Source organism: Dryobates pubescens, unplaced genomic scaffold (genome assembly GCF_014839835.1).
Source record: "Dryobates pubescens isolate bDryPub1 unplaced genomic scaffold, bDryPub1.pri scaffold_76_arrow_ctg1, whole genome shotgun sequence".
Taxonomy (NCBI): Eukaryota; Metazoa; Chordata; class Aves; order Piciformes; family Picidae; genus Dryobates; species Dryobates pubescens.
The window spans coordinates 1,473-72,383 of NW_026530795.1; the positions used below are offsets into that span (position 1 = coordinate 1,473).

General features: G+C 50.4%; 2 protein-coding genes across 2 annotated transcripts; both read right to left on the bottom strand.

The window, feature by feature from the left end:
* Window positions 1-20,622: 20,622 nt before the first annotated feature.
* Window positions 20,623-21,525, bottom strand: LOC128899826 (olfactory receptor 14A16-like; the record flags this gene model as incomplete). The annotated part of the gene is made up of 1 exon (XM_054179534.1): window positions 20,623-21,525. A coding segment is annotated over exon 1 (903 nt), but the record flags the coding sequence as incomplete, so codon positions are not given.
* Window positions 21,526-44,530: 23,005 nt separating this feature from the next.
* On the bottom strand, window positions 44,531-46,440 carry LOC128899823 (olfactory receptor 14A16-like; the record flags this gene model as incomplete). The annotated part of the gene is made up of 2 exons (XM_054179530.1): window positions 44,531-44,596; window positions 45,649-46,440. Coding segments are annotated over 2 exons (858 nt in total), but the record flags the coding sequence as incomplete, so codon positions are not given.
* Between the last annotated feature and the right edge of the window lie 24,471 nt (window positions 46,441-70,911).

Genomic DNA, 70,911 nt, shown 5'->3' on the forward strand with positions numbered 1-70,911 from the left:
TGATGGTTTAAGAGGCTCAGGCCCTGCTCTAAAGGCACTGCTGAGCTTTCCTCCTCACCAGCCAGGCCAGAGACAGTGGGAGCAAAGATTCAGGAGAGCAGAGCCTGGGTCAGGAACCCCTGGCCTGAACACAGACATGAAAAGCCCCCCTGGAAATGATCTGGGCATGAGCTGGAGCTGAGAGCAGCCCTGAGCCACACAGCAGCCTCTCCACAGCAGAAGGACCCTGTCCTGCCCTCCCCTACCCTGCCTTGCCCTGCCCAGGGTGACTCCTTCCAACCACAGCTTCTCCCCAAAGCAGCATGAAGAGCTCCCCAAGCTGCTTGAGAGCTGAGCCAGACAGGCAGCAGAGTCCCTGCCCCAGCACCCAGCCCCAGCTTTAGGAGATGCCTCCAGGAACTGCAGCTGCACTGCCCTGCAGCCACAGACTCACCCTGTCAGGAACTGCAGTGACTTCTCCTCCAGTGAGCTCTCAGCGTCCTCCCAGTCCTGGCCATCTTGAAGCTCTTTTTGCCTTCCTCATCTCCCTGAGATCCCCTGGCAGTGCCCTCAGCCCTGCTGTGCTGTGCAGAGGAGCTGCTCCCGGACAGAGCTCCATCATGCCAAGGAGCCTGGCCCAGCTCAGCAGCAGCAGACCAGCCCAAGGCATTTAAAGGAGCCCTGTGGTGGCTTTGCTGCCAATTCCATGAACCTCAGAGACTGAGAAGCTGATGAAACCTCTCCAGAAGTCAAAGTCAGAGTCAAACTCTGAAGTTTCTTCTACTCTTAATGGGTCCCAGTGAAGCATACTGGGAAAGGGTCCCCAGGGTCTGCTTAGAGGAGAAGGAGAGAGTGGATGCAAGGGAAGCATCACTGGAGGCACTGAAGCATCTCCAGGCTGTGGGGAGAGCAGAGAACTGAGGCAGTGCTGACAGGTCAGGACAAGCAGCTCAAGGTGGCTCTGCTGCTGAGGAAACCTGGAGGGGTTTCATTGATCCAAAGGGCCAAGCCCTGACCCCCAGCCCCTGGCAAGGCAGATCCTGTCCCTCACCTGTGGCTCTGCTGGGAGCAGTGATGAGTGAGGATGAGCAGTGAGCAGGGTAGGACCTTGTCAGGTTTTTCTGTGGTTTGCTTACAAAGAGAAAACTCCTGATGAAAAGTATTGAACTATACCTTTAAAAATATCTTTTATCAGGTGCTTTTTGCAATAAAAACCTCTCCAATTAGCTGCAGAAACCTTGGCAAGAATTAGAGGTTCAGCAGTATTTATTGAGACCCATGGAGTATTCTGAGGCTGATTGCATCATCCTCAGGTACTGCCAGGAGACTCTGCCAAGGTACTGCCAAGAAGCCTCTCAAGAAGTCCAAGGCAGAAGCAAACTCCAAAGTACCTTGAAGCACTGATTGGCCTCTCTGAGGCTTGTTACTGACAAAGGCTCCCCAGGGACTCCTTAGAGCAGCTTGTTAGAGGCCAGGATTGCAGGGAGACAAAGGCAAAGTTCAGGGCAGAAAAACTTGCTTTTGGTCTAGGAAGCAGAAAGGCCAAGCCCTGACCACTGACCCTGGACTAGAAGAACCTCAAAGAGTGTGGCCGTTTGATGCTGTGCCTTTAAGAAAGGGGCACACTGGCTAAATGTTTATAAAATATTTTGGTATTCTAAACGAATTTCATTGGTAGGATTGTGGGAGGTGAGATTGTTAGACACAGGGTAGCTGGGACTTTCTCTCAGTCTTCCTTCCTTCGCTGTCCCTCTCGGCTGGATCTGCTTCTGGGATTCTGGCCAACTAAGATAAGAACTAACTCCTGTGCCAGGCCTTTCTTCCTTTCCTGCCCTGTTAACCGTCCAAATCTCTTTTCTACCTCTTTTGGGGGGGAAGGGAGGTAGGGGGGTGAAGTGGGCATAGGGGGAAGCCCCCTCTGTGGGGGGTCTGGTTTCTGGTTGAGTTCATTTGCTGTATATTCCTGTATATATTGTAAAATCCCTGTATTTGTTGTGTTACATAGAATCTGTTTCCTTGTAAAACATAATCTCATTTCTCCGACTGGGTTTAGCCGTGGTCTCTTTCTCAGTGGGGGAGGGAAAGCAGAGCCTTTCCTTTCAAACCACCACACACTTTTTTTTTTATTGGCGCCCAACGTGGGGCCGGGTAATTAAGTAATTAAGTTGATTTATTGCTTGTCTCAGCCGGAGAAACAAAATGAAGGTGCTCTGGGTTTTAGAACGTTCATTCTTCTAGGTCTGTGGCATGTTGGTCTAGTGGTACTGCATCAGATTGATGTTAGACCAGATAGGTAAATATTTAATGCGTAAAATCTATTTGTGGTTTATGCATAGGATCCAGCTGTTGTATAAACACTGTTTGGTTTTTTTTCGGCTCACTAATTACGGCAACAGAACGTCTTCCACTTTGCCAATCGAGATAAGGGAGTTTCACGCTTCAGGAGGTCAAAGAGTAACTTTAAGTGCTGGCTGGGATCTTAAGGTGATTTATTTGACGGGTGTAATCCTGCTGTTGCTGATAATTAATGTCTATCTGCTGTGGGCTCTACATAGAGAGAAAAAGGTTTCTCGACCATGTTTTATGATTAAACAAAAATCCAGGAAGCATAGGCGTCTCTCTAAATCTGCCCCAGAGCCCTCGAGTGACGAGGAAGGGGGAGAATCTGCGTCAGTTAGGAAAATAGCAAAACCTATTGGAAAGGCTGCCCTGAATGCTCTGCTCCCTGACTTTGGCAAGCAGCCAGGGGCAGCTCCCATTCCCAAGATGGTGACCGGTAATGAGGCAAGGTCATTTCCGTCCGCCATGACAGGACCGGAAGGGGCCCCCACGGCGGCTGGTTTAGATCAGGACCTGTCAGCTTCTATTAAAGTGGCTGTAAATTCAAACACAGCTCCAGTTAAACAAGTGGCAGTCTTAAAGACCAGAGGTGGAAAGGCCAAAGCTGATCCAGGAGCTAATGGAGGAAAAGAGCAGGAGACTGATCCTGGTGAGGGAACCTCGGCTAGGAAGGGCCTGCTGGAGATGAAGAGAAGGTTCACCTTAGAGATATAGCTGCGTTACTGAGATCACCGCAAGATAGAGATGCAGCTAAGACAGCAGCTGGCAGTGGTGCTTCTCAGCTTAAAGAGATCCTTAGGAGAGTGACAGCAGGATTATGGGGACAAAACATTCAGGAAGATGTGATAGATGAAGAAGAGGATGACCTGCAGAGCTGCTCGTCACCAAGGGAGGAGATTCGCAATGTCCGCAAAGATTACCTCAGAGCAGATAAGGAACCCATCCTATCTTGGCTTGCTAGGTGTTATGACACAGGTGCTCCAGCTCTAATAGTTGGAGACAAGTCAGCAGCTCAGCTAGGAACTCTCTCAAAGAATAATGGAATAGATAGACATCTAGCCAAGATTCTTGGTAAGGTTAATCTGTGGATACGCCTTTTAATGGCGGTTTCCCTGAGATACCCTTCCCGAGATGATCTTCCATGGAATCCTAAGCCCTGGACTACCATAGATGAGGGAATTAAGCGTCTGAGAGAGTTTGCCATTAGAGAGATACTCTATGGTGACCATGATACTCTGAATCCTGACGATATTCCTGTGGCAGCTGGTCTTGCTAAAAAGCTCATCAAACTTGCTCCTTCCAATTATGCAAACATTTTGGCAAGTAGAATTGTGGCAAGGAATTATGGTGAAGATCCTCCTACGGTTGGCCAATTCACTGATCAAGTAAGACAATTGGATGATAGCATGACACGTGTTTCTTTGGTTTCAGCCATTAAAGCTCTGTCTAGTGAGATGAAGGATTGCATGAGAGAGATGAAGGATGAAATCAAAGATTCCATATGCCAATTTGTTGTAGTTTGAGCTGGGTGCCCCCCTGGTGCATTCACTTCCTGTGTCCAGAAGTCCAGCCCAGAGGGATGGACACAGGAAATTGTGTATTTCCTACCATAATTCTTTGCACCACTATAAGATCCAGTGCGGAGTCTGGCACTTCCTCTTTCCTTCCCTCTCCGAGACTTGGTAACTGGGGAGAGATCTCCCGGCCATGGGCCTGACTGGGCCCAAGGCCACAGGGGGATGGGCAGTCTCAGGCCTGGCCAGCTGAGACTAGCCTAGCAGAGGGAGGGGGAAGAAGGAGCCCTGGGGGTTTTGCATGCACCCTCAGGTGGGGATGGGATCTTTCTTTGTCACTGCGCTTTGGGTTTCTGTAACATTCACTGCTTTCTATTTAAACTTTCATCACGTTTGCGATCCGTTTGTCTGAGTCGTTATTTCTGCCTGTGGTGGGGAGGGGATCTGCCCCAACCCATTACATTTTTGGCACGCCAACGTGGGGCCAACTGCAGCTCGGATTGCAAAAGATGGAGAGTTTAAATTTAGTTCTGGGTGTCGGTTTGGGTTTGGAAAGTTGGGGCTCAGGTTTTGTGTTACCGGGGCGACTGTGTGAACTCCTGTGGACTGCAGAAGGATACCTGGTGCGTGGCTGATGGCATGGAAGCCCCTCCTGTTGCTTGGGAACAGCGAGGGGTGGTTCTTTCTGTGACTTTCTGCCCAGGGTAGCTTAAGAATGCTCGAGTAGCCTAAGAAGGCGAGACCTGCCTTCTCCTCGTTCTCTGCGGAGCGGCAGGGAGCGGAGGGGGGGCAGCGGCAAGCAGAGCGTGGTCGGCCCGCGGCCGCTGCGGGGAGCGGACACCCGCGGCGAGCGGGCAAGCGACTGCTGGAGGTGACTCGGACTCTGCATCGCGGCGACAGAGACGGCGGGGGCCGGGCCGGGCCGCGTTCAAGCGGCGGCGGCGGCACCGCCCGAGCCGGGCTGCGTTCAGGCGGCGGCGGCAGCTGTAAATCTTTCCCTGGTGTTTTCGGACGTGCTCCGAAAATGGCGCCGAGCACCTGGCTCCGCCTCCCTGCTTCTTCAGCGGGCTGTGGCGCAGCTCCTCCCTCTGCCGGGGGTGGAGGTTGTGCAGCCGGATGCTGTCCTGCCTCGGTACGCGAGCGCCCAGCCGGGGGGTGCGGAGTGCCTCTGACATGCATCCATGTAGCTTTGGTCCGCGTGAAAGCGGTTGGCTGCGGCACCCTGGATGGATTGAAAAAGGCAGTCGTGGAGCCGGATTGTTCCGACTGGCCTGCCCCAGGGGTGGAGAATTTGCCACTGAATAGGAGAGTAAAGGCTTGGCTGAGAAGTTGTGAGGTATTTCCAGGTGACCAGGATGTCCCAAGGAGTCCACACAAGGAATTCACACTGCAGGAGAAGGACTGCGTCGCTGGGAGGTTCCATCACATGAGGAAGAACAACTGGAATGGACTGATGCTTGAGCCTGAATGAGAGACTGTTTGAGTGGACGCCCAGATGAAGATATGGACTCTGCCGGACATGTCATCAGAAGTTTTCTGATCTGATGATGTGTTTGGGTGCAAAGACTATGGTATGAAATACAGGGGTGGCATGTTGTAGTTTGAGCTGGGTGCCCCCCTGGTGCATTCACTTCCTGTGTCCAGAAGTCCAGCCCAGAGGGATGGACACAGGAAATTGTGTATTTCCTACCATAATTCTTTGCACCACTATAAGATCCAGTGCGGAGTCTGGCACTTCCTCTTTCCTTCCCTCTCCGAGACTTGGTAACTGGGGGAGAGATCTCCCGGCCAAGGGCCTGACTGGGCCCAAGGCCACAGGGGGATGGGCAGTCTCAGGCCTGGCCAGCTGAGACTAGCCTAGCAGAGGGAGGGGGAAGAAGGAGCCCTGGGGGTTTTGCATGCACCCTCAGGTGGGGATGGGATCTTTCTTTGTCACTGCGCTTTGGGTTTTCTGTAACATTCACTGCTTTCTATTTAAACTTTCATCACGTTTGCAATCCGTTTGTCTGAGTCGTTATTTCTGCCTGTGGTGGGGAGGGGATCTGCCCCAACCCATTACACAATTGGCACAAAGAGATAATTCCAGTTCTTCCTCCAGGTGGGTGCAGGTTTCAGCTATGAGGAATAGACATCCTCCAAGGAGGTCATTCCAAAACAGGCCAAACCAAAACAGACCACCAAGGCAATCACGTAGGACCATTTGGATAACTCTGCGTGATCAGTTTGTTGAGAACATGAACAGGTGGGATGGTCAACCAACTTCTAATCTTTTCAGGAGACTGAGGGAACTGCAAAGTGGCAGAACCCAGGGTAGCAATACCAGAAGGGTAGCTGTTACTTCCACAGTTCCCCAGGACAACGATGACAGCTCCAACAGTGACTCCAGTTCTAACACTGCACAGTGTGCTCGTTGCACCTGTGGAAATGTTCCCCATAATTAGGGGTGCCCTGCCTCCCGCCAGGGGGAGGAGAGGGATAATGGAGATAACAGAATCTATTGGGATGTGTACATCCAGTGGCCTGGCACTTCACACTTTCGGAAGTACAGGGCCTTGGTTGACACAGGAGCTCAGTGCACCATATTGCCATCAAATTATCAGGGATCAGAGTCCATAACTATTCTGGGAGTCACTGGTGGATCTCAAGAGTTAAGTAAGGTAGAGGTTAATATAAGTTTAACTGGTAAGCAGTGGAAGAAGCATACAGTTGTGACCGGACCTGATGCACCTTGTATTTTGGGAAATGATTTTCTGAGAGAAGGGCGTTTCAAGGACCCTAAAGTTTACTAATGGGCTTTTGGAGTAGCTTCTGTAGAAATTGATGGAAAAAGCTGAAGCTGTCTGCTAGACCTGAACTCTCTGATGAATCTGCAGTTGTGGGACAACACAAGATTCAGGACATTAAATTGCCGGTTGCTTCTCAGACTGTGCATCACAGACAATACAGAACCAACCGTGACTCTTTGTTGCCCATTCAGAATCTGATTCGTCAGCTGGAGAGTCAGAAATTCATCAGCAAAACTCATTCACCTTTCAACAGTCCAGTGTGGCCTGTGCGAAAGCCGAATGGAGACTGGCGTCTGACAGTGGACTACCGAGCCCTGAATGAAGTGACTCCGCCTATGAGTGCAGCAGTACCAGACATGATGGAACTCCAGTATGAGCTGGAATCCAAAGAGGCCAAATGGTATGCTACCATAGACATTGCTAATGCCTTCTTCTCTATTCCCATAGCAGAGGAATGCAGGCCTCAGTTTGCTTTCACCTGGAGAGGAATCCAGTACACTTTCAACAGACTGCCAATGGGCTGGATCCACAGCTCCAGCATCTGTCCTGCAGTAATCCATGATGCTCTGGAGGAGGGTGGTGCTCCAGAACACATCCAGTTCATCGATGATATCATCGTCTGGGGTAAAACTGCTGAGGAAGTCTTCGAGAAAGGCAACAAAATCATGGACATTCTTCTGAATGCAGGTTTTGCCATCAAGAGAGACAAGGTGAAAGGTCCTACCACAGAGATCCAGTTTCTGGGAGTGCAGTGGCAGGATGGACGCAGACACATTCCAGTGGATGTGGTAAATAGAGTCTCTACCATGGCAAATCCCACCAACAAGCAAGAAACTCTACGTTTCTTGGGGATAGTGGGATTTTGGAGACTACACATTCCTGGATACAGTCAGATTGTGAAACCTCTGTATGATGTGACTCGAAAGAGGAACAGTTTCCACTGGGGACCTGAACAGCAAGCAGCCTTTGACCAGATAAAGCAAGAGGTAGTTCAAGCAGTGGGTCTGGGACCTGTGCGAGATGGTCCAGACATTAAGAACATTTTGCACACGGCTGCAGGTGACAATGGTCCAACCTGGTGCTTGTGGCAAAAAGCTCCAGGTGAGACACGTGGACGACCTCTTGGTTTCTGGAGTCGAGGTTACAGAGGTTCAGAGGCTAATTACACTCCAACAGAGAAAGAGATTCTAGCTGCCTATGAAGGAGTGAAAGCAGCTTCTGAAGTGATTGGAACTGAATCACAACTTCGCTTAGCTCCCAGATTGCCAGTTTTGAATTGGATGTTCAAAGGCAAGGGTTCCACACCACATCATGCTACAGATTCCACCTGGTCCAAGTGGATGGCTCTGATAACACAGAGAGCTCGAATGGGAAATCTTGAAAGACCTGGTCTGGTGGAGGTGATCTCAAGTTGGCCTGAAGGTACCAACTGTTCTAAACCTCCAGAGGAGAGAGTAACTCGTGCTGAGGAAGCTCCTCCTTACAATGACCTTTCTGATGATGAGAAGAAGTATGCTTTGTTCACAGACGGTTCCTGTCATCTCGTCGGGAACAAGCGAAGGTGGAAGTCTGCAGTGTGGAGTCCAACACGCCGAGTTGCAGAGGCAAAGGATGGAGAAGGAGAATCCAGTCAGTTTGCAGAAGTAAAAGTTGTCCAGCTAGCTCTTGACGTAGCTGAATGTGAGAGATGGCCAAAGCTTTATCTCTACACCGACTCATGGATGGTAGCCAATGCTCTATGGGGTTGGCTAAAGAACTGGAAGAAGAATGGCTGGCAGAGGAAAGGAAAACCCATCTGGGCAGCCAACCTGTGGCAAGACATTGCTGATCGAATCGAGCGAATTCCAGTGAAAGTGAGACACATTGATGCTCACATTCCTAAGAGCAAAGCTACTGAGGAACAGCAGCACAACCATCAGGCAGATTTAGCTGCAAGAGTTTCTCGAGTAGACAAGGACTCTGAACTTGATCTCGACTGGAAACACCGAGGTGAGATATTCTTAGCTCGGTGGGCTCACGATTCATCAGGACATCAAGGCAGAGATGCAACATACCAATGGGCTCGTGACAGATCCATAGACATTTCCATGGATGCCATCACACAAGTCATCCATGACTGTGACATTTGTGCTGCTATTAAGCAGGCAAAGCGAATTAAGCCCTTGTGGTATGGTGACAGATGGTCCAAGTACAGGTATGGTGAAGCTTGGCAGATTGACTACATCACTCTACCACGTTCTCGTTCTGGTAAGCAATACGTGCTTACTATGGTAGAGGCAAACACCGGATGGCTGGAAACTTATGCAGTTCCACATGCAACTGCATGCAACACCATTCTCGGTCTGGAGAGACAGATCCTGTGGAGACATGGAACTCCAGAGAGGATTGAGTCAGACAACAGAACTCATTTCAAGAACAACCTTGTAAAGAGCTGGGCAAAAGAGCACGGTATTCAGTGGATTTTCCACATTCCTTACTATGCACCAGCTGCAGGGAAGATTGAACGCTACAACAGTTTGTTGAAGACCACTCTCAAAGCCATGGGAGGTGGATCTTTGAAGAACTGGGAGAAACATTTAGCACAAGCAACCTGGCTGGTGAATAGTAGAGGTTCAGTGAACCGAGCTGGACTGGCACATTCAGATCTGCTACGGAGAGTAGAAGGTGATAGAGTTCCCGTTGTTAGAGAAAAGAGTCTGTTAGGTAAAACTGTTTGGGTATTTTCGCCCTCAGGAGAGGCTAAACCTGTCCAAGGGGTGGTTTCAGCAGAAGGTCCGGGTCACACTTATTGGGTAATGCAGGAGAATGGTCAAATTCCGTGTATTCCACAAAGAAATTTAACTTTAGCTGAAAGAGTTTAATTTCAGACTGTTGTGCAGCTACAACGCGCCCAAAGGAAGAATCCCTGAGGAATCTACAGTGCACGAACCCTGAGAACCCTGAGAGCCCTGAGTCAACTGAGAGTCCCTGTGTTCCTGTTTACCTTTTCTTCACTTCGTCTGCAGAGAGACAAGCTGGTTTCCATTTTCTTATTTCCTGACTTTTTTGGACTTCTGAATCATCTACATCTGAGTATAGCCGGTACGGACTATGAACTTTACTCACGAACTGTAAATATTGTTTCCGATTGGATGGACAGTGCGAACGACCAATGAAATTGTTTAGAAGGGGTGGACTGTGGCAGTTTGAGGCTATGCCTTTAAGAAAGGGGCACACTGGCTAAATGTTTGTAAAATATTTTGGTATTCTAAACGAATTTCATTGGTAGGATTGTGGGAGGAGAGATTGGACCCAGGGGAGTTGGGAACTTTCTCTCAGTCTTCCTTTCTTCGCTGTCCCTTTCGGCTGGATCTGCTTCTGGGCTTCTTGCCAAAAGATAAGAACTAACTCCCTGTGCATAGGCCTCCGCTTGCTGTACTAACTCCCTTTTCGTCTCTTCTTCTACCTCTTTTGGGGGAGAAGGGAGGTAGGGGGGTGAAGGGGGCACAGGGAGAAGCCCCCTTTGTGGGGGGTCTGGTTTCTGGTTGAGTTCATTTGCTGTATATTCCTGTATATATTGTAAAATACCTGTATTTGTTGTGTTACATAGAATCTGTTTCCTTGTACAATATACTCTCATTTCTCCGACTGGGTTTATCCGTGGTCTCTTTCTCAGTGGGGGAGGGAAAGCAGAGCCTTTCCTTTCAAACCGCCACATGGGGTCTGCATTGAAAATACCACACCTCACAATACAGTCTGGGGCCCTCCCATCCTTTCTACTCAGTCCACTGCTCTAACACAGTGGAGCTGAACCCCTCCTGCACCTCATCTCTTACAGCTCATCCCCTCCCAAACCCACCCCTGACCCTGACTCTGCCCCCATTGCTCATCTTGGCCCCAGCCTTTGCCCTTGGCACTGGTCCTTTGACCTTAACCCCAGGCCTCAGTGTAGCCCAAACACAACCCCTGCCCCTCAGAGCTGGCCCTCACCTGAGCCTTGCCCAGCACTCTCAGCAGGACATCTGAAGGAAGGAGACTCATTAACTCCTCACTAACTGTTAGAAACTTTCCCACTCATTAGAGTAGCTTTCAGCCATAAATAAAGGAACCATTGAGCTTGGTAGAGCCGGAAAAGGCCACCCAGAGAGGTCACATTTGGCCTGACGGTGCTGGGGTTGGTGTATTTCTGTGTCCCCTGGTGCCCACTGGTCACCGGCATGGGGGTGAATATGCCAGGTGAGGGAGGGGCTGTGGCTGAAGCCCTTGCTGCAGCCTGTGCAGGTGAAGACCTGTCACTGGTGTGGGTGCAGTGGTGCTGGCTGAGGGTGGACATCTGGGTGAAGCGCTTGCCTCAGGCAGCTCAGAGGTGCAGCTGCTTCTGAGTGACAGGGATGTAAGGAGACTGTGTGTGACTTCTTGCAATGGAGGGATCAGACCCCTAGCTCCTGTGTTGAGTCCCCTGGTTGTAATGTTGATGGGGATGACACCCCCTTACCTAACCACCCCACTCTGGCCATGCAACTGACCCTTGACCACCTAGAGCTCAGGGGGTTGACCCCCTAAATTCCCAGGGAATTCCCTAAAGTCCCAATGACCCTCAAAACCCCACAAGAGGTGACATGCGGTGGGGAGGAGGGTCTGGAGGGAATTGAGAGGTGCTCAGGGTTCATCAGGAGACTGGGGTCTTGCTGCTGTCCCAAAGTTGGGTTCCTTACTCTCTGGGCAGTTCCAGGGGGCAGATCTGAAAACTCTGCTCTTGCCTAGCCCGATCAGAGAGAAGCAAAGGGCTCAGAGGAGAGGACTGAACTGCAAGGGATAGCTCAGTGTTGACCAGGGTTCTACAGCAGAGCAGTGCAGGGCTCCTGAAGATAGGAGGTCTTCTGTGGAGACTCAGCTCCTTGCCCAGCAGACAACCAAGAGCACATATCTACAAGGCAGGAGCACAAGTGAGAGGCCTGCAGGCAGCCTCTCCCAGGCCTTGGCTGCTGATTCCTCCTACTGCCTGCAGGTTCCTCCCATTTGCTGCTCAGGGCTCTGCTGCCTGCAACTCTATCGGTAACTCTATTGCTCTAGCCCTTGGTGTCCTCCCTCACCCTGCTCACAGAGCCCACCCCACCCACTGAGTGCTCAGCTCTGCCCTGCAGGCACCTCCTGCCCACAGGGCTCTGCCCAAGGGTGACTCTGTGCTGTCCACTCCTCAAGAGAAGATGAGAAAAGCCCTGAGGAGACAAAGAAGGGGATGTGCACATCCCATTGACACACATGAAGGCTAAAGAGCCTCATTGGAAGGGGTGGTGTTTCCTTCTCTCCCTGATCAAGTCTCTGAGATTATATTTTGGAGGAATTCTGACCCAGCTCCAGAACCAGTGCCTGGGTGAACACTGACTCCAGCTGAAGATACAGATGAGGAGCATCCTGTTAAGGGTGCTGTGTTTTGGTTTTGTTACCCAGCCAGTGCTGAGAGCAGACTCTGTCCTCACTGCATGGATCAGTTGGGCAGACACCAGTGGCAACTCCGTGTACGATGTACACCACTTGCCCACTAATCTCTTCCTCCTTGCAGTAAGGACACTCACCATGGCCCAAGCAAAAGCTCCTGGAGACCAGGTGCTGCTGAGATCCACTGGACGTGCTGAAACCCCACAGAACAAGGCAGGCTAAGCTCTCTCTTGTTTTCCATGGAAATGAAAGGTGCAGCAAACCTGCCTGGGGCTGGGGCAGCTCTCCTCAGGTGGCTCAACTGCAATCCATGGCAGAAGAGCAAATGCAGACTGGATGCAGGGAGTCAATGGATTTACTCAGCAGGAACCACATGGAATGAGAATATTCTACTCCCATTTTACCAACCCAGAGCACAAAGATTGTAACACAACAGCCCAACCAAATTCAGGTTGTTGGTGTAACTTCACCATGACCAAACCCATAACTGGGTTTTGTGTTTGGGGTTCCATGGACAGTCCTAAAAACAATCCCCATGCACCCCACAGGACACTGTGCACAGAGACCATGTACATGGATCCTGATATAGGCTGGGCAGGGACTGACTTGAGAGCAGCCATGAAGAAAAGGCCTTGGGGTTGCTGGTGAATGGGAAGCAAAACAGGAGCCAGCAGTGAGCACTTGCAGCCCAGAGGGACAACCAGAGCCTGGGCTGCAGCCTGTAGATCCATGTTGATCAATGACTTAGTTTGCAATAGAACCAATCAGTGGGAAACCAAAAAGAGAGTGGTAATGAAATGTTGAGATGGCCTTCATGTCTGTGTGAGGCCCTGGAGGTGATGAGATGTGCAACCAAACCATGTGAGAAAGGATAGGGAGCTGGGATTGTTTAGCCTGGAGAAGAGAAGGATCAGAGGTGACCTCATTGCCCTCTACAACTACCTGAAAGGTGGTTGTAGACAGGAAGGGGTTGGTCTCTTCTCCCGGGCAACCAGCACCAGAACAAGGGGACACAGTCTCAAGCTGTGCCAGAGGAGGTTTAGACTCGAGGTGAGGAGAAAGTTCTTCACTGAGCGAGTCATTCGTCATTGGAATGTGCTGCCCAGGGAGGTGGTGGAGTCACCGTCCCTGGAGGTGTTCAAGGGGAGATTGGATGTGGCACTTGGTGCCATGGTCTAGTTGTGAGGTCTGTTGGAACAGGTTGGACTTGATGATCCTTGGGTCCTTAGTTATACTGTGATGCTGTGATACTGTGAAAAAGAACCAAGTGCTGCATCCCTGAAGCAGATGGGAAAGGCAAGTGGGAGGAAGAGCCCCTGTTCAAATCAAGATGCAACAGTGAGCTGAGTTGGGATAGGCTGTGGGAAAGGGGAGTTGTAACATTCACCTCTGCCTGAAGAAGGAGCCACAGGCCCTGCAGGTCTGGGCCCCTTGGCTCCCCTTGCGGCCCTGGTCCTGCTCTCAACTGCTCTGTTAGTTTGTATCTCAGCTCATGGTGCTGGAACCAGCTGGGCCTGCACCACAGTATTTGTCACAGTTCTGGAACACCACCACAGCAATCAGATCAGTTTCTGTCTGTGTGATGTCTCTGTAATCATTGGCTGTGATTGGAAATTCTCTGTACCAATAACTCCTCACCAGGATGTGTCTTTGCTCACATGTTGTATGGTTAGCTACAACCTACACCCATTGGAAAGAATTTCACTGCAACCCAACAGCTCCTCCAGCACCCTGATTTCATCAGCCTGCTACAACCACCAGGAGAAGCAGGACAAAAGACTCTGCCCAGAGTCCACCCTGACACTGAAGAAATCAATTGAGTGCTAAAAGTAATCAAGAGGAGTGGAGAACACTGCTGGTGGGAAGTGCTGGTTGGATGGTGTCCAGCAGCATCTGGGACACTGCCCCTGGTGTCACAGCCACTGTGATTTTCCTGCCTGCTCTGCTCTGTGCTTGCTGTTCCACATTGGTTTGCAGTTAGAGTTAGGAGGATGGCCAAGCAAGTCACACTGCTGCAGACATTTCCCATCATCAGTGTTTCCTGTGTGCTTTGTGTCACTGAATGACTTTGAAGAAGACTTTGGAGGCTAAGGAACCACCAAATTTCCTTCCCGTTGTGATTGGATGAAGACATTCTCTCTCTGTTGAGAGGCACAGAGACAGAAGGCAACCACACAGCCACTCTCTGGCTGAGAGAAATGCACTCAAGTCACAGAGCAGATTGCGGGAGCCCACAGTCCCCCTGTCACTGGAAACCTACTCAAGACCTGATGTGATTCACTCTCCCCCCTTTCCTAGGCCATGAACTAGCCCAGGGTAAGCCAGGTATGGATCAGGACAGAGAGAAATGGAGCACTGAGAGGTGTCCTTGGTGTGCTGCACCCTCGCTCTCCCAGCCTTGCACTGCTCTCCCTATGGCTTGGGGGTTTGTCACCTCCTGCCAGCTCAGTGCATCTCTGCTTGGATCACAGCCAACAGGGAGGTGAGAGAAAACTCTGAAAGTCAAAAACTTCAGAGTTTGTGCAAGTGGAAAAAGCTCCCAGGATGATTCAGCATCCAAGGTTCTCCAGCTCAGAGAAACACCTGATGAAAGTCAATGATCTCCACCTGTAACAACAGAGACCCTAAAGCCAGAGCCTTGGAACTCTCCTGGATCAGAGCAGCTGTGTCCAGCATCTCCCCCAGTCAGACATCTATCAGGCACAACCTGCACCGAGGGCCAGCACCAAGTCAGACTTCTCCAGGCTCAGTTATCGTGCCCTAAGAATGCCAAAGCTTTTGTGAGTGTTTGCCATGAGCTCCAGCACAAGGAAACTGAACTCCAGGGCAGCCTCTCTGCCAGCCACCTCTCCACCTCTCTGTGCCTTTGGACAGACACCTTTGCTGTCACCAGGGTCAAGGTTTCTATCTTGCACTGGACCCAGCCAGCTCTGTCCCTGTGTTTGTGTGCTTTGTGGTTGCATCCAGGCACAGCCATGGAAATAGATTTGAGTTCAGGATCCCTTGCAGTCAGTCAGGGTCAGCCTTGTCCTTATCCACTCTGTCATTTGGTGGCTGAGAAAAATAAATAATAAAGGAGCTTTGTGAGGAGCACTTTGAAACCTTAAAGAAAACTACAGAGACACAAATAGCTCTTAGGGCACTTGGGGATCATTGCCTGAGCCTCACACACTGAGAGGAGCCTGAAGGAATCTGCTCAAGAAGTCAGAAGCATAACAAAAATTCCTTCAAGTATTAATTGGCCTCACTGAGGGCCATTAGCAACAAAGCCTCCCATGGGTTGTCAGAGAAGCTCCATGGAGGCCATGATTGAAGGCAGACAAAGGCAAAGTGCAGCTGAGCAAACCCTGGCCTTGGTTTAGGAAAGAGAAAGGCCAAGCCCTGACCCTCAGGCCTTGGAAAGGCAGATCCTGAGAGCCTCCAACTAAAACTTCATCTCAGCAGCCATGGTGGCAGAAGCTGCTGCCAGAAGGAACAGGATCAAGACCTTGTCCCTCTTGAGCCTTTCAGCCCTGCCAGAGCCCTTGGCCATCCCTCCTGCAGGCTGTGCTTCACTGTCCCATGCCTGCAGCTTTCTCTTCAGGCTGTTGACATCCATCTGGCTTCCCCAGCCAGCTCTCCCCCTGACATTTCCACACCTTCACTCAGGCCTCTCCACTCTTGCTGCCTGTTCCTTGACACACAAAGGATCTCCAGATTCCTTCTGGGTCACCTCTTGCACCACAGCACTACACTTTGAGTGACATTGTTTTGTCTTGGCCTCCAGTCTGAACCTTTAAGTTGCACTTTCTGAGGGCTTCCTTCTGTGCCCACAAGCAAGAAAAGCTCCATCAGCTGACACCCCACTTCAAGCAGGTGCACATCACCCCTGACCCTTCACTTCACCAGGCTAAAGAAGCTCAGCAGCTTCAGGTTCTAGATAGAGACTCCAAACTCCACCCAGGCAGATCTCCTCTGGAGCTTCTCCAGTACCTCTCCATTCCTCCCGACTAAGGAACTCCACAGCCAGACACCAATGTTGCAGATGTGGTCCCAGCAGTGCTGAGTGCAGGGGAGGACAACCTCTGTGTCTGGGTGGCCACACTCCTCCTCCCACAGCCCAGCTGCACTTGGCCTTCTGCACTCTGCTCAGGCTCTGCTCCATCCCAGGGCATTGGCAATGGTCCCTGCCAGAGGCCTTTCTGCCTGGGGACACAGCAGAATGTCCAGCTTCAAAGCAACAGCCAAGGCACCTTCCTGCTGCTGTCTCTCAGCTTGGCAGGCACTAGGGATGGCACAGTCCCCAGCCCAGTCCTGCGCCTGCTGCTGGCCAATGACACAAAGGGATTGGAGTTTGCAGTGACCTCACACCATGTGGCTCCTACTGCCCTAAGAGCTCCTCAGCCTTCCCTGATGTCCCAATGCTAGCCCAAGGCCTCAGCCTGCTTGTGGCCTGGCAGCTGAGCAGGCACAAGAAACCTCTCCAAGGCCTTCCAAGGCAGGTCTCTGCTGCTGCCTTTCAGCTTCTCCAGCAGCCACAGCCAGTGGCTCCTGCTGTCCCCTCAGGCCCTCAAGTGGCAGGGAGGTGACTACCCAGCTGCAAGGCTCTTCCTGCAGGGGCCACCAGGTGCTTAGGGACAGGGAGTCACACAAGTCCTTTGCCCACCACATGCCTTCTGCTGGGGACTCTGGCAGCTGGGAGGCCAAAAGCACAGAGACCAGCAGGAGTCAGGGGCTGCCCTCTCAGCTGCTGCAGCAAGAAGTGACCTCCCAGACCCTTTCCAGCCTCATTCCTGCTGCTGCCCTCTCAGCTGCAGAGCCAGCAGTGACCTCCCAGCCCCTGCCCAGCCTTCTGCCTGCTGCTGTGCAGGAGATCCTGAGGCACAGCTGAGCTGCCCATGGCATTGCCACCCATCTGCTCCTGGTGTCCATCAGCTGCTCAGCCACAGTTCACCTCCTGCTCCTCTACCAAGGCTGCTCTGGAAGCTCCCAGCCCCTGCCCTGTGCCAGGGGGCAAGCACAAGGGTAAGAGGGGATAAAAGAGGAGTCAGAACACAGGAAGGAGGTTTGGGGATGAAGTGTCCAGGGGAGGGCTGAAGGTTCAGAGATGCCTTTGAGGTCTGGGAATAAGGTCTGGGAGAGGCTTTGGTGTCCTGATAAGCCCAGTCTGAACTGGGAGGGCTTAAATCACAGACTCAGAGAATATGAGGGGTTGGAAGGGACCTCCAGAGATCATCCAGTCCAACCCCACTGCCAGAGCAGGATCACCCAGGGCAGGTCACACAGGAACACATCCAGGCAGGTTTGAAAGTCTCCAAAGAAGGAGACTCCACAACCTCTCTGGCAGCCTGCTCCAGGGCTCCAGCACCCTCACAGCACAGAAGAGTCTCTTCATGCTGAGGTGGAACTTGCTGTGTCCCATCTTGCACCCATTGCTCCTTGTCCTGGCACTGGGCAGCACTGCCAAGAGCCTGGCACCTCCCTCTGACACCTTCCTCTGATATTGATAACCATTGATCAGATCCCCTCTCAGGCTTCTCCTCTCCAGACTAAACAGCCCCAGGGCTCTCAGTCTGTCACAGAATCACAGAAACATTCAGGTTGAAGAAGGCCTTCAGGAGCACCAAGTCCAACCTTTAACCCTACTCTACAAGGGTCACCCCTAAGCCATATCCCCAAGCACCACATCCAAACCACCTTGAAACACCTCCAGGGTTGCTGACTCCACTACCTCCCTGGGCAGCACATTCCACTCCCTGACCACTCTGGATGGGAAAATCTTTTTCCTACTGTCCAGTCTGATCCTACCCAGTCCTAGCTGGAGGCCATTCCCTCTTGTTCTGTCACTAATGACCTGTGAGAAGAGACCAGCAGCAGCCTCTCCACAACCTCCTTTCAGGTAGCTGTAGAGAGCCAGGAGGTCTCCCCTCAGCTTCCTCTTCTCCAAACTAACCATCCCCAGCTCCTTCAGTTGCTCTTCATTAGATTTATTCTCCAGGCCCTTCCCCAGCTCCTTGCCCTCCTCTGCCCTGGCTCCAGCACCTCCACATCTCTCTTGGATGGGGATGCCCAAAACCGGACACAGCACTCAAGGTGTGGCCTCACCAAAGCTGAGTCCCAGGGGACAGTCACCTCCCTGCTCCTGCTGGACACAGCATTTCTAACCTCAGCCAGGATGCCTTTGGCTTTCTTGGCCACCTGGGCACACTGCTGGCTCCTATTCAGCTGCTTGTCCATCAGCACCCCCAGGTCCCTTTCTGCCAGACAGCTCTCCAGCCACACTACCCCTGGAGCATTGTTTGGGGTTGTTGTGACCCAAGTGCAGGACCTAGCACTTGACCTTGTTGAAGCTCCTCCTGGTAACATTGGCCATGGATCCAATCTGTCCAAGTCCCTCTGCAGAGCCTCCCTACCCTCATGCAGATCAACTTTGCCACCTACCTTGTTGTCATCTGCTGACTCACTGCTGACACACTCTGTGTCTTCATCAAGGTCATCAATAAAGATGTTAAACAGAAGTGGTCCCAACACTGAGCCCTGAGGAGCACCACTTGTGACCTGCCACCAGCTGGATTGAACTCCACAGACCACCACTCTTTGGGCCCTTTCACCCAGCCAGGGCTGTATCCAGCAGAACATTGCTCATCCAAGCCAGGAGCAGCCACTTTGCCCAGGAGAATTCTGTGGGGAGCAGTGCCAAAGGCCTTTGGGAAGTCTAGGGAGACAATAGCCACAGCCTTGCCCTCATCCAACAGTCACTCATCCTGTCAGAGAAGGAGATCAGGTGAGTCAGGCAGGACCTGCCCTTCCTAAACCCATACTGATCGGGCCTGATCCCCTTGGCCACAGAGATGTTCAAGTCCCTTCCTCATCCTCCCAGCCTCTGTTGGACTCTCTCCAACAGATCTCTGTCTCTCTTGACCTGGGGAGCCCCAAACTGAAGTGATCTAGTTTGGACAGGAAGGGCCCAGTGCTGTATTGGGACAGGATTAGGGTTTCAGAGTGACCTGGGACAAGGCCCAGTGTTACTGGCAGAGGCCATGGGGTCAGCTTTTACTGGGAGGTGTCCAAGACTTTACTAGGAGGCACAGGGTATACTGTTAGTACTGGGAGGGAGCCCAGTCTGTACTGGGAGAGCTCAAAGCGGTTCAGGTTGTAGCTGGAGGTGCCCCAGGTGGAACTGGGATGGCATCAGGGGATCAGTTTGCAGGGATGGGTCCTGGTCTGTGCTGGGATGGAATCAGGGTTTCAGGAGATGCACTTTGTACTGGGATGAGACTCAGACAGTATTGGGAGATGACAATGGGATCATGTTCATACCAGGATCAGGCCACAGCTGCCCTGGGATCAGGATATCCACTTTGTGCTGTTCTGGGTGCAGCTGGGACTGGGAAGGTGTCCAAGGGATGCACTTTGTAGTGGCACAGGAAACTCTATGGGAGATGGCAAAGTGATGCAGTTTGTCCTGGGATAAGACCACATCTGAGCTGGGAGGGGTTCAGGAGATGAAGTTTGTACTGAGATGTGACCAGGTCTGTACTGGGAGGGGTTACAAGGATCCAAATTGTACTGTGCAGGATCCAGAATATCCTAGGATGTAGTCAGGGAATGCAGTTTGTACTGGGACAGAGCCCAGCCTGGGAGTGCATAAGGGGGTTAAATTTTTAGAGAGACAAGGCCCAGTGTGCATTTGGTGGGATGAAAGGGATCCTGTTGGGACTGGCACAGGGCCCAGACTGTACTGGGAGGGCATGAGGGTGTGCAGTTTGTACTGGGATGGATGCAGATGGTACTGGGAAGGAGGCCAGGGGATAGATTCTGTGCTGGGATGGGACCCAGGCTGCAGTGCTAGAGGAGAGTAGGATCCAGTTTGTACTGGGCTGAGGCCACATCTGTACTGGGAGGGGATAAAGGAACCATGTTTGGACTGAGTCTATACTGGAAGGGGGTCAGGGTATCCAGTTTGGACTCTGAGTAGGTGCAGTCGGTAATGGAAGGGGGTTGGGGGATGAAGGCATGAGGAGACCTCCTGTTCTGATGGCAGTGCTGCTCTGGAGCACAGCTCTGTCCCACAAGCAGCCCCGGCCTCTCCCTGCCTGCAGGCCCAGCACTGCCACACAGCAGCACAGTGCCCAAGCTGCCAGAGCACTCAGGCCTTGCCCCAGCACAGAGGCTCAGCAGGAGAGGGTGGAAGGGAAGAAAGAGCAGCTGAGGACAGCCCAAGCTCTGGGGCTGCCTGGCACTGCTGCTGTGCTGGGACTCTGCCCCTCCACCTCTGCACACAGGCACTGCTCTGCAGCTCCACAGAAGCCTTGGAGGAAGGAACTCAGAGAAACAACTCCCTGCAGGGTCCATTATTGTGTTGAACACACAGGGAGCACAGCTCCTCATGTCTGCAGCCTCTGGGCCACAGCAGACAGGACAACACTGAAACAGAAATGGTCTGAAGAAAGACATTTGTGTGGGAGCAACATTCTCACAAGGGGAACAGCACCAGCAGTAGCCAGAACTTGAACAGCCAGGCTGGGCCTGCACTGAGTGACATCAGAACTGCTCTCCAGGAGAAGACAAAGAGTTTATTGCTGCTGAAAGCATCCAGGCATCAGTTGGCTCAGGGCAGCCTTCAGCTCCTGGTTCCTCAGGCTGTAGATGAGAGGGTTCACTGCTGGAGGCACCACTGAGTACAGAACTGACACCACCAGGTCCAGGGATGGGGAGGAGATGGAGGAGGGCTTCAGGTTGGCAAAGATGCCAGTGGTGACAAACAGGGAGACCACAGCCAGGTGAGGGAGGCAGGTGGCAAAGGCTTTGTGGCGTCCCTGCTGAGAGGGGATCCTCAGCACTGCCCTGAAGATCTGCACATAGGACACCACAATCAACACAAAACAGACAAAGACTAAACAGGCACTGGCCACAAGAAGCCAAAGTTCCCTGAGGTAGGATGAGGAGCAGGAGAGCTTGAGGATCTGGGGGATTTCACAGAAGAACTGGTCTACAGCATTGCCCTGGCATAAGGGCAACGACAATGTATTGGCTGTGTGCAGCAGAGCAGTGAGAAAGCCACAGGCCCAGGCAGCTGCTGCCAGGTGGAGACAAACTCTGCTGCCCAGGAGGGTCTCATAGTGCAGGGGTCTGCAGATGGCAACGTAGCGATCGTAGGACATGGTGGTGAGGAGAAAATACTCTGCTGAAATGAAAAATGGAAAGAGAAAGACCTGGGCAGCACATCCTGCATAGGAGATGTCCATGGTGTCCCTCAGAGAATTGTCCATGGATTTGGGCACAGTAGTGGAGATGCAGCCTATGTCAGTGAGGGCAAGGTTGAGGAGGAAGAAGTACATGGGGGTGTGGAGGTGGTGGTCCCAGGCTATGGTGGTGATGATGAGGCCATTGCCCAGCAGGGCAGCCAGGTAGATGGCCAGGGAGAGCCAGAAGTGCAGGAGCTGCAGCTGCCTTGTGCCTGAGAATGGCAGGAGGAGGAAGTGGGTGATGGAGCTGCTGTTGGCCATCTGCTGCCTCTGGCCATGGAGACCTGTCCAAGGAGGGAAAGGCAGTGACAAGTTAGGGCACACTTCTCTCAGCCTCATTGTAACTCCTGTCCCTGAGCTGCATGAGGAATGGATCAGCTCAGTCCCACCACTATCACCCCATGTCAGAGTTCATCACAGCTTCATATGCAGCAGGGACCCAGAATTGCCATGAAGATTCCTCTGGTGTCAGAGCAGAAAGTGACCAACAGCCCAATCCCAGGGGACAAGAGTCCCATGGAGAGGTGGAGAAACAGGGACCAGCCTTGCAGTGCTGCAGAGACAATGAGGGGGAGAAAGTCAGAGGGGACAGGGGTGAAGCCTTCTGCTTCTCCAGCTCTGCTCTCTGCAGCTTACAGGATGGAAATGAAGAGCTTTGGTCCTCCTTTTGTGTGCACACTCCAGGAGCCTTCAGATCAATGTCAGCTGCCAAAGTTGTGACTCCTGACCTGGAGCCCATAGCTTTGAGGGCACTGCCTCTGCTGGTTAGAAGAGGAGATCAAAAGGTTGCATTGGGAAATGTGTCTGCAGTGCAGAGAATGGCACAGAGGTGCCTGATCCCCCTTGCCAGGGCATCTCTGACATCCCTCTCCCCCAGCTGCCCAAGTCCTTGCTGCTAGCAGCTGTCCCTGCCAGGAGCTGCTTCTCTGTGCCCAGCTCTCATCCCTGTCCCTGCTGACAGAGCTCATCCCACCTGCTGTATTCTGAGATCTGCCCTACAGACCCCTCCCAGTAGCAGGACACTGCCCAGGGGCAGCTCTGGGTGTGCAGGGCTCAGGAGCAGCTCAAAGGCTAATGAGAGTCTTATCCAGAGTGGAGGAACAGACTCTAAACTCTAGTCTCACACAGCCCACCCAGCACACCAAGGTGATCTTGTTCTTGAAAACCCTCTCAGAAATGCCCAGGCATGAGCCAGGACTGTGAGCAGCTCTGGCCAATGCAGCTCCCTCCCCACAGCAGAAGGACCCTGCCCTGCACTTCCCTGCCCTGCCCTGCCCTGCCCTGCCCTGCCCTGCCAGGGCTGTCTCCTTCCACTCATAGCTTCTCCCCACAGCAGTGTGTGGAGCTCCCTGGGCAGGCTGAGAGCTGAGCCTGGCAGGCAGCAGAGTCCCTGCCCCAGCACACAGCCCCTGAGCTGCAGGGACCCTGCTCTGAAGGACAGCCCTGACCACCCCTGCCTGCACCTCAGGGCTCCACAGCTCTTCAGAAAAGCCTGAAAAGAGCCTCTGCACAGGAAGATTTCCTTCCAGCCCCCACCAGCTGTGGCTGTGCCAGCTTTAGGAGATGCCTCCAAGAGCTGCACCTGCACTGCCCTGCCCCCACAGACTCACCATGTCAGTGACTGCAGTGACTTCTCCTCCTGTCAGCTCTCAGTCAGCCTCCTGGACACCTCGAACCTCTCTTTGCCTTTCTCATCTCACTGAGATCCACTGGCAGTGCCCTCAGCCCTGCTGTGCAGAGCAGAGGAGCTGCTCCTGTCCACAGCTGACACTTTTCATTGCTGCCTGCTTTCCAGCAGCTCCCTCCAGCCATGGAGCTCAGCCCAGCTGAGCAGCAGAGGACCAACCTAAGGGCATTTTAATGACCCTCTGGTGGCTTTGGTGCCATGTAAACATCAGAGACTGAGAGGGAGATGATGAAACCTCTCCAGAAGTTGAAGTCACTTTCAAACTCTGAAGTTTCTTCTCTTGTTGATGGGTCCCAGTGAGGACACTGCTGGGAAAGTGTCTGCAGGCTGTGGTTGAAGCAGAGAACTGGAGGCAGTGCTGAGAGGTCAGCACAAGCAGAGGAAGAGGTCTCTGATGCTGAGCAAACCTGGAGGTGTTTCATTAATGCAAAGGGTCAAGGCCTGAGCCCTGGCTCCTGGACAGGCAGATCGTGTCCCTCACTAACCCCTCAGGGCTCTTCCTGGAGCAGTGGGATGTGGAGAGGACCAATGTCATGGGCAGGACACAACCCCTCCCAGGCTCCTGAGGATGGACGAGGAGGCAATGAGGCCCCAGGGCTGGAAGGAGGAGTTGTCTCCTCAGAGGCAGCAGTGGCACAGACCACAGCCAGAACCCAAGGCATGAAGAGCTTGGCTCTGCCAGGAGCCTTTCAGCTCTTGCACAGCCCTCTGTCATCTGCCCCTCAGGCTGTCCTCTGCTGCTGCATCAGCTGAGCCTCTTTCCCTGCAGGATGTAGTCACCCAGCCAGCTGCCCCACCTTACTGGCACCTTCCTTTGCTGCTCTCTCTCCATCCTCCCTGGCTCTTCCTTGAAATATCAAGACTTGAGCTGATGCAGGCTGGTGCTGGGTCTGATGTTGCACCACAGCACTGCCCTGGCAGTGACATTTCTTTCTCCTCATATCCAGCCTGGACCTCTCCTGCTCCACTTTGTGGCTTTATTTCTTTCTCCTGCTGCTCTTCACTAGTCAGGAAATCTCATGTTTCCAAGCACTCTCAAGCTACTCCTCTACTCTTCTCATTCTCCACACCACTGGGCTCAGGGGCTTCAGCCACTACCTAGTGGTCATATGTCAGATGCCTCCAAATCCCTGGTCAAAGGTCAGTGGCTTTAAACTGACAGAATGGAGAGCTAGATCAGATAGAAGGAGGGAATATTTTATGGTGAGGGTGGCAGGACACTGGAAAAGGTTACCCAGAGAAAGGGAGAAGAGGAGGTTCTGAGGAGACCTTCTTGTGGCCTTCCAGTATCTGAAGGAGGCTACAAGAAAGCTGGGGAGGGACTTTTGAGGGTGTCAGGGAATGATAGGACTGGGGGGAATGGAACAGAACTAGAAATGGGTAGATTCAGCTTGGATTTTAGGAAGAAGTTCTTCCCCATGAGGGTGGTGAGAGACTGGCACAGGCTGCCCAGGGAGGTGGTGGAAGCCTGGAGGTTTTTAAGGCCAGGCTGGATGTGGCTCAGTGCAACCTGCTCTAGTGTGAGGTGTCCCTGGCCATGGCAGGGGGGTTGGAGCTGGATGACCCTTGAGGTCCCTTCCAACCCTAACAATTCTATGATTCCTCATCCCTTGAAGTGTCCAGGATCATTAACTCTGAGCAACCTGAACTGGTGGAAGATGTCCTTCCTCATGGTCATGGGTTGGGATTTGTTGCTCTTTTAGGTCCCTTCCAACCCAACCCATTCCAGGATTCTTTAATTCTAATATCCCCAAGGCTTTCTCCACAGGGCTGCAGATCTCTACAGACACCATGGAGGTGCTTTCACCTCACCTTGCCCCCAACAACCTGACAGCAAAGAAAGAATTGCACTTTTAGGACATGAATGGCCAGGGCTTTGGAGAATCAAGTCAGAGCCCAAGTGCACCTCACTCAGAAGAGGAAAGACGCAGTGAATTCGACTGAAGCAGGAGGATGATTTGACACAGTTAATGAAGCTGATGTACTTCAGCAAGGTGTAACAGAGATGCAAACAGCTTCAGTTTGGTGTCAAGGTTCACTCTGACACTTACAACATGGATGAAACAGACAAAATTCCCTGGATTTGGGGTGGGATTAGAATGATTGTGACAGGAAAATCTCCTTGGGGCTGGGCTGGAATAATTTTACAGAGAGATTGGGGGTGAAGGGGGTCAGGGAAGCCCTCCTGTTGAGTCACAGCATTCAGCATGGACCCTCCTCTGCAGAGAGAAGTGCAAGTGGGTTTAGACCCAATCCTAGTGCCAGACTTGGTCCCTGGTTTATGACTCAGAGTTGGGTGCAGGGATTTCAGGGGCAGAGCTTTCCCAAGGCACTGTGGCTCCTGCAGAACTTGAAGGCAGCAGCAGCAGTTTAAAACTCCTTCAACAGTTCTGGTGAATCATGAGCTCAGGCTGTGTGGATTTTACAGCAGCACTGAAGTCACACCCCAACAGCCCTGTGTCCTAGCTGTGCTGTGAGACCCCAGCCTGGCTTTGAATGAGGCCATTGGTCCTGAGGATAAGATAAGGTATGGAACACAATGATGGGTTACACCCATCCTGAAAGCAGGGGGAGAGGGTTTGTGAGAGCCCTTCCCCCCCTGGAGGGGGGTTTTCTCCCCAGGAAACTGAGTTAGTCTGTTCCACTCCCCCTCCCTGTCCAGCAAAACTATGAAGGGGAGGGTACAGTGACCACTGGGGGCTCTTTTGCTTCTGCCTCACCAGGAAGAGAGCACTAAGAGAGTCACTGCTGGCTTCCTGCTTCTCTGCCACGTGGTAAGGCCTGGTCTTTCTCCCTGCTGCATCCATATCTCTCCAAAGGACTGTTGGTTTTGTATCTCCTTATCCATCCTTGTCCTTACACTTGTGAACCCTTCCTGTTATTGATATATATATTTATATTAAAGAAAATTTTACCTCTCTGCTTCCAAACTGACTCCAAATTATTTCTCAGTAGATTTACCTCCTTCCTTTTGCTTTATCCCCATTTCTTTCCTTTTCTTTTCCCATTCCCTTATCTCTCCCTATTCTTTCCCCTTTCCTTTTTCTCTATATAAGGAAAGAGGAAGGGGGTGCAGGGGAGGGATTCTCAGTCTTGCCCCCATCTGAGCTCTTCAATCCCAGTTAAGGCTCAAACCACCACAATTTTTGGCACTCCAATGTGGGGCTTGGAAATTAATATTCTCTTTGGAAAGCAATACTTTGTCTGAAAGAAAGGGACTGGAAGCAGAGATGTCAATTTCGAAGCATCTGATGTCCCAAGCTTTTGCATGGGTGTTTGGCTGGAGCTTTTGGACCCATATCTACAAATTGATAACTTACCATGTGGTGTGGTTAATGAGAGAGATGCTGCTCAACTAGATAAAAACTTCACCAATGCAGGTGGCCATGGACCTCCTGAATGATTTGAATTGTACTGGCAGTGGTAACTTCTCTAACACAGGAAATTTCCCTGAAGCAAGCTACAAAACCAACGGTGTAGATAAAAATGTCTGTGATGGAAAATTGCCTTACATTGCAATATGCTCCATGTGCTTAAATGTAATCCTTACAGGGGCATTTGCTGTGACCATGTTGGGTGGGGAAGGGTTCACAAGGGTAAGGAACAAAGATAGATGGGGAAAATATGTATGCAAAATCAGTCATTTGGATAGGCATGGGTGTAGCAGGGAGGAGGACCAGGCCTGACCACATGGCAGAGAAGCAGGAAGCCAGGAGCAGTCCTCTCGTCCAGGTGAAGCAGAAGCCAAAGAGAAAGAAAATGGCTGCAGTCTCCTCCTTTTTATAGGCTTGCTGGACAGGGAGGGGGAGTGGAACAGACTGACTCAGTTTGCCAGGGGGAAACGCCCACCAGGGAGAGCAAGACACTCACAAGCCCTCCCCCCCTGCTTTCAGGATGGGTATAACCCATCACAAAGGGGATGGAGGGGACCCCTGCAAGCACACAAGGAATACACAGGAGGCAGCAGACCAGGAGGAACCCTCTCTCCCTGTCCTAAGTTCTGCCTGCTGCAACTCATAGAGCTGAAGACACCACATGTTGGAGGCTGCTCTCCCTCCCCTGCTCCAGGGAGGACAGTACAAGCCAACAAGGATGACATCTCCTCCAAGCCAAAGCAGCAGCATCCTTCCTCCCACCCAAACCACCTTGAGGGCTGGAGGTGTGCTAATATAATTCCTTTCCTCTTCTCTCTCTCTCCACTTTTTCCTTCTCTCTCTTCTTCTGTTCCATCCACTTTATTTTGTTAATAAGCAGCCTGGCTGTTGATAGTTTGGCCTCCTTTGTGCTTCTAATTTCATAACTCAGGAATGTTTCAAGAGAGCTGAGTCTCTGTCCCCCTTCAGACTGAGACACAGCAAAAATGCTGCCAGGGAGCACCAATGCTTGGTCTTCATAGACTGCTCTCTTTCCACTTCGACACTCCCCTTCTGATCCCTTGTGTTGGTCTAAGGCCTGTAAGCTTGCTCAGGGCTTTGCAGTGTGGCAGTCTCTGATCACAGACAGGGACAGGCCATGAGCCCATGCACCTGGTCTCCACAAGAGCAGTTCCACACAGCCCGGTGATCTGCTTAGGGCAGTGACTGAAGGATTAGGTCTTCTTCCAAACTTTCTCTCAAGAGCATGCCCAAGAAATTGTGCCACAGATGAAAGCACCAGGGAACAGCTAAAGTGTGTGAGTGTGCACAGCAGTGTCCTCACACAGCCAGGCCTCCTGCAAGAGACCTGAAGGACCAGCAGAGAAAGGTCTGCTTTGTGCCTTCTCTCCCAGGACAGTCATCCTGGACTAGTCCTCACAACCACCGTTCCCAGCACTGCCTCTCACCATGGTTTGGAGAGGTTCTTTGTCCCTCCACAGGAGGGCATGGCCTCAGGAGGTCAGCAGTGCCTGTTTGCATTGTGCAGATGAGATGTCAGCAGATGAGGTGAGGTGAATTTGAGTGAGTAAAAACACCATCAGTTATTGCTGGGGGTACTAAGGCACTGGAGGTTTGAGGAGCCTCCCAACCAGGGGCAGCAGGAGGCCAGGGAGAAACTCTGACTGCTGCAGGGCAGGGCCTGTGTGAGTGATGGGAAAAGACTCTGTCTCTGAACATCCCACACTTCATTAGGGGTCCATGAGGCCAGCTCAGATGTGGACACCTGACAGAGCTGGGACATTGCTGTGTGTCACTCCAGAACAAACCCTACTGGCCCAGGGAGATTCATCTCAGATGGCTTGGGCAGGCTCCTGTCTGCTCACATCACCCTTGCTGGACTGTGCCCTGAGATGTGCACAGAGCCATCCCAGAGGTTCTGGGCTCCTTGGCAAAGGCCTCTTCAAGAACACCAAAAAGGAGGATGGGGAACATTGCAGGCTGGTCACCCTCAGCACAGTCCCTGGGAAGGTGAAGGCTCCAACACCTCTGCAGCTATTTGCAAGCCCTTGCAGGACAAGAGAGGTATTGCTGAACCCATATGGGTAGGGGCAAGAAGGGGATGTTTGGTGCCTGGACCTTAGCCAGGGCTTTGCCATGGTCCCCCATAGTCTCTTTACAGCCAGAGTGCTGAGAGCTGGAGTGCAGAAATGGGTGAGGTGGTGGCTGGGTGGTAGATGAGGCCGAAATGTATTCAGTATTCAGTATCACTAAGGTTGGAAGAGACCTCAAAGATCATCGAGTCCAACCTGTCACCACAGACCTCATGACTAGAGTAGGGAGGACAATAGTGCCCACTGCAGGCTTGAACTCACAAGCTTCCCATTAAGGGTCTTATGTGCTACCAACTGAGCCACACTTTTGAAGCACCAGTGTGTCACCAGTGTCACCAGTGGAGAGTCCTTCTGTCAGACACTTGCCAGTGGCATCCCTCAGGGCAAGCCCTTGGGCCAGCACTGTGGAATGTCTTCATGAACTCCCTGCACAATCTGACCCAGGGCCTTTGCAGCTCCTCTGCAGATGAAGCCAAACTGGGCAGAGCCCTTGAGGGACCTCATCTGCTGAACCCTGCCCTGAGCAGGATCATTGGACAAGAGGATGTGCAGGAGTCTCCTCCACAAATGCAGCAGGACAGAGCCAGCAGCTTCTCCACTCAAACCCTTGGTAGGCAATCTCCCAGATGGATCTGGTGAAACTTTGATCTGCTCAGGCTCTGGCCACAAGGAGGCTGATGGCTGAGTGTGCAATCTTGTGCTCAGTTGCGTCTCAGGAGCTCACCATTCAGTAGGAAGCCAAGGACTGGGAAAGGGGAGGTGAGGCCACCTCTGCCTCCTGAGAGGATTGGCCAACAGCAGAAACACAGCTGGGAAAGGGACTGTGAGGTCAGTTGTGTCTGCAGGAGCTGATAGGGCAGCCCTGGGCTCATGGCTGGCAGATGGGCACAGTGATCTGTCAGATGCCCTCTGCCAAAGTGCCTGGGCTGACTGCAGGAAGGGGCTGATGGTTTGGCTGCTGTGTCTCTGCTGCCTGAGTACCTGATGGGACAGCAGCAGGCACAGGGCTTGGTGCTGTCCATCCAAGAAACTGCAAGGCCAGCAGGCTTGGGAGCTCCTGGTGAGGTAGGAAAGAGCAGGAGAGAGGAACACTGCCAGATGGTGCAGCCTGGCAGGTGCAGACTGGCCATGAGGAGCAAGAAACCTCTCTCAAAGGGTAGTGCTGTGGCCTGAGAAGTTCTCCAGAAGGAGTCTGGGATCAGCCCTTCTCTTTGTGTCCCAAGGAGCAGAGTGTGAGTGTGGGCAGGTGTCAGTGAAGGCATGGGAAGGCCAAGGTGGGGAAGTGAGATGAGTGTCTGCAGCCTGCAGGGCAGGAGAAGCAGCTGTGAGACAGTGCAGGACAAAGCTGTGGTAGAGCTGGCAAAGGGCAATGGCAGTGGTGGGAGTGATGAAGAGAAGCCAAGGCTGTGCCCTCTTGACTCTGGCAATTCTCTGCCCCCGAGGCCTGTGAGGAGATGTTGTCCTAAGGCACTGGGAGGGCCTCACTGCCTCTTTCCACAGCCCCAGGAAGGCTGGGGACTGTCAGGCCCTTGTCCTCCACTCAGCATCACAAACCCTACAGGGGTCCTAAAGGAAGGCTGGAGAGGGACTTTTCATGAGGGTGCCTGGTGACAGGACAGGAGGGAAAGGTTTGAAGGTGAGGAAAAGGAGGTTTAGACTGGGTCTTAGGAAGAAGTTCTTCTGTATGAGGGTTGTGGGACTCTGGAATAGGCTGCCCAGGTAGGATGCCCTCTCCTGAGGGTGTTCAAGGCCAGGCTGGATGAGGCCTTGAGCAGCTGAGTCTATTGGAGAGGCATCCCTGCCTATGGCAGGGAGGTTGGAGCAGATGAGCTCTGAGGTCCCTTCCAACCTAGGCCATGCTATGCTGCTATGAAACCCACAGCCCACCCCCACTGCACCTGAAGAGCCTTGACCCACACATGAGGGACAGGATCTGCCTGCCCAGGGGCTGTGCTCAGGCCTTGGCCTTTGTGCTCCAGAAAGCAGAGCCAGAGTTTGCTCTCCTGCACTTTGCCTTTGTCTGCTGCAATCACAGCCTCTCCTGAGCTGCTCTAATGAGTCCCTGGGGAGGCTTTGGCAGTACCAAGCCTCAGTGGGGCCAATCAATGCTTCAAGGTACTTTGTGTTTTGCTTCTTACTTCTTTCACAGTTTCTTCACTCTTCTCTCAGTACCTGAGGTTCATGGAATGATTCCTAAGTGCCCTAAGGAGCTCTATTGTGTCTTTGCTGATTTCCAAGTGCACCTCACAAAGCTCAGATTTTGATGGTAACCTATTTGATTCTTTCTCAGATGAGGGCAGAGGTGACAGCAGCATCCACCAAGCCAGAATGATGCAGGCTGTCTGCTCAGGAGGTCTGGACTGGGAGGAGAAGCTGTCCTTTGAGGGCTGACATAGAGTGGACAACTTTGCTCCTCACCCTCCCCAACCTCCCCATTGCTGTCACTGCCCACCTGGGCCTTACATCCCTGCTTCTTGCATCAGACTTCTCCACTGCTCTCTGCAGCTGGCGCTCACAGCTCCATGGCACCAGCTGCCCCCTGCTCTCCTTAGAGAACTGCCTGCACACAGCCACAGAAGAATTGTTGCTGTTTGGAAGCAAAGCAAAGCCAAGACTGAGAAAGTTCCCTCAGCAGTCCATGCCCTCTGGACCCATCTGCTCAGCACAAGCTGTCTCTCAGCAGCTTGCCTGTCCACAAGGATGAGGCAAAGCCAACAAGTTCTGCCATGGCTGTGATTTCTCAGCCAGTCAAGAGTTCTTGAGAGTCAGAAGCAGATGAAAAGGTTGGATCCTAGCAGCCTTACCTTATGAATAAATCAGCAATGCCCAAGGTGATTCAGCAGAATGTGTTCTAATCCAAGAGCCTCTGAATGACAGAGTGGATAAGGACAAGGCTGACCCTGACTGCCTGCAAGGGATCCTGAAGTCAAATCTGTTTCTATGGCTGTTCCTGGAGAGAAGCACCAAGCACACAGACACAGGGACAGAGCTGGCTCCCTCCAGTGGAACATAGAGCTCCCCAACATGGTGACAACAAAGGTGTCTGTCCAAATGCACAGAGAGGTGGAGAGGAGGCTGGCAGAGGGTGCCCTGGAGTTCAGTTTCCTCCTTCTGGAGCTCAGGGCAAACACTCACAAAGCTTCAACATTCTCAGAGGATGAGAACTGAGCCTGGAGAAGTCTGACTTGGTGCTGGCCCTTGGTGCAGGTTGTGCCTGAGAGATGTCTGAGGGTGGAAGATGCTGGACACAGCTGCTGTGATCCAGGAGAGCTGCAAGGCTCTGGCTTTAGGGTCACTGTTTTTAGAGGAGGAGATCATTGACTTTCATCAGGTGTTTCTCTGAGCTGGAGAACCTTGGATGCTGAATCATCCTGGGATCTTTTGCCACTTGTACAGACCCTGACAATGTCCTGGGGGTGTCAGCCCCATCAGCACTACAGCCAGGGGACCCAGCACAGGAGTTAGGGCTCTGATCCCTCCATTGCAAGAAGTCACACACAGAGTGTCCTTATGTCTCAGTCACTTGGTCCCCAAGGATTTGCTCAAGAGCACAGGGGTGACCATTCCTCTCAGCAGCATGGCCTCCCAGAATGACCTGGACAAGATCTGGGAGGAGAAGAATCACCTGAAGAACAATTTGGAGGAGTCAAAGCTCAGCCTTGAGGAATAGTAGAAGTGGTTGATGAAGACATGGATGAGGACAGCAAGGATGAAGAGGAGGATGATATGGAATAGGAGAAGAATAAAGAGAAGGAGGAGGAAGAGAAAGAGGAGGAAGAGGGCAAACCCATCTCAGCCCCTCTGTGCCACCCAAGCAGCCACATCAGTGCCCTGAGTGTGGGCAAAGCTTCCCACCCAGCTTGGAGCTGGTAAAGCCCCACTGCCCCCAGCCCAGGGCCCAGCCCTCTGTTTGTGGTGACTACAGCAAGAACAACTCCCTCAGCTGCAACCTCATCTGGCACTGCTGAGTCCACAGCCAGAAGCAGCTGCACCTCTGAGCTGCTGAGGCAAGAGCTCCACCCAGAGATCTGCCCTCAGCCAGCACCGCTGCACCCACACCGGTGCCAGCCCTTCCCCTGCACAGGCTGCAGCAAGGGCTTCAGCCGCAGCTCCTCCCTCACCTGGCACATTCACCCCCACACCGGTGACCAGCGTGCCCCAGGGGATACAGCAATACACCGACCCCGGCACTGCCAGGCCAAACGTGCCCCCCCCGGGGGGCCTTCTCCAGCAGATGGAACTGCAATCTCCTCTTTTACACCTTCTTTCCTCAGGAGCAAATGTGCCCCTGCCCTTCCCAGCACCAGCCAGTGCTGAGGAGAGTAATGACAGTGCTGAGTCAGCACAGCCACTGCCACCACTGCAGCTGGGCTGGGATTTGGCTGTTTGTTCCTCAACACTTTGGGTTCTGGAGAGGCAAAAGAAAAACCTCACCCCAAGGATAATGCCTAATTAGAATGGAAACCCCAACCCTAATAAAGTATTGTCTCTTGCTGCTTTTCTTTGGACATTTCTTTCCCAAAAGGCCACTTTGGGGGACATTTCTTCCCAGGGCCAGGGCTGGAGCCATGTGCTCAGTTCAGGGAGGTGTCCTTGAGGGGTCCTGGGAGAGTCTTGAAGGTCAAGTGAGGCAAGCAAAATAACTCATGTAGCCATTCAACAGGATCCTTTAATAACCTGCATGGACACGGAATGGATCACTCCAAAGCTTACACCTGCTTGTCCTGGAGGCACAAGCCTGAACATGCTCAAACACAAACCCCTTTGTACCTCTTCCCTGTAGGGCTGGGGTATTCAGCACAAAACTAGACCAAGGGCAAGGTGCTGGCAAGTCTGCAAAGCTGGACAGGCCCAGGCTTGTCTAGGCAGGGCCTGTGGTTGAGGGAATCAAAGGGCACATTTTGCAGCTGTGCCTGGCCATCTGCCACGCTTATGGACTCCCTGTGCAGCTTCCCAGGGGTTGGGCAAACTTTATTCTCTAGGTTGAACTCTCTTGTTCCTCTCTTTCTTTCTCTTCTGCCATTGGCCATTATTGTCTCCAGCACCTTATTAATCCAAGCCAAGATGGTAAACAACTCTCCCTTGTTCTACCAAGAAGACTTGGGGTTCCCCAAAGCCTATTTTGTCCACATGAAACTGGAATGTGCTGTAGCTGCAGCTGGTGAATGCTGCTGGACTGGAAAGCAGCCTCTGCATGCCTGCTGCCTGAGTCTGCAGCCAGAAAGCTGCTTTGCTCCACCTGTGACACCTGAGGTGCTGGTGCAAGCTGCTGGAGCTGTGGTGAGATGAATGAGAACCGCTCATCCCACCCTGAGCACTGGAGAACTGTCAACTGCTTGCCCGGCCGCAAGCTGCCCTGCGAGCCCATGAGCCACAAGCTGCTCACTCAGAGCCCCAACAAGCTGCTGCAGCCTGAGCTGAGGGCAGCTGCCTCTCTGCTCACAGAGAAATTCTGCCTCAGGGGGAGACTGCTTCTTCCCTCCACACACACACTCTGCACAGCTCCTCTGCTGGGCACCATCTTCTCTGCTTTGTTTCACTTGTGCAGACTGCACTCTGTGCTTTGGAGCATAATTGCAGTGTCCAAAAAGGTCCCAGGCAGCAGTGCCCTGAGCACATAGGCTGATTCCTATCAAGTCTCTTTGTACAGCTCTGTACTGGCTGCCTCTGTAGCAGCCATAGAGTCCCCTTGCAGGTGCACTGCTCTTGAGGCATTAGGTCTTTCTTATGCTGAATCAGTGTTTAAAAGATTCTAGCTTGATTAAACTGTTCAAGTTGTATTGAATGCGTGTGTTGTGAAACACATTAACCACAACCAAATAGTTGTACCTGTGTGGGCATTATCACAGTGTCACATTAAAGGTTGGAAGGGACCTCATGAGACCATCAGGTCTGACCCTCCTGCTAAAGCAGGATCACTTAGGGTAGTCCACACAGGCGTGTACCCAGGTGGGTTTTGAAAGTCCCCAGAGAAGGAAACTTGTGGTAGTTTGAGGCTGTGCCTTTAAGAACAAACACTGCTGGAACACACTGGCTAAATGTTTTCGGTACTAGAACCAAAACATTCTGATATTCTAAACGAATTTCATTGGTTGATAAACAAAAATGTAGCTTTAGATTGTGAAGCAGTTGGAATTTTTTTTCCCTCAGTTCAGTTCGGTTTGGGAGTTGGGGGAGTTGGAGGTTTCAGCCTGTTCTCCCTGCCTGCTTCTTCTGCGAACTGCTGGAGCTGGCCTTCAGATAAGCAAACACTAATCCTGCATGGGCTTTTGAAGCTTGCTAACAACTCTTCTCCTTAGTAACTTGCCTTTCTCTCTCTCTAACCCCCTTTTTGGGGAGAAAGGGAGGTAGGGGGGGGAGAGAGGGGGTTCCAAGGAGGGGATCCCTCCCTCGGGGAGGGATTTTCGTTGTGTTGTCTTTGCTGTGTATTTCTGTGTATATATTGTAAATCCCTATATATATTGTGTTATATATAACCTGCTTTCCATATATGCTTGTAAATATATAGCTTTTGCTCTTCGACTGAGTTAGCTGTGGTTTCTTACTCTGTGGAGGAGGGAGAGCTAAGCCCTCTCTCAACCTACCACAGAAACTCCACAACCTCTCTGGGCAGCCTGTTCTAGTGTTCTGTCACCTGCACTGCAAAGAAGCTGCTTCTCATATTGAGGTGAAATCTTCTATGTTCAAGCTTGAACCTGTTGCTTCTTGCCTTATTATTGTGCACCACTGAAAAGAGATTGGCCCCTTCCACTTGCACCCACCCCTCAGATATTTATACACATGGAGTTCAACCAGGGCAGGTGAAGAATCCTGCACCTGGAGAGGACTAACCACCTGCAGCAGCTGGGGGAGAGCTGAGCTGCTGGAAAACAGCTCTGTGCAGAAGGCCCTGGGAGTGCTGGTGGGCAACAAGTTCCCCAGCAGGCAGCAATGTGCCCTTGGTGTCCAAGAAGGCCAATGGCCTCCTGGGGTGGATTAAGAAGAGAGTGGGCAGAGGGTTAAGGGAGGTTCTCCTCCCTCTCTACTCTGCCCTTGTGAAACCACATCTGGAGGATTGTGTCCAGTTCTGGGCTCCCCAGTTCAAGAGGAAGTTCCTGGAGAGAGTCCACAGGAGGGCTGGGAGGGTGCTAAGGGAACTGGAGCAGCTCTGGCAAGAAGAGGCTGAGAGCCCTGGGGCTGTATGGTCTGGCAAGAGGAGAGAGAGAGGGGATCTGAGCAGTGCATAGAAACCTCTCAAGGGTAGAGGTGATGAGGATGTGGCTCACAGCCTCAGCCCCTCTGAAGGGCACAGAAACTGTTGGAGTGGAGTGAGGCCAGGGTTGGGGGAAATCCATGGCACAAGGCCTGAGGAGATGACCTCCTCTGAGGGCAGTGCTGCTCTGGAGCCCTGCTCTGTGCCAGCAGTGCCCCTGGCCTGTCCCTACCTGCAGACCTAGCACTGCCACACAGCAGCACAGTGTCCAAGCTGCCAGAGCACTCAGGCCTTGCCCCAGCACAGAGGCTCAGCAGGAGAGGGTGGAAGGGCACAAAGAGCAGCTCAGGAAAACCTGGGGCTCCCTGGCACTGCTGCTGGGACTCTGACCCTCCACCTCTGCACACAGGCACTGCCCTGCAGCTCCACAGAAGCCTTGGAGGAAGGAACTCGGAGAAACAACTCCCTGCAGGGTCCTTTATTGTGTTGAACACCCAGGGAGCACAGCTGCTCATGTCTGCAGCCTCTGGGTCACAGCAGACAGGACAACACTGAACCAGAAATGCTCTGAAGAAAGACATTTGTGTGGCAACAACATTCTCCCAAGGGGAACACCACCTGCAGCAGCCAGAACTTGAGCAGCCAGACTGGGCCTGCACTGAGTGACATCAGAACTGCTCTGCAAGAGAAGACAAAGAGTTCATTGCTTCTGAGAGCATCCAGGGAGAACTGACACCACCAGGTCCAGGGAAGGGGAGGAGATAGAAGAGGGCTTCAGGTAGGCAATGGAGCCTGTGGTGATAAACAGAGAGACCACAGCCAGGTGAGGGAGGCAGGTGGCAAAGGCTTTGTGGCATCCCTGCTGAGAGGGGATCCTCAGCACTGCCCTGAAGATCTGCACATAGGACACCACAATGAACACAAAACACACAAAGACTAAACAGACACTGGCCACAAGAAGCCAAAGTTCCCTGAGGTAGGCTGTGGAGCAGGAGAGCTTGAGGATCTGGGGGATTTCACAGAAGAACTGGTACACAGCAATGCCCTGGGAAAGGGGCAGGGAAAATGTATTGGCTGTGTGCAGCAGAGCAGTGAGAATCCCACAGGCCCAGGCAGCTGCTGCCAGGTGGAGACAAACTCTGCTGCCCAGGAGGGTCTCATAGTGCAGGGGTCTGCAGATGGCAACATAGCTGCCTGGGCCTGTGGCTTTTTCTATGCTCTGCTGCACACAGCCAATACATTTTCCCTGCCCCTCTGCCAGGGCAATGCTGTGGACCAGTTCTTCTGTGAAATCCCCCAGGTCCTCAAGCTCTCCTGCTCCCCATACTACCTCAGGGAACTTTGGCTTCTTGTGCTCAGTGTCTGTTCTGTATCTGTCTGTTTTGTGTTGATTGTGGTGTCCTATGTGCAGATCTTCAGGGCAGTGCTGAGGATCCCCTCTCAGCAGGGACGCCACAAGGCCTTTGCCACCTGCCTCCCTCACCTGGCTGTGGTCTCCCTGGTTACAAGCACTGGCTTCTTTGCCTACCTGAAGCCCTCCTCTGTCTCCTCCTCATCCCTGGACCTGGTGGTGTCAGTGCTGTACTCAGTGGTGCCTCCAGCAGTGAACCCTCTCATCTACAGCCTGAGGAACCAGGAGCTCAAGGCTGCCCTGAGCCAACTGATCCCTGGATGCTTTCCGAAGCAATAAACTCTTTGTCTTCTCCTGCAGAGCAGTTCTGATGTCACTCAGTGCAGGCCCAGCCTGGCTGCTGGAGTTCTGGCTGCTGCTGCTGCTGTTTCCCTTGTGAGAATGTTGTTCCCACACAAATGTCTTTCTTCAGACCATTTCTGGTTCAGTGTTGTCCTGTCTGGTGTGACCCAGAGGCTGCAGACATGAGGAGCTGTGCTCCCTGGGTGTTCAACACAATAAAGGACCCTGTAGGGAGTTGTTTCTCTGAGCTCATTCCTCAGTTCCTCTGTGGAGCTTCAAGGCAGTGCCTGTGTGCAGAGGTGGAGGGGCAGAGTCCCATCACAGCAGCAGTGCCAGGGAGCCCCAGAGCTTGGGCTGTCCTCAGCTGCTGTGATTAAGAGACCAGGCCAGGTGTCCACTTTATTATGTTAAATTCTTCTTTATAAAACTAATACAACACAAAAGCCGTTTATGACAGGATCAGGGACTCTCTTACATCCATCTATGTGCCTGAAGTCTCACACTCTCAGGTCATAACACCACTCGTAATCAAATATCTGCCCTCCTCCAACAGCACTGCTGCACCATGTTTCACAAGCCATCAAGGCCAACACTGTTTCTTCTTATCAGTCCAGCAGTGCTTGGAGCTCAGATCTCCAAGGTTTAACCCTTCATTTCCCCCTTCTGTTATATAACAAGAGTCCCCTTAACAAAGCAATTAATCAAACTCTATAAGCATTACAATAAACAAGGTAAAAAAGGTAGCAAAAAGAATGAGGCAGTAAAAGCATACAGAATTGTTCTAAGAAAACTACAAAGCCAGAGAGAAAGTCCCCAATTACCAAGCAATTCGAAAGATGAAGGAAATAGCATGTACATTGATTTTTAAAGACTGTGGAACAATAGTTTGGGCCCAAATTCTCCACCCTAAATATTTCCAAGGTGGTACATTCTGAATTTTCTCAGGTGCTACACAAAACCCCACTTGAGTCACAGTGGATACAACAAGGGCTACAGCTTTCTCCATGAGCTCAGGGCTTTGTGCTGCCACTAGGATGTCATCCATGTAATGATATATCAGAGCATCAGGAAATGCCTCTCAAACAGGACTGAGAATTTTGGCTACATACCACTGACAAATTGTAGGACTATTTTTCATTCCTTCTGGAAGCACAACCCAATGATATCTCTGCAAAGGTTGCTGCATGTTGATGTCTGGAACTGAAAAAGCAAATTTAAGAGCATCATTTAGATGTAAAGGAATGCTAAAGAAGCAATCTTTTAGGTCCATAACTGTTAAATGCCAATATCGTGGTATCATTGTGGGTGAGGGTAGCCCTGGTTGGAGGCTGCCCATATCTTCCATAACGTCATTAATCTTTCTGAGATCATGGAGCAAGCGCCACTTGCCTGTTTGGTTTTTGATGACCAAAATAGGACAGTTCCATGGACTCATGGAGGGTACAATATGTCCTTTCCCCAATTGCTCTGTGACTAGTTCTTGGAGTGCAGGAAGCTTTTCCAATGTAGGGGCCATTGATCCACCCAGACAGGGGGATTTGTTTTCCATGTTAACTGAAGGGTGTCGCACACCGCAGTGGCCCCCTCTAAAAATGGGTGTTCATGGTCACCCCCCATTGTGAAAGCACATCACGACCCCATAGCACCATAGGCACAGGCAAAACAAAAGGTTTCACAGAAGCTGTATGTCCCTCTGGTCCCTGAATCTGAATGAAATTCAGGCTCTGATGACTTTCTCCAGCTCCCCCTATGCCTGCCAGCACCTGAGATGCACTAGCTACAGGCCAGCAGGGGGGGCATTTAGCTTTAGAAATCACTGTGATGTCTGCTCCAGTATCAATAATACCACTAAGCACTGTTTTCTGCTGACCATACATCAGGACACATTGACAGATAGGACGTTTTTGAGAGATAGTCTGTACCCACAGAATCTGTGGATCCCCAGTAGACCCAAATCCTCCTTCATTTCTTTGCAGGGGTGCCTTTGCAGGGGGACGTTCCGATCCCAAGGGAAGCAATAATAGCTGTGCAATACGACTTCCCTCCGGTACTGTGCAGGGCGGAAACAGAGCCCATGCCATGATCTGAATTTTATCTGTGCTGTCAGAGTCAACAACCCCAGGAAGCACAAAGTCCTGATAGCATTGTTGAGGATCTTCCTAATACTAATGCCTGAGTTTTCACTGGGAGAGGACCTGACACACCAGTTGGCAATAAATGCACCGTGGTACCAAGTAAAGTTACTGTGTGGGAGGTTGCCAGGTCCAGTCCTGCGCTGCCTGCTGTTGCTGGGCAGAGGTCAGAGGCGTGTGTGCTGCCAGCCTCTGGCTGGCCGGTGACGGCTGGATGATTTGTGTCTGCGCGCGGCGCCGTCCCACGCTCCACATCCGGTTTCCCTGTGCAGGCTGCCCTTGAGAATTATACTTAGATGGACATTGGTTAGCATAATGCCTCCCCTTATGGCACTTGGGGCAAGTCCCAGGTGCCTTAGGTTTGGCTCCGGTATTAGCTACCAAACAATTCTTTCTGAGATGACCCACAGCCATAACAGACTCCTGTATTCATTGGACCATTCATAGCTGCAAAAGCTGCAGCCATAGCTTCATACTTATATTCCATCATACCTATCCTGTTACATGCTTCAATCATTTCTAGCAAGGTGGGGTTTTGATTAGGCAAAGATTTTAACAGCTTCTTACAATCTGCATTTGCATTTTCCACAGCTAATTTCAGCAGGAAAAGGATAGGATAGGATAGGATAGGATAGGATAGGATAGGATAGGATAGGATAGGATAGGATAGGCCAGGTTGGAAGAGATCCTCAAGATCTTTGAGCAGAATAGAATAGAATAGAATAGAATAGAATAGAATAGAATAGAATAGAATAGAATAGAATAGAATAGAATAGAATAAGCCAGGTTGGAAGAGATCTTCAAGATCATCGAGTCCAACCTATCATCCAGCACCACCTAGTCAACCAAACCATGCAACCAAGCAACCCATCAAGTCTGCTCCTAAACACCTCCAATGATGGTGACTCCACCACCTCCTTGGGTAGACCACTCCAATGGGCAATCACTCTCTCTATGAAGGATTTCTTCCTAACATCCAGTCTAAACCTCTCCTGGCACAGCTTGAGCCTGTGTCCTCTTGTTCTGGTGCTGGTTGCCTGGGAGAAGAGACCAGCCCCCACCTGGCTACAATCTCCCTTCAGGTAGTTGTAGAAAGCAAGAAGGTCTCCCCTGAGCCTCCTCTTCTCCAGGCTAAGCAACCCCAGCTCCCTCAGCCTCTCCTCATAGGGCTTGTGTTCCAAACCCCCTTACCAACTTTGTTGCCCTTCTCTGGACACGTTCCAGTAAGTCAACATCTTTCCTAAACTGAGGGGCCCAGAAGTGGACAGAGGACTCAAGGTGTGGCCTAACCAGTGCAGTGTACAGGGGCAGAATGACCTCCCTGCTCCTGCTGGCCACATTGTTACTGATACAGGCCAGGATGCCATTGGCCCTCTTGGCTGCCTGGGCACACTACAGGCTCAGTAATATTTCCCTTGCCTCCCCATTGTCAGTTTGGCCTTCTAAAACCACTTTCAGCCTGTCTATGAATTGCATATAAGGTTCCCATGGTTAGCAACAGTTGTGCTAGAGATGTTAAGTCGTATGGTGTCATTACATGATTGTCGAGTATGGATGTTAAAAGATGAGCGAAATAAGGAGAAGAGAGCCCATGCTCAGCGGCAGTACGACGGAGTTCTTTAATCACTGGGAAGGCCAAAGCCTCCCATTGAGGGTTACCCGCTCTGCCCGCGTACAGTACAGGAAGGGGGGGGGGGGGGGGAAGGAGGAGCCCTGGGGGTTTTGGGTGCACCCTCAGGTGGGGTTTGGGGTCTTTCTGGGTTTACTTTGTTTTCTTTCTTGTCACTCTGTTTCCTTTTGTGCACACTCGCTGTTCTCTATTTAAACTCTCCACTACTTTTGCAATCTGTTTGTCAGAGCTGTGCTACCCACTGCTGGGCAGCTTGCTCTGGTTTCATCCAGAGCAACACAGGACCCTCCTAAGGAAACCACTGTGAGATCTGCCCAGATGCTGGATGCTGAGGAGTGGCAGGGGGTGGGGGAGGGAAGGGGCAAATTCTTAGGCTGGTGGTCACCTCTGGTGCTTTGGAATTTCAGGCCTGAGCAAGTGAAAAATCCTCCCCAGCTGGGGAAAGGTTTGGGCAGTCTGTTGTCAGCCTGGGAGTTCCTGAGAGACAGAAATCACTGCAATGTGCTTGGGCCTGGCCCATGCCTCTCCAGCCTTTCTCATCTCTGTGCAGAGGGCTCAGAGGCAAGAGAAGGTCTCTGGACCTACAGACAGTGCCACAGGCATGGCAGCTGAGTCAGAGAAGCAGCCTGTGCCAGGATCAGCTGCCCCTCGTAGTGAATGGTGCTTATGAGCAGGTTTGTGCCCCAAATATTATCAGCACATGCTTCTGTGTGTGTGACTCAAACCCCCTGCCTGGGGAGGTGGTGGAGTCGCCATCATTGGAGGTTTTCAGGAGAAGACTTGATGGGGTGCTTGGTGCCGTGGGTTAGATGTTTGGGTGGTGCTGGATTGGTTGATGGGTTGGACGAGATGATCTTGAAGGTCTCCTCCAACCTGGTTTATTCTATGTATTCTATGTATTTTGTTTTATCTGTGCCTATGGTGCTATGGGGTCGTGATGTGCTTTCACAATACGGGGTTGTTTGGGTGCCAGATTTAGCCAGATATGGCGATGACAGAGGTTCTTGGAATCAATATGGCTGACCAATATGATCGGGTATTGATCCTTTATTGTTCCAGTATTGCAGGCCTATGGCTCAGGCCTATGGTGAAAGCATGGCACAGTAAAGCATGGAAGGAGAGGAGACAGGACAGGCAGGAAAAGAAGAAGAAGTGCGTAGCAAGGAAACTGCTACAATTTATATAACCTTGGTATGCCTTGTTGGCATGGACTCATTGGTCCTCTATGAGTGACCACACATCACACTGTTGTAGATTATTGGTCCAACTATGGATGACACGCGAGGTTTGTTGATGCAGGTGCATGTCCTGTTGTCCCGAGATAACTCACTATGTTTCTAGCTACCAGCGTCTTGTTTTAGTTACAGTGCTGCAGGCACAGCACTGTTTCGGCATACTGGTAGCTGGCTCTGCCCTTGTGCTGGGCATGGCCTACCACCATGTCAGGCTCTTAAGCCTGCATTGCCAGATTGCTCACACCGCTCGTAACTGGTGTTCCCACAGGGAGTGACCATGAACACCCATTTTTAGAGGGGGCCATTGCGGTGCATGACACCCTTCAGTTAACTTGGAAAACAAATCCCCCTGTCTGGGTGGATCAATGGCCCCTACCATTGGAAAAGCTTCGTGCACTCCAAGAACTAGTCACAGAGCAATTAGGAAAAGGGCACATTGTACCCTCCACGAGTCCATGGAACTCTCCTATTTTGGTCATCAAAAAACAAACAGGCAAGTGGCGCTTGCTCCGTGATCCCAGAAAGATTAATGACATTATGGAAGATATGGGCAGCCTCCAACCAGGGCTACCCTCACCCACAATGATCCCATGATATTGGCATTTAACTGTTATGGACCTAAAAGATTGCTGCTTTAGCATTCCTTTACAACCAAATGATGCTCTTAAATTTGCTTTTTCAGTTCCAAATGTCAACCTGCAACAACCTTTCAAGAGATATCATTGGGTTGTGCTTCCAGAAGGAATGAAAAATAGTCCTACAATTTGTCAGTGGTATGTAGCCAAAATTCTCAGTCCTGTTGGAGAGGCATTTCCTGATGCTCTGATATATCATTACATGGATGACATCCTAGTGGCAGCACAAAGCCCTGAGCTCATGGACAAAGCCGTAGCCCTTGCTGTATCCACTGTGACTCAAGTGGGGTTTTGTGTAGCATCTGAGGAAATTCAGAATGTACCACCTTGGAAATATTTAGGGTGGAGGATTCAGACCCAAACAATTGTTCCACAGCCTTTGCAAATCAATGTACATGTGAAAACTCTTCATGATGTCCAGAAATTGCTGGGAACCATAAATTGCCTTCATCTTTTAAATTGCTTGGTAATTGGGGACTTTCTCTCTGGATTTGCAGTTTTCTTAGAACAATTCTGTATGCTTTTACTGCTTTATTCTTTTTGCTACCTTTTTTTACCTTGTTTATTGTAATCCTTAATTGCTTTGTTAAGGGGATTCTTGTTATATAACAGAAGGGGGAATTGAAGGGTTGAACCTTGCAGAGCCAAGCTCCAAGCACTGCTGGACTGATAAGAGGAGACAGTGTTGACCTTGATGGCTTGTGAACTATGGGAACACAGTGCAGCAGTGTAGTTGGAGGAGGGCAGATACCTGATTACGAATGGTTATTATGACCTGAAAGAGTAAGACTTCACATTTAGCAGATTGATATAACAGAATCCCTGGTTCCAGTCATAAGCTGCTTCTGCGTTGTACTAGCTTTTACAAAGAAGGTTATTGCATAATAAAGTGGACACCTGGCCTGCATCAGGCTGAGTCCCGTCTCTTAATCGCAGCAAGGATGCCTTTGATTTTCTTGGCAACCTGGGCTCCCTGTTGGCTCCTATTCAGCTGCTTGTCCATCAGAACCCCCAGGTCCCTTTCTGCCAACCTCTTTCCAGCTACACTGCCTCTGGAGCATTGCTTGGGGTTGTTGTGACTCAGGTGCAGGACCTGGCACTTGGCTTTGATGAAGCTCCTCCTGGTAACGTTGGCCATGGATCCAAACTACCCAAGTCCTTCTGCAGAGCCTCCCTACCCTCTGCCATCTAACTTGGTGTGATCTGCTGACTCACTGCTGACACACTCTGTGTCTTCACCAAGGTCATCAATAAAGTTATTAAACAGAAGTGGTCCCAACACTGAGCCCTGAGGAACACCACTTGTGAACTGCCACTAGCTGGATTTAACTTCACTGAGCACCACTCTTTGGTCCCTTTCACGCAGGCAGGGCTGTATCCAGCAGAGCATTGTTCATCCAAGCCAGGGATGGGTCCTGGTCTGTCCTGGGATGGAATCAGGGTTTCAGGAGATGCACTTTGTACTGGGATGAGACTCAGACTGTGCTGGGAGATGGCAATGGGATCCCATTTGGACCAGGATCAGGCGACAGATACACTGGGATCAGGATATCCACTTTGTGCTGTGCTAGGTGCAGATGGAGCTGGGAAGGGGTCTAAGGGATGCACTTTGTACTGGCAGAGGAAACTGTATGGGAGATGGCAAAGTGATGCAGTTTGTCCTGGGATAAGACCACATCTGAGCTGGGAGGGGTTCAGGAGATGCAGTTTGTACTGAGATGTGACCAGGTCTGTACTGGAAGGAGTTAAAAGGATCCCAAATTCTGCTGTGCAGGGACCAGAATGTACTGGAATGAGCCCAGGGAATGCAGCTTGTACTAGAACAGGGTCAGGAGTGCACTGGGAGAGCATGAGGGTGTGCAGTTTGTACTGGGTTGGATGCATTCAGTACTGGGAAGGGAGCCAGGAGATAGATTCGGTGCTGGGATGGGACACAGGCTGCAGTGCTAGAGGAGAGTAGGATCCAGTTTGGACTGGGATGAGGCCAGATCTGTACTGGGAGGGGTTAAAGGAGCCATGCTTGGACTGAGTCTATACTGGAAGGGGGTCAGGGTATCCAGTATGGACTCAGAGTAGGTGCAGTGTGTAAAGGGAGGGGGTTGGGGGATGAAGGCATGGGGAGATCTCCTGTTGTGATGGCAGTGCTGCTCTGGAGCACAGCTCTGTCCCACAAGCAGCCCTGGCCTGTCCCTGCCTGCAGTCCCAGCATGCCACATAGCAGCACAGCCTCCAAGCTGCCAGAGCATTCAGACCTTGCCCCAGCACAGAGGCTCAGGAGAAAAGGTTGGAAGGGCAGAAAGAGCAGCTGAGGACAGCCCAAGCTCTGGGACTGCCTGGCACTGCTGCTGTGCTGGGACTCTGCCCCTCCACCTCTGCACACAGGCAGAAACCTTGGAGGAAGGAACTCAGACAAGCAACTCAGGAGGAAGGAAAACAGAGAAGCAGGGTACTTTATTGTAGAACACCCAGGGAGCACAGCTTCTCATGTCTGCAGCCTCTGGGTCACACCAGAGAGGAAAACACTGAACCAGAAATGATCTGAAGAAAGACATTTGTGTGGCAAAAATATTCTCACAAGGGGAACAGCACCGGCAGCAGCCAGAACTCAAGCAGCCAGGCTGGGCCTGCACTGAGTGACACCAGAACTGCTCTGCAGGAGAAGACAAAGAGTTTATTGCTTCTGAAAGCACCCAGGGCTCAGTTTGCTCAGGGCAGCCTTGAGCTCCTCATTCCTCAGGCTGTAGATGAGAGGGTTCACTGCTGGAGGTGCCACTGAGTACAAAACTGACACCACCAGGTCCAGGGATGAGGAAGAGATGGAGGAGGGCTTGAAGTAGGCAATGGAGCCAGTGCTGAGAAACAGGGAGACCACAGCCAGGTGAGGGAGGCAGGTGGCAAAGGCTTTGTGGCGTCCCTGCTGAGAGGGGATCCTCAGCACTGCCCTGAAGATCTGCACATAGGACACCACAATCAACACAAAACAGACAAAGAATAAACAGCCACTGGCCCCAAGAAGCCAAAGTTCCCTGAGGTAGGATGTGGAGCAGGAGAGCTTGAGGATCTGGGGGATTTCACAGAAGAACTGGTACACAACATTGCCCTGGCAGAGGGGCAGGGAAAATGTACTGGCTGTGTGCAGCAGAGCATTGAGAGCCCCAGAGGCCCAGGCAGCTGCTGCCAGGTGGAGACAAACTCTGCTGCCCAGGAGGGTCTCATAGTGCAGGGGTCTGCAGATGGCAACGTAGCGATCGTAGGACATGATGGCGAGGAGACAAAATTCTGCTGACATGAAAAAGGGAAAGAGAAAAACCTGAGCAGCACATCCTGCATAGGAGATGTCCCAGGTATCCCTCAAGGAATTGTGCATGGATTTGGGCACAGTGGTGGAGATGGCTCCCAGGTCAAGGAGGGCAAGGTTGAGGAGGAAGAAGTACATGGGGGTGTGGAGGTGGTGGTCCCAGGCTATGGTGGTGATGATGAGGCCATTGCCCAGCAGGGCAGCCAGGTAGATGGCCAGGAAGAGGCAGAAGTGCAGGAGCTGCAGCTGCCTTGTGCCTGGGAATGGCAGGAGGAGGAAGTGAGTGCTGGAGCTGCTGTTGGCCATCTGCTGCCTCTGGCCATGGAGACCTGTCCAAGGAGGGAAAGGCAGTGACAAGTTAGGGCACACTTCTCTCAGCCTCATTGTAACCCTTGTCCCTGAGCTGCAGGAGGAATGGATCAGCTCAGTCCCATCACTACCAACCCATGGCAGAGTTCATTACAGCTTCAAATGCAGCAGGGACCCAGAATTGCCATGAAGATTCCTCTGGTGTCAGAACAGAAAGTGACCAACAGCCCAATCCCAGGGAACAAGAGTCCCATTGTGGTGGGTTGAAATTTCCCCCAGCATTAACTTTGCCAGAGAAGCTCAGTTAGAAGCAAATGAAGCTGTATTGACAAGCAAGAGCTACACTCTGCAATGGAATGCAATGAACAGGTACAGAACATCCAGGAGTGACAGTATTAGACAGGTATTTGCAATTAGCAAACAACACAAAACCCCCTTGGCCAGAGACCAGGGAAGCTGTTCCACTTCCCCTAACCTCTACACCCCTATTCCATGAGAGACAGGAGGAGTGGAGAGAGAATAAAAGCAGTGGGTTAGACTTAGCCAAGGCCAGCCAAAGCAGGTGATCTCTCCCCAGCTAAGCAAAACAGCTGACATGAGAAGAGAAGAGAGAGAATTGTTATGGTACAGCTCCTCTGATTCCAGATATTTATCCAATCAATTTCTTTAGAATAATCTTTTCTTTTCCTTTTCACACCCAAGAGTGATCTATTTATTGTGTTTCTATTTTTCTACTCAAAATCTGTAACTAAATTTTAAAGGCATTGCCTAAAACCATCACACCCATGGAGAGGTGGAGAAAGAGGGAGCAGGCCTGCAGTGCTGCAGAGACAGCGAAGGGAAGACAGAAAGGCAGAGGGGCTGGGGGTGAAGCCTTCTCCTTACCCAGCTCTGCTCACTGATGCTCACAGGATGGAACTGAAGGGCTTTGGTCCTCCTTCTGTGTGCACTCTCCAGGAGCCTTCAGCTGAGCGTCAGCAGCTGAGATGGAGATGCCTCCAGGAGCTACAGCTGCAGTGTCCTGCACCCACAGCCTCACTGTGTCAGTGACTGCAGAGACTTCTCCTCCAGTGAGCTCTCAGCATCCTCCCAGTCCTGGCCACCTCGAAGCTCTCTCTGCCTTCCTCATCTCCCTGAGATCCTCTGGCAGTGTGCCCAGCCCTGCTGTGCTGTGCAGAGGAGCTGCTCCTGGCCAGAGCTGTCCCTGCAGCACTGCCTGCTTGCCAGCAGCAATCTCCAGCCCAGGAGCCTGGCCCAGCTCAGCAGCAGAGGAACAGTCCAAGGCATTTAAAGGAGCCCTCTGGTGACTTTGGTGCCAAGTCCATGAACCTCAGAGACTGAGAAGCTGATGAAACCTCTCCAGAAGTCAAAGTCAGATTCAAACTCTGAAGTTTCTTCTACTGTTAATGGGTCCCAGTGAGGCATACTGGGAAAGGGTCCCCAGGGTCTGGTTAGAGTAGGACCGAGTAGATGCAAGGGAAACATCCCTGGAGGCACTGAAGCATCTCCCAAGCTCTGGTCAGAGCAGAGAACTGAGGCAGTGCTGAAAGGTCAGGACAAGCAGCTAAAGGTGGCTCTGCTGCTGAGGAAACCTGGAGGGGTTTCGTTGATCCAAAGGGCCAAGCCCTGAGCCCCAGCCCCTGGCAAGGCAGATCCTGTCCCTCACCTGTGGCTCAGGGCTCTGTTGGGGGCATTGGGGAGTGAGGATGAGCAGTGACCAGGGTAGGACCTTGTCAGGTTTTGCTGTGGTTTGCTTGCAAAGAGACAACTCCTGCTGAAAAGGAATGAAATGTACCTTTAAAAATACTTTTTGTCAGATGCTTTGTGCAATAAAAACCTCTCCAATTAGCTGCAGAAACCTTGGCAAGAATTAGAGGTTCAGCAGTATTTAATGAGCTCCATGGAGTATTTGGGGCTGATTACATCATCCTTAGGTACTGCCAGGAGACTCTGCCAAGGTACTGCCAAGAAGCCTCTCAACAAGTCCAAGTCAGAAGCAAACTCCAAAGTACCTTGAAGCACTGATTGGCCTCTCTGAGGCTTGTTACTGACAAAGGCTCCCCAGGGACTCGTTAGAGCAGCTTGTTAGAGGCCAGGATTGCAGGGAGACAAATGCAAATTACAGGGCAGTAAAACTTACCTTTGATCTATGAAGCAGAAAGGCCAAGCCCTGACCACTGCCCTTGGACTAGAAGAACCTCAAAGGCTCAAAGCAAAGTTTCTCCTCATAGGCCTTGGTGGCAGAAGCAAGTGCCAGAGCCAAGGGGACAAAGGCCTTGGTCCTGTTGGGCCTCTCAGCCTTGCCAGAGCCCTTGGCCATTTCTACTGCAGCCTCTCCTACACTGTCCCATGCCTGCAGTTCTTTCCCTTCAGGCTGCTGACACCAATCTTGCTTCCCCTCCCAGCTCTCTCTCTTCTATTTCCATCCCTTCCCTGAGCTGTCTCAGCTCTCCCTGCCATTTCCTGACACCTCTGGATGGCCTCATGCATAGCAGCTCTGCCCTTTGAGGGACATTTCTTTGGCTTCATCTCCACTCTGAACCTTCCAAGCTGCACTTTGTGAAGGTTTTGGTCTCTTCCCACTCCCCAGAAGAGCTCCATCCTCTCTGAAACCACTCTTCAGCCATGTGCACACTGCTGTGGCAGTGCCCTGAGCCTCCATTCTCCAGGCTGAAGCAGCCCAGGTCCCTCAGCCTCTCCACAGAGATGTCAGCTCCCATCCTGGCAGATCTCCACTGCAGCCTCCCCAGTTCCTCCTAGGCTCTTCTAGTCTGGAGAATGCAACATCCAGACACCAAGCATCCAGATGTGGCCACAGCAGTGCTGAGTCTGGGGGAGGACCACTCCTGTGTCTGGGTGGCCACACTCCTCCTGCCACAGCCCAGCTGCAGTTGGCCTCCTTCCCTGTGTGCAGGGTTTGCTGCACCCCAGGGTATTTGGTATGGCTCCTGCAGACCCTGTGGTGTTTTTCTGCCTGGGTCTGGGACACACCAGAACCTCCAGTTCCAAACCAACAGGGAACCAGTTTGCACTGGGATGGGCTTGTTCCCATGGCAATGGCGCGCTCCACTTGCTTCAGTGCAGGTTGTGCTTTTGCAGTCAAGCATCGAGGAGACAAAAGATCAGGGTGTCCCTTCAGTAAGTCAAATAAAGGACCTAGGAAGGGTCTTATCCAGTTTATGGCTCCAAGTAATTTCTGCAAATCATTAAGGCTGGTCACAGATTGCTGTATTTGTATCATTTGTGGCTGCATTGCTTGATCTAAGATTTTTAGTCCCAAATATTTGCAAGGTGCTTGGTGCTGCACCTTCTCTGGGGCTATTTCTAATCCATATTAGAAAGGAAGCTCCTCCTTACAATGACCTTTCAGATGATGAGAAGAAATATGCTTTGTCCACAGACGGTTCCTGTCGTCTTGTCGGGAACAAGCGAAGGTGGAAGTCTGCAGTGTGGAGTCCAACACGCCGAGTTGCAGAGGCGAAGGATGGAGAAGGAGAATCCGGTCAGTTTGCAGAGGTAAAAGCTGTCCAGCTAGCTCTCGACGTAGCTGAACGTGAGAGATGGCCAAAGCTGTATCTCTACACCGACTCATGGATGGTAGCCAATGCTCTATGGGGTTGGCTAAAGAACTGGAAAAAGAATGGCTGGCAGAGGAAAGGAAAACCCATCTGGGCAGCCGACCTGTGGCAAGACATTGCTGATCGAGTCGAGAGAATTCCAGTGAAAGTGAGACACATTGATGCTCACATTCCTAAGAGCAAAGCTACTGAGGAACAGCAACACAACCATCAGGCAGATTTAGCTGCAAGAGTTTCTCAAGTAGACAAGGACTCTGAACTTGATCTCAACTGGAAACACTGAGGTGAGATATTCTTAGCTTGGTGGGCTCATGATTCATCAGGACATCAAGGCAGAGATGCAACATACCAGTGGGCTCGTGACAGATCCATAGACATTTCCATGGATGCCATCACCCAAGTTATCCATGACTGTGACATTTGTGCTGATATTAAGCAGGCAAAGCGAATTAAGCCCTTGTGGTATGGTGACAGATGGTCCAAGTACAGATATGGTGAAGCTTGGCAGATTGACTACATCACTACGTTCTCGTTCTGGTAAGCAATATGTGCTTACTATGGTAGAGGCAAACACTGGATGGCTGGAAACTTATGCAGTTCCACATGCAACTGCATGCAACACCATTCTCGGTCTGGAGAGACAGATCCTGTGGAGACACGGAACTCCAGAGAGGATTGAGTCAGACAATGGAACTCACTTCAAGAACAACCTTGTAAAGAGCTGGGCAAAAGAGCACGGTATTGAGTGGATTTTCCATATTCCTTACTATGCACCAGCTGCAGGGAAGATTGAACGCTACAACGGTTTGTTGAAGACCACTCTCAAAGCCATGGGAGGTGGATCTTTGAAAAACTGGGAGAAACATTTAGCACAAGCAACCTGGCTGGTGAATAGTAAGGGTTCAGTGAACCGAGCTGGACCGGCACATTCAGATCTGATACAGAAAGTAGAAGGTGATAGAGTTCCTGTTGTTAGAGAAAAGAATTTGTTAGGTAAAACTGTTTGGGTATTTTCACCCTCAGGAGAGGCTAAACCTGTCCGAGGGGTGGTTTCAGCAGAAGGTCCGGGTCACACTTATTGGGTAATGCAAGAGAATGGTGAAATTCAGTGTATTCCACAAAGAGATTTAACTTTAGCTGAAAGAGTTTAATTTCAGACTGTTGTACAGCTACAACACATCCAAAGGAAGAGTCCCTGAGGAATCTATGGTGCACGAACCCTGAGAACCCTGAGAGCCCTGAGTCAACTGAGAGTCCCTGAGTCTCTGTTTCCCTTTTATTCGCTTCGTCTGCGGAGAGACAAACTGTTTTCCATTTTCTTGATTTTGGATTTTCTTGGACTTCTGAATCATCTACATCTGAGTATAGCCGGAATGGACTATGAACTTGACTTACAAACTGTAAATATTGTTCTGGATTGGATGGACAGTACGAACAGCCAATGAAATTGTTTAGAAAGGGGTGGACTGTGGTCGTTTGAGGCTGTGCCTTTAAGAACAAACACTGCTGGAACACACTGGCTAATGTTTTCGGTACTAGAACCAAAACATTCTGATATTCTAAACGAATTTCATTGGTTGATAAACAAAAATGCAGCTTTAGATTGTAGAGCAGTTGGAAATTTTTTTTTTCCTCAGTTCAGTTTGGTTTGGGAGTTGGGGGAGTTTGGTGTTTCAGCCTGTTCTCCCTGCCTGCTTCTTCTGCGAACTGCTGGAGTTGGCCTTCAGATAAGCAAACACTAATCCTGCATGGGCTTTTGAAGCTTGCTAACAACTCTTTTCCTTAGTAACTTGCCTTTCTCTCTTTCTAACCCCCTTTTTGAGGAAAAAGGGAGGTAGGGAGGGAGAGAGGGGGTTCCAAGGAGGGGATCCCTCCCTCGGGGAGGGATTTTTGTTGTGTTATTTGTCTTTGCTGTGTATTTCTGTGTATATATTGTAAATACCTGTATATATTGTGTTATATATAACCTGCTTTCCATATATGCTTGTAAATATATAGCTTTTGCTCTTCGACTGAGTTAGCTGTGGTTTCTTACTCTGTGGAGGAGGGAGAGCTAAGCCCCCTCTCAACCTACCACAGCTCTCTAGGACTGCTAAGCAACATCACTGGCATGTTGCAGGTTCTGTGGAATTTGGTTCCATCATGGCATGAAAAGAGACAGCCTTTGTGTGGGGTATATTGAAGTTTGCCTTGAAAGCGGTCAGTCCCTGGGTGGCAGGGTGTGTGGAAGGACTTGGGCAGGTTCCTAGGCGCATTATCACCTCCCATAGCCTGGGACTTTACCCCAGAAGAGGCGAGCGATCCTACTAAACTGACTCGCCATCTGATGGAAGGGTGCCTCGCTTATCCCAGTGAGAACCAACAACTTCTTGCACTCTACTGGGGCCTGGCCTGTGCTTACTGAGCCACAGTTCAGTACTCTGTGAGGACTATGGCTGAGGCAGGCACCCAAACACTACCTGAGGACACCATGGTAGAGATGGGGACCCAAACAGCAACCAGAGAGATTGCCCCAGTTGTAAAAAGAAGCAGTGGACAAGGAGGTCAACAGGTCCCTCTCATCAACTGATAAGAGATGAGGAAGATTATGATTAAGAGGCTGGTCCATCAAGTTGGAAATCAGAGGAAGTGAGTGAGATTAAACAAGAAGCAGAGACTACTTGGTCCTTAACCTCAGCAGAACTGAGAGACATAGGCAAGGATTATAGTCGCCAGCCAGGAGAGCGGATTGCTGCTTGGCTGCTCCGGTGCTGGGATAATGGGGCTGCCAGCCAACTGCTGGAAGGGAAAGAGGCCCAACAATTGGGACCCATTGCTAGAAACAGAGGCATTGAGAAAGGCATTGCAAAGGAGACAGGCATATGCAGCCTCTGGAGATGACTCCTGCTAAGTGTGAGGGCCAGGTACCCATGCAAGGAGGACCTTATGAGTTCTCCAGGGAAGTGGAACACTGCAGATGAAGGAATCCAATACTTAAGAGAATTAGCAGTGTTGGAAGTTATCTATAGTGATTTAGATGATCAAAGTGTCTCCACAGATCCAGAGGATGTCCCATGCACACGGGCCATGTGGAGGAAAGTGATCCAAGGTGCTCCAGCATCATATTCAAACAGCCTAGCATTGATGTACTATTTGGATGAGGACACACAGTCTGTGGAGACAGTGTCAGCCTGGCTCCAGAATTTGGAGGATAACCTCTGTACCAACTCATTCCACAAGCCAGTGCCTCATCTACCAGGTGTACTCCAAGAAATCCATCCCCTCCTGCCTCAGTCAGAGGGAAAGGGAGCCCCAGATGCACACCATGTGGAGTACTCTGGTTTTTCCTGTGTGACCAGGGGGAGGACAGGAGGAAGTGGGATGGTGAAGCCACTTATAAATTGGAAGCTCAGGTGCATGAACTGAGAGGGAAAACAACAGTTAAAAAGGGATCATCTAAGCAGGCAGCAAAGGTAGCTGCTGTAGAAAGCCAAGAGAGTAATCCACGATCTCTAAGGAGGAAAAGAACTGAAGTTGCACCTCTTGATCCTGATGAGGGGACCTCTGGCCAGGTACCACCCAGATCAGATAGTGAATACTCTGATGAAGACAAGGAGTAGAGGGTCCCTGCCCTCAGCTGGAGAAGGAGAGGGATGACAGAGTGTATTGGACTGTGTGGGTTTGAAGGCCTGGCACATCAAAGCCATGGAAATATAAGGTGTTGGTAGACACAGGGCACAGTGCACATTGATGCCATCAGGACACAAAGGCACTGGATCCATCTAGATTTCTGGAGTGACAGGAGGCTGCCAGGAGCTGTCTGTACTAGAAGCTGATGTGAGCCTGACAGGGAACAAGTGGGAAAAACAGATCAGATATAGGTAGAGATTACCTCAAGAGAGGGTACTTCAAGGACCCAAAGGGCTCTCGATGGGCTTTTGGTGTGGCCATGGTGAACACAGAGAAGATCAGAGAGCTGTCTGCCCTGCCTGGCCTTGCAGAGAATCCCTTCCTTGTGGGACTGCTGCAGGTTGAAGAAAGCTGCCAGCTGCTACCAGGACTGTGCACTGGCAGCAATATCACACAAACTGCGATTCCCTGGGTTCCATTCATGAGCTGATTCACCAGCTGGAGATCCAGGGAGTGACCAGCAAGACACATTTGCCTTTCAACAGTCCCAGCTGGGCAGTGCAGAAACCTGACAGAGGGTGGAGATTAACAGTGGACTATTGAAGCCTGAATGAAGTGACACCACCACTGAGTGCTGCTGTGCCAGACATGCTGGAGCTCCAGGATGAGCTGGAGTCAAAGGCAGCCAAGAGGTTCTCTACAATCAACATTGCCAATGCTGCCTTCTCCATTGGTAGCAGAGTGCAGGCCACAATTTGCTGTCACATGGAGGGGTGTGCAATACACCTGGAATCAACTGCCCCAGCGGTGGAAGCAGAGCTCCACCATTTGTCATGGACTAATCCAGACTGCACTGGGAAGGCTGATGGCCCTGAACATCTCCAGTACATCCATGGCATCATTGTGTGGGGCCACAGGGCAGAAGAAGTGTTGGAGAAGGGAGAAAAAAATTATTCAGATACTTCTGAAGGCTGAATTTGCCATAAAGAAAAGCAAGGTCAAAGAACCTGCAGAGGAAATTCAGTTCCTGGCAATAAAATGTCAGGCTGGATGCTGTCGTGTACCTATGGACATGGTCAACAGGATAGCAACCATGTCTCCACCATCCAACAAGAAGGAGACACAGTCTGTCCTAGGCCTTGGGGGGCTGTGCAGAATGCATGTCCCAGGCTGCAGTCAGCTTGTGAGCCCTCTCTATCGAGTGACCTGAAAGCAGAATCATTGTGAGTGGGGCAGTGAGCAACAAGGCTTTGAGCAGATCAAAGAGGAGGGAGCTGTGCAGTGGCACTTGGGCCTATCTGAATGGCACCATTGGTGCAAAATATCCTCTACACTGCAGCCAGGGAGCATGGAGAGCTGTCCCCAGTAGGTTCTTTTCACACACAACAGGAACTCTATCTCCATGTGCTACTGGTAGCAAATCAGACTGAGCTGGACCTGCTGTGGTGGTTTGAGGCTATGCCTTTAAAATTCAGTTACAGATTTTGAGCAGAAAAGTGGAAAAATAGAAATAAATCACTCTTGGGTATCAAAAAAGGAAAACTAAAGATGATTCTAAACAAATTCATTGGAGAAATATCTGACATGAACCAGGCTGTACCTAAACAATTCTTTCTCTTTTCTGATCTCTCTGCTTGCTACACTCAGCAGAGACTAATCTGCTTCTGGCTGACCTTGGCTTGGCTGTGTTGTTTAGTTAAGTCTAACCCTTTGCTTTTCTCTCTGCTCCTTTCTCTCTTGTGGGAAAGGGGGAGGGGGGCAGTGGAACAGGTCTCTGACCAGGGAGGTTTTTGTGTTGTCTGCTAATTGTAAATCTCTGTATAATATTGTAACTCCTGTATATGTTGCACACATTCATTGCATTCCACTGTAGAGTGTAGTTCTTGCTTGTAAATACAGCTTCCATTCTCTTCCAACTGAGCTGGTCTGGCAAGGTTAATGTTTGGGGGGGGAATTTCAACCCACCACATACAGTCACTTGTGAGCCCTCTCTATCGAGTGACCTGGAAGAAGAATCATTCTGAGTGGGGCAGTGAGCAACAAGGCTTTGAACAGATCAAGCAAGAGAGAGCTGTGCAGGATCACTTGGGCCTATCCAAACAGGACCATTGGTGCACAATGTCGTCTGCAGTGCAGCCAGGGAGCATAGTCTCACTTGGAGTCTCTGGAAGAAGACATCAGGTGAAATCCCAGGTCAGCCATTGGGATTTTGGAGTAGAGGATATGGAGGATCAGAAGCCCACTACACACCAACTGAGAAGGAGATCTTAGCAGCTGTTGTGGGTTTAAGGCACTGGGATGTCTTAAACCATAGAGTAGAGGCCTCCAGATGCTAGATAGGTCCAGGAGGTGGACTGGAAAGTGCAATCTTTTGTTGTTTCATTCCCATAAGCCCTGCATCTCTATACAAATGGACATTTCTCTTTGTTCTTCTCTTTTCCTCCTTCTCTGCTCCTGGGATGTTCACAGAGCTTTAATGGGGTTTGGTGCAGGGGAGTGAGGCCAGGTTCGGCCATGGCAATGCTGCCAATTGGAGTCCAGAGTGGCCTGGTCTGGCTCAGCCTGGAGCTGGCAGGCAGAATTTGGAGCTGCATCACTCAGGGATGGGGCAGAGCCAAAGAGGCATGGTGCAGGAGGGGGCATTTGCAGCCTGGGTGTTTGGCTCTGTTTGGAGGAAGGCTGTGGGAAGCTTTGGCCTGAGGAAGCCTTTGGAGAGCCTCTGCTGAGGTGGACTATGGATTTTGTGTCTTTTCTATGCTCTGTACTGTAGGATGGAGTTATGAAGAGTACTTTCATTTAAACTTCCATTTCCTCCAGTCCTGTGTGGAAGGCTTTCTTGAACAGCTTTAGAGAAGGGTTGCAGAGCACCTGTCCCATTCCTTAAACCCAAGATAGCAGCCTAGGAAGGATCTGGAGCTGCTTCAGAGGTAATGGGTACAGAAGCAGCTCTCCTCTCAGCACCCAGCTTGCAGCAGTGAAAGTATCCAAATGGCTATAGAGACTGCTGAGAGAGAAAACTGTCCAGGACTTTATCTTTACACAGGTTCTTGGATGGTGGCAGTGGAAGAAGATCAATTGGCAATGCAGGGGGAAGTCCATCTGGCCTGCTTCATTGTGGTAGGACCTTGCTGCTTGGGTAGGAAACATAGCTCTGAAGGTAAGCCTGGGGATGCCCTTGTGCTTGGGAGCTGTGCTCCTGAAGAACACCAAAAAAATGAGCAGGTAGAGAAGGCTGCCAGAATTGATGTAGCCCAAGTGCATCTGCACTGAGAGTGTAAAGGTGAACTGTTTGTAGCTTGATGGGCACATGAAACATCAGGACATCTAGGCAGAGCCGCTATGCATCAGGCCATCCAGGGGTGTCAGGAAATGGCAGGGAGAGCTGAGACAGCTCAGGGAAGGGATGGAAATGGCAGGGGGAGAGCTGGCTGGGGAAGCAAGATTGGTGTCAGCAGCCTGAAGGGAAAGAGCTGCACGCATGGGACAGTGTAGGAGAGGATACAGTAGGGATGGCCAAGGGCTCTGGCAAGGCTGAGAGGCCCAACAGGACCAAGGGCTTTGTGCCCTTGGCTCTGGCACTTGCCTCTGCCACCAAGGCCTGTGAGGAGAAACTTGGCTTTGAGGCTTTGAGGCTTTGAGGTTCTTCTATTGCAAGGGCAGTGGTCAGGGCTTGGCCTTTCTGCTTCCTAGACCAAAGGCAAGTTTTTCTGCCCTGTACTTTGCCTTTGTCTCCCTGCAATCCTGGCCTCTAACAAGCTGCTCGAACGAGTCCCTGGGGAGCCTTTGTCAGTAACAAGCCTCAGTGAGGCCAATCAGTGCTTCAAGGTACTTTGGAGTTTGCTTCTGACTTGGATTTCTTGAGAGGCTTCTTGGCAGTACCTTGGCAAAGTACCTAAGGATGATGTAATCAGCCCCAAATACTCCATGGGGCTCATTAAATACTGCTGAACCTCTAATTATTGCCAAGGTTTCTGCAGCTAATTGGAGAGGTTTTTATTGCACAAAGCATCTGATAAAAATTATTTTTAAAGGTACAGTTCAATACTTTTCAGCAGGAGTTGTCTCTTTGCAAGCAAACCACAGCAAAACCTGTCAAAGTCCTACCCTGGTCACTGCTCATCCTCACTCCCCACTGCCCCCAGCAGAGCCCTGAGCCACAGGTGAGGGACAGGATCTGCCTTGCCAGGGGCTGGGGGTCAGGGCTTGGCCCTTTGGATCAATGAAACCCCTCCAGGTTTCCTCAGCAGCAGAGCCACCTTGAGCTGCTTGTCCTGACCTGGCAGCACTGCCTCAGTTCTCTGCTCTCACCACAGCCTGGAGATGGTTCAGTGCCTCCAGTGATGCTTCCCTTGCATCCAGTCTCCTTCTGCTCTAACCAGACCCTGAGGACCCTTTCCCAGTATGCTTCACTGGGACCCATTAAGAGTAGAAGAAACTTCAGAGTTTGAATCTGACTTTGACTTCTGGAGAGGTTTCATCAGCTTCTCAGTCTCTGAAGTTCATGGACTTGGCACCAAAGCCACCAGAGAGCTCCTTTAAATGCCTTGGGCTGGTCCACTGCTGCTGACCTGGGCCATACTCCTGGACTGGAGGGAGCTGCTGGCAAGCAGGCAGTGCTGCAGGAGACAGCTCTGGCCAGGAGCAGCTCCTCTGCACAGCACAGCAGAGCTGAGGACACTGCCTGAGGATCTCAGGGAGATGAGGAAGGCAAAGAGAGCTTCAAGGTGGCCAGGACTGGGACGGTGACTGAGAGTTCACTATAGGAGGAGTCACTGCAGTCATTGACACAGTGAGGCTGTGGGTGCAGGACACTGCAGCTCTAGCTCCTGGAGGCATCTCCATCTCAGCAGCTGATGCTCAGCTGAAGGCTCCTGGAGTGTGCTCACAGAAGGATGATCAACGCTCTTCAGTCCATCCTGTGAGCAGCAGTGAGCAGAGCTGGGGAAGGAGAAGGCTTCACCTCCAACCCCACTGGTTGGTAGGGATGTGGAATGACTGATTCATTCCTCATGCAGCTCTGGGAGGGAGGTTATGATGATCCTGAGAGAAGTGTGCCCTAACTTGTCACTGCCTTTCCTTCCTTGCACAGGTCTCCATGGCCAGAGGTGGCAGATGGCCAACAGCAGCTCCATTACCCACTTCCTCCTCCTACCGTTCACAAGCACAAGGCAGCTGCAGCTCCTGCACTTCTGCCTCTTCCTGGCCATCTACCTGACTGCCCTGCTGGGCAATGGCCTCATCATTACCACCATAGCCTGGGACCACCACCTCCACACCCCCATGTACTTCTTCCTCCTCAACCTCGCCCTCACTGACCTGGGTGCCATCTCCACCACTGTCCCCAAATCCATGGCCAATTCCCTGATGGACACCAGGGACATCTCCTACACAGGATGTGTTCTCCAGCTCTTCTTTATAGCATTCCTAATGTCAGCAGAGTATTTTCTCCTCACCACCATGTCCTACGATCACTATGTTGCCATCTGCAGACCCCTGCACTATGAGACCCTCCTGGGCAGCAGAGTTTGTCTCCACCTGGCAGCAGCTCTCTGGGTCTGTGGCTTTCTCTATGCTCTGCTGCACACAGCCAATACATTTTCCCTGCCCCTCTGCCGAGGCAATGCTGTGTACCTGTTCTTCTGTGAAATCCCCCAGATCCTCAAGCTCTCCTGCTCTACATCCTACCTCACAGAACTCTGGCTTATTGTGTTCAGTGCCTGTTTATTCTTTATCTGTTTTGTGTTGATTGTGGTGTGTCTATGTGCAGATCTTCAGGGCAGTGCTGAGGATCCCCTCTCAGCAGGGACGCCACAAAGCCTTTGCCACCTGCCTCCCTCACCTGGCTGTGGTCTCCTCATTTGTCAGCACTGCCATATTTGCCCACCTGAAACCTTCCTCCATCTCTTCCCCATTGCTGAATCTGGTGGTGTCAGTTCTGTACTCAGTGGTGCCTCCAGCAGTGAACCCTCTCATCTACAGCCTGAGGAACCAGGAGCTCAAGGCTGCCCTGAGCAAACTGATCCCTGGATGGTTTCAGAAGCAATGAACTCTCCATCTTCTCCTGCAGAGCAGTTTTGATGTCACTCAGTGCAGGCACAGCCTGGCTGCTGGAGTTCTGGCTGCTGCTGGTGCTCTTCCCCTTGTGAGAATGTTGTTCCCACACAAATGTCTTTCTTCAGACCACTTCTGGTTCAGTGTTGTCCTGTCTGGTGTGACCCAGAGGCTGCAGACATGAGGAGCTGTGCTCCCTGGGTGTTCAACACAAGAAAGGACCCTGCAGGGAGTTTTTTCTCTGAGTTCTTTGTTCCAAGGGTTCTGTGGAGCTGCAGGGCAGTGCCTGTGTGCAGAAGTGGAAGGGCAGAGTCCCAGCACAGTAGCTGCGCCAGGGAGCCCCAGAACTTGGGCTGTCCTCAGCTGCTCTTTCTTCCCTTCCACCCTCTCCTGCTGAGCCTCTGTGCTGGGGCAAGGCCTGAGTGCTCTGGCAGCTTGGGCACTGTGCTGCTGTGTGGCAGTGCTGGGACTGCAGGTAGGGACAGGCCAGGGCTGCTTGTGGGACAGAGCTGTGCTCCAGAGCAGCACTGCCATCAGAACAGGAGGTCTCCTCATGCCTTCATACCTCATCCCTCTCCCATTACAGACTGCACCTACTCAGAGTCCAATGTTTTTCTCCGGTCCATTTCTGATTCAGAACTGCTCTGTCTGCTGTGACCCAGAAATTCCAGACATGAGGAGCACTCTTCCCTGTGTTTTCAACACAATCAAGGACCCTTCAAGGTTTGTTTCTCTGAGCTCCTTCCTGAGAACTTTCTCTGAAGCTGCAGTGCAGTTCTGTGTGCAGAGGTTAAGAGGTAGACTCCCAATAGAGGTTGCTGGGCTCTGATCCTGGGAAGGATGTGTCAGGCTCTTGTCCATTGTTCAGGACACTTGGACAATAGACAATGGTCTGAAACTGATGAGGTTCAGGCTACACAGAGAGAGAAAGTTTTCCAACAGGAGAATAATCAAACCATGGAAGCTGTTTTCCAGAGAGTGTGCAGGAGCTCTGCCCCAGGAAGTGACCACTACCTGTTTGTCTCACACCCTGAGGAATCTGCTGTGATGCTGCTTAGAGCTGGAGGTTGGTTGAGACACCTCCTGAAGTCCCTTCCAGCCTGACTGCTGCTGTCCTCCCTTGCACTTCATAGCTTCCAATTAGGGAAAGCCCTTGGACTCTCCCTGATTATAGAACTAATTCCCAGCAAGTGCAGAGCTTTCTCACAGGGTATCCCAGCCAGCACTGACCACATCCTTTGCTTCACTCAAGATCTTCTCTGTTACTGTTGTAATACACTCCCCAAAGAACATCTGACCCTCCTGGCCTTGCACTTCTGGGGTTATACCTTCTGATGGTATTGCTGAGGTTCCTGTGGTATTTACCCCCTTGGGTGGCAACTCCATGGAACAGTTTCCATTCTATGCCTGTAGGTTCCTGCACTCCCCCACACTGTTAACTTGTTTGAGGCACTGGCCCTCTAACCTTAAACGCTGTCATGCTGGGATGCCAGTCCACAGGGACCTCCACACGTGAGTGGATTTGGCCATCAAAGGCCTCCTGAAGTTTGACAAGGCCAAGGCAGGCAAGGTCTGCACTGGGGCAGAACAACCTCATGCCTCTGGACAGGCTGTGACCAGCTGGGCAGTGTCCCTGGGAGGGGGGCATGGGAGTCATGATGGAAGCCACATCAGATGGTGAGGTTCCCATTTCTAAAAGAGGGTGGAGAACCTGGAGAAGTGCAGAGAAATTCTCTCATGAAGGGCTTAGGGCCCACAGCACAGGAGCTGTGTGGCAAGCTGGAGGCAGCTGGGCCTCTCTGGCCTGATGAAGGGCAGGCACAGGGCAGTCTCAAGGCAGACAGCACCTGCCTGGAGTGGTGGTGGAGCTAGGCTCTTCTGCAGTGGCAGATGGCATGGCAGAGACAACAGCTACAAGGAGCTTGCTCCCAGGAGCTTTCCCCTGGGTCTTAAGCAAGTTGGTGTCTGCTCAGTTTTGTCTGTTTTGTGTTCATGGTGGTGTCCTATGTGCAGATCTTCAGGGCAGTGCTGAGGATCCCCTCTCAGCAGGGATGCCACAAAGCCTTTGCCCTCTGCCTGCCTGTGACAGTTTTAGGCTATGCCTTTCAGAAGAGACAGTTACTGAACACTCTGGCTGAATGTTTGGGTGTAAAAAGGAAAACAAAGATAATTCTAACTGAATTTCATTGGTAGATCAGTTGAATGTAACTTTAAGGTTTTGTTCTGTGCAGTCAGTCTGAGTCTGTTTCAGTCTCGGTCTGGACAGCTGTTTTACTTTCTTCTGTGCTTGCTGCTGGCCTTGGATTAATGAGATAAGAAACTAATTCTTTTCTTCCCTTAGCATATGCTTGGAACTAACAGAATTTCCCTTAATAATTACATTTTTCTCTAACACTTTTTGGGAAAAAAGGGAGGAAGGGGGAAAGGGGTTTTGGGAGAACCCTCCTCTATTGGGTGGGGGCAGTTTTTCTGTGTTATGTTCTTTCCTGTATATTTTTGTATATACTGTAAATACTGCATGCTGTGTATATGGTCATTGCAGTTCATTCTGCTTGTAAATAAAGCCCTTCCATTTTGCTTCCCTGACTGAGTTAGCTGTGGATTTGGTGGGGGGGAGAACTGAACGTTTCTCACTCCACACATACCTAAATTATACCCCCCCACCCCCTTTTTTTGTTGTTGTTGGTTTTAACCTAAAATAAGAATACATGTTGGGTTAAAATTAATTTTGACTTCCCCTTTAACTGATTAAAATTATGGCAAGCTGCTGAGGTGACACAGAAACCCGTATGAACATTTTCTCCAATCACACAACAATCAAACACTCATAATATTCAGTCCCAGTTCAGATGGGGCTTTTTGGTACATTCTTCTGATTGATGCTTTTGATCTCAGATTATCATAACAGTTATTGTGATCGATGTTGGAATGCATGAGAAATGCTGTTCCTTCATAGTCTTGATTCTTCTGGTGCTGTTTATTGCGATGATTGCAGTTGACAAGCAGTTAGTTATCTCTTGCTGATATCACTAAAACCCTTACCTATAAAATATACTCCTTTTTTAATTGGTTATTTTTTCTTCATATTTTTTAAACTTTTTTAAAAATTATTTTTATTTTAATTATTTATTTAAATTAATTTTTTTAGTATTTATTTAATTTTTAATTTACTTTTTAAAATTTAATTTTATTTTTAATACAAAATTTGAATTTAATTTTTGTTAATTTAAAAAATTAATTTTTATTATTTTTATTTTTCAATCTAATTTTAATGTTATTTTTCATTATTTTTTACATTTTTGTTTTAATTTTTAAATGTTTATATCCTTTCTATTTTAATTTTTATTTTTAATGCTATTTTTAATGAAATTTTAAAATAGTTTTTAATTATTTTCAATGATTTAAAAATTATTTTTATTTTTAAAAAAATAAGCTACTTTTTAAACTTTAAAAAATATTTTTTAGTTTGTCATAATTTTTAATTGTTTTTTTCTTTTTATTTTTAAAACTTTTTTATTTCTTCTTTATTTTGCATGTTAATATTTTTGTTAATTTTTTTTGTTTTAATCTAGTAGTCCCAATCTTAATAATCCTTTATTTTTTTGCTAATAATCCTAATGGGTTTTGTTAATAGTTATTTTTTTGCTAGTAATCCTTACGGTTTTGTTTTTTTTTTTTAATTTTTTTTTATTATTATGATTATTTTGTTGAGTTGTTTTTATTTTAATTTTTTCTTTTCTTTTTTTAACTTATTATTATTAGTTATTATTTTGTTATTTTGTGCTTTATTTTTTGTATCAAGATTTTTTATTTTGTTAATTTTTATTGTTTTTTTTGTCTAAATTGAAATTTTTTATTTTGTTATGTATATTTAAAAAAATTTTTGTGTGTGGTTTTCTTACTATTTTTTGTATTTTTTTGTATTTTTTGCATGTTCTGTTTTTGTCTAAGAAGAAAATAGAAAGATGTTGCATTAGCTAAGGAACACTTTTAAAAATTAATACCTATTTACTACACACCTTAACTATATTGCATGGAGCTCCTTTGCAATGCCGAGGCACACAACTAAGAAGGTTCAAACCAAAAGCTTTGCAATTTGAACTCATTACTAAGTAGGTATACCTTGCTGCAATTACTATGTACTAAGTACCTGTAAATACCAAATGCTTACTATTCATTATGTTTACTAGGAAGACTTAGCAAAACTCTAAATAACAAATCGCTGAGCTACATTACAATCAGAAATTATGAAATTAGCACTGTTGCTTTAAATCAGAGCAGAGCTTTGGTAGACTAGAGTCATACCAGAAAAGGGGGGTGGGTTGAGGGTGGCTAGCAAGGTGTGCCCTAGTTGCAATTGTTTCTGTATTAGGGTCTTAACTTGCAGCCTATCTTGTCTGAGCAACCACTGCTCCACCCATACTGGATTATCTGTTTTCCATTTTAATGTGAGGGTTGGTTGCTGACCAGTAGCCGCTACAGAAAAGGATCAGTAATGAGTTTTGCTCCTAGCTGACTTAAGGCATCTCAGCCCATTAGAGCAACTGGAAGGGTTAACACGTACGGTCTTACGGTGATTGATTTGCCATCGTTAAAAGCTAATTACACTGTCTCTTTGCTAACCCAGGTTGTTTGGATACCTTTTAAACCCATGACTCCAGAGTTTGCCATGAGCAATGGCTAGTGACCATTCCATTTATGACGAGGCATAATGATGAGATTGTCTCCAGTATCCACAATCATTGAAAATTGTATAATTTGTCCACAAGGGTGTCTGACAGATGCAATCTGTTCCAGTTTTCCCTTTTGGATATCTAGGGCAAATGAGATATCAGGCATATCGGTGGAACCCAAGCCTTTGCCCTAGGATCCTGTTAGAAGTTTAGGCACTTGGGACTCAAATGATATTAGCTGAACAATTTCTGTCCCAACAGGAGTGCTAACAGGAGAGGTAATGGTACAGAGCATAATTTTCATAGCCCAGTCATAATCAGAATCTACTGAACCAGGAATTGTAAGGATGCCAATTAACAGAGCGCAGGGTTTGTGACCCAGAGGACCATGCTGATTGGACTTGACAACGTTTGTGGACTCAAGAGTGACATCCACTGCTGTTGCCAGGTCCACTCTGTGCTGCCAGAGGTGGCTGCGAGGGGGTCGGTCCAAGCACCCTGGTTTGGTGTCATCGTGCGGGGTGTACTTGTGGTGCGGGAGCAGTTTCCCTGCGTACGACAATCTGGAGTAATATGATTAGGTCTGTGACAGTGAGCACACTACTTCTGAGTCTGTCCAGCAGTCAGGCAATTTGATTTAAGGTACCCAGGTTTCCCAGAAGCACAATGTTTTCCACCCAGGTTGTTTCCCTTGTGCGGTGGTCGTAGTGGTGGTTTCAGGACTGCTTCTATGGCTGTGGCTAGATAACATTGCTGTTTGTTGATGCTTCTTTCGTTCTGCAGTCATGAGACAGTGGCACCTGTTGGTAAAATGCTGAAAACCTGTTTAGTTTCTTCATTAGCATTGTCAAATGTCAGAATATCCAGCATTTTTACCTTCATATCATGAGTCATCTGAATGTCTTATGTAAGATATCAACAAAGGAACCAAATGGCCCTGTTCAACTCCTCTGAGTAGTGAAAAGCACAGGATCAGAGTTATTGTCCTGGATTCTTGACCACTGTTTGATCGCTAAATCCTGACTTAATTGCAAAGCCTTATCAGGAAGTTGAATTTGCTGATATGATCTAGCAAAAGTCTCGTGCCAATGAGGTGGGTAGCAGTGACACCTTGTAAAGACTCTGCTGGCTGCCGGGCTGTGGCTTCCAAGTGAATTGCCACTGATCAAGAAGTTGCAAGGTCTGGCATGGTGTTGTTTTTAACCCTCTGCTTGCTGACATGGGTTGAAACTCAGAGCGTATTGTCTTAGGATGTAACTTTGCTTTGCAATTAGAATATCATCCATGGACTTATAAACAAGGAAATCACAATGAGTCTGTCTAAATGGGAACAAAGTCCAAGCCACACATATTTGGCATGGGTGGGAAAATTCTGCATGCCTTAAGGCTACCCATTGATGTTGGTGAGTGGGGTCTGCCTTAATCAATGACTCAGTAACTGCAGACTTTGTTGAATCCTCCAGGTGTAAGTAAATAGTAAAGAAACAATCCTTCAAATGAATAATAATCAGGTCCCAATGTGGGGGGATTGGGAGGCCAGGTTGCAAGGCACCCATCTCCTCCAGGATCGAGTTGATTGCTCTCAGATCATGTAATAAACGCCATTTGCCAACATACGTGTGTCAAAAGGGGTTAACAAATCTGTTGAAAACAACTGATCGACTACAGCAGTTGTGTATCCTGACTTTAACCCATAGGTAGCTATGGCTTGTCTAGCTTCTTTTCACATTTTTCAGTCCAGAGATTGCCATATTGATCCTTTACACTATCGTCCCTTTGGAATTCGATTGTAGCCTCTGTCGCAGTGATGTCTGCTGATAATGTCTGAGATCTGAGAGGCAGGGCAGGTAGTGCAGCTGGACCCGCTGGGGGTGGGGGGGTGGGGCCGCTGGGGCCACTGCTGTGGCTGCTGCCATGGGGGCTGCCACCAGAGCAGCTGGGGCCACCGCTAGGGTTGGTGCTGCCAGTGTCAGCGGTGCGTCGGTCAGTGCCGGCTCAGTCGGGGCTACCGGAGCCGCCTCGGTCAGGGCTGCCAGGGCTTGTGGGAGCTGCTGGGGCTCGCGGGAGGGGTGCAGTCGCAAAACCGCCATAACCGCGAGCCTCCAAGCGCTCCATTTTTCCTAAGAGGGGCTGCAGAACACAGTCGGCGCTGTTTGGTTTCTCAGCATCGGTGTTTTGGTCTTCTGAATCTGAGCCATTGCTGTTGGTGTTAGAGGAAGATGTTGATGGTGGGGATTGAATAGGCTGACCCACAGGTTTCACTGCCTTTTTATGGCTTTTTGCCTGCTTGGGGCAAAGGGCAGTGGTGGCATCTGGTGAATGTGGTGTGGTTGCCAAGATGGTGGGTGTGGAGTCTTCTTGCATTAATTCTTCATGCGTAGTGACCTCCATCTTGCCTGTGGGCATCTCCTCAGTCAGGTTAGAATTTGCCTCTGTTGCTACTGAGATTTTTTCTTGGACTAGGACGGTAATAGAGGGGTCGTGATTCGTGCAGGAGGAGGGGTGGCAGGTAATTGAGATTGTAACTGTGACGACGAGGCTGATGCCACGGTGGATGATGTGGGGTGGGGGCGGAGGGTGCGGAGCCTTCCGAATCTCCCTTTCTCATCCCGGTTACAACCAACGCCGCAGCAAATGCATCGAGAGCAGGTTTTTCTGCTTTCAGAGACCGCAGAGTGTCTGTGACAGTTCACCACAAGGTGCTATAGCGAGAAGCCCCTTTTGAGCCTTTAGACACCTCATCCCACAGATGGGCTCCAATTTTGTCCCATGCTTCAGAAGTAAAAGCTTCATTTACTGTGGGGATAAGACCCTAATCCCAGGCCCAGGCTAACAGCCCTTTTAGAGTCCCAGAATCGTAAGTGTATATCTCTCATGGAGAGGATAGTTTGGAGGACTTTTAGCACAGCCTCTTCTTCTTTGCGGAGTGCTTCCCCCATGCCCTCCCCGGCCGCTTCACCGGATCCTGGTGAGATTCACTTCATTTTCTGAGCTGGCACTGCTTATTTTTCCAGCACCAGGGCAGTGCTGGTTCGACCGGCTTTCTGTACCGCTTGCAGCATACCTCTTATGCTGAGTCAAGCAGCATCATAGTCCGAGGATCCCATCCATGAGTTTGGGCACCAGATGTTGTCAATAGAGAACGCAATCAATACGAAAGACCGATATGATCTAGAATTGTTTGTTTATTAAGGGAACCTCTACAGCTTATATAGACTGGGAGAGCATCATTGGCATAGCTTCATTGGTTCCCCATGAGTGACCACACATCCTACTGGTATAGATTATTGGTCACACTACTAATGACACCTGAGGTTGTTGATGCAGGTGTGTGTCCTGTTATTCCCAGATAACTCTCTGTGTTTATAGCTACCAGTGCCCTGCTTTAGTTACATGCTGCAGGCACAGCACTGCTTTGTTACACTGCTAGCTACTTTTACACTTGTGCTGAGCATGGCCTACCACCATGTCAGGCTCTAAGCCTATACTGCCAGATTGCTCATACTGCTTATTGCCACCATTGCCACATTCATGTAGTGGGAACTTCAGTTCTAAAGCTTGAAAATCTACACATTTCTGAAGACAACAGCTTGTAAACAATGGAAGAAGAGTGGTTTTGCTCCTGCTGTCTGTTTCCACTTCCCCTCCTCCTCCTCCTTCTGTCTCTCTTATCTCTCTCCCTTGCTTGCAGTCTTTTGCAGCTCTGCAGAATCACAGAATCACAAAATCAGCAAGGTTAGAAGAGACCTCAAAGATCAAGTCCAACCTGTCACCACAGACCTCATGACTAATCCATGCAACCAAGTGCCATGTAAAGTCCGCTCTAGAAGACCTCCAGGGCTGGTGACTCCACCACCGCCCTGGGCAGCCCATTTCAATGGCTAGCAACTCTCTCAGTGACGAACTTTCTCCACACCTCAAGCCAAAACTTTCCCTGGCACAGCTTGAGACTGTGTCCTCTTGTTCTGGTGCTGGTTGCCTAGGAGAAGAGACCAACCCCCACCCGGCTACAAACTCCCTTCAGGTAGTTGTAGACAGCAATAAGGTCTCCTCCGAGCCTCCTCTTCTCCAGTCTAAACAATCCTAGCTCCCTCAGTCTCTCCTCACAGGGCTTGTATTCCAAACCCCTCACCAGCCTCATTGCCCTTCTCTGGACACGTTCCATAAAGTCAACATCTTTCCTAAACTGAGGGGCCCAGAACTGGACACAGTGCTCAACGTGTGGCCTAACCAGTGATGAGGACAGGGGCAGAATGACCTCCCTGCTCCTGCTGGCCACATTGTTCCTGATACAGGCCAGGACGCCACTGGCCCTCTTGGCTGCCTGGGCACACTGCAGGCCAATGTTCAGCCTACTGTCAACCAGTATCCCCAGGTCCCATTCTGCCTGGCTGCTCTTCAGCCACTCTGACCCCAGCATATAGCGCTGCGTGGGGTTGCTGTGGCCAATGTGCAGAACCTGGCACTTGGATGTGTTCAGTCTCCTGCCCTTGGACTCTGCCCATCTGTCCAGCTTGGCAAGGTCCTTCTGCAAAGTCTCTCTACCATCCAGCAGATCAACTCCTGCCCTCAGCTTGGTGTCATCTGCAAATTTACTGATGATGGACTCAATGCCCTCATCCAGATCATCAATAAAGATGTTAAAGAGCATGGGGCCCAGCACTGATCCCTGGGGCACACCACTAGTGACTGGCTGCCAGCTGGATGTGGCACCATTCACCACCACTCTCTGGGCGCAGCCTCCAGTCAGCTACTAACAGAGCTGAGAGTGCTCCTGTCTAAGCCACGGGCTGACAACTTGGCCAGGAGTTTGCTGTGGGGGACAGTGTCAAAGGCCTTGCTGAAGTCCAGGTAAACTCCATCCACTGGTACTATTAGCCAAACACCAAACTCAGGTGTGAGAGGCAATGCACCCAAATGGCCTCTCCAGACTCTTAGCTGAGGAAGGAGGTGGATGCGGAAAGTTTAATACATCTGATCGGTGCCTAAAGATTGAGGACAATGCAGAGGCAGCAATAAACATAGCCACCAACAGCAGGGAAATAGCTCATGGACCAGTCCAAACCCGGCAAGGACTGGAATGGGACACATTGTCTTGGTTGCCTGGTCAAACGTGTGTCATTCTTCTCTCTTTGTGCAACAGCAGCTCTAATCTTTCTACCATGTCTGATACCCTGGTTTGTATGGCTTATCCATCCTGCAGTCAGGCAGGTGCAGGTTGTAGCCATACCAAGTGAGCCAGAAAAGGCTATAAAAAAGAGCAGTATGATGTATCTGCAAATAAGACCAACATCAGAAATGAGCCAAGAGGAAAGGATTGAGTTAATGTGGAATTGTGGTGGTTTGAAAGAAAAGGCTCTGCTTTCCCTCCCCCACTGAGAAAGAGACCACGGCTAAACCCAGTCGGAGAAATGAGATTATATTTTACAAGGAAACAGATTCTACGTAACACAACAAATACAGGTATTTTATAATATATACAGGAATATACAGCCAATGAACTCAACCAGAAACCAGACCCCCCACAGAGGGGCTTCCCCCTGTGCCCCCTTCACCCCCCTACCTCCCTTCTCCCCCAAAAGAGGTAGAAAAGAGATGTGGACGGTTAACAGGGCAGGAAAGGAAGAAAGGCCTGGCACAGGAGTTAGTATCTTATCTTAGTTGGCCAGAATCCCAGAAGCAGATCCAGCCGAGAGGGACAGCGAAGGAAGGAAGACTGAGAGAAAGTTCCCAGCTCCCCCGGGTCCAATCTGACCTCCCACAATCCTTGGCCAAGGAAATTCGTTTAGAATACCAAAATATTTTACAAAAATTTAGCCAGTGTGCCCCTTTCTTAAAGGCACAGCGTCAAACGGCCACAATCCACCCCTTCTAAAAAATTTCATTGGTCGTTCACACTGTCCATCCAATCAGAAACAATATTTACAGTTCGTGAGTAAAGTTCATAGTCCGTTCCGGCTACACTCAGATGTAGACAACTCATAAGTCCAAAAAAGTCAGGAAATAAGAAAATGGAAACCAGCTTGTCGCTCTGCAGACGAAGTGAAGAAAAGGTAAACAGGAACACAGGGACTCTCAGTTGACTCAGGGCTCTCAGGGTTCTCAGGGTTCTCAGGGTTCGTGCACTGTAGATTCCTCAGGGATTCTTCCTTTGGGCGCGTTGTAGCTGTATAACAGTCTGAAATTAAACTCTTTCAGCTAAAGTTAAATTTCTTTGTGGAATACACTGAATTTGACCATTCTCTTGCATTACCCAATAAGTGTGACCAGGACCTTCTGCTGAAACCACCCCTCGGACAGGTTTAGCCTCTCCTGAGGGCGAAAATACCCAAACAGTTTTACCTAACAGATTCTTTTCTCTAACAACAGGAACTCTATCACCTTCTACTCTCTGTAGCAGATCTGAATGTGCCGGTCCAGCTCTGTTCACTGAACCTCTACTATTCACCAGCCAGGTT